Below are 71,577 nucleotides of genomic sequence, written 5' to 3'. Positions count from 1 at the left end.
TGGGATTTGGCGTTTCATTTAAATAGTTTTTCGAACTATTATTCCGCCCTGCAGTTTATCTCCGCAATTTATCACACTCTCCTTGCTCAACTTCACAAAAAAACGGCCCTGCATGTACAAACCACCAAAATGGAAGGCGAACCGACAGCGAAGAATGTTCAAAAGGGCGCGCGATTCAAAATTCAACGTGAAAACGAGGCACGCATGCTCGTAAGATTCACGCCTCCAGAGCGAGGCAAAACGCGTGCAAGCGTGTTTAAAAATCATTTATTTATTTTAAATTGTTTCAAATTACGCTTCAATGTTTGGAGCGCTAATGATTTTAATAACACGTCTTTGAATCTCTTAGAAAAGGAAGACAGAGGGAATCATCTATCACTTTTCCAGTATTTACGACGTGTAGTTTAGCGCAGGCGACTATCTCTGTTCTTTCGGATATTTTAGGTCAATGCAATGATTCCTCATCTTGCCTGAAGCGTAATCAGTACAGTTAAAACAAATTTTATGATATGAGAAACCAGGGATTGATCATACAAACCAGAAAATTGCAGTAAAAAACCGCTTGCGGAAACGCAATGGAAACTAGCTGACACGTTTAAGTCAACGGAAGCGCTGCGGAAACACGAAACAATACCTCCATTTTCATCTTACACGTTTCCCGTCGTAACCGTCCCGCGGAAACGCAACGGAAATTTGAACCATCAGGTTTCCGCAACATTTCCGAATTGCGGAAACACCTTATTTCACCCTGTGGGGGTTTTATCAGACGTAGAGTATTTTTAGAATCTGTGCGCAGCGCTATTGACGTTGGGTGCCCTGTTAAGAGAAGAAACGGCCTCTTTTGGCCCACCAGCGTTGATAAAACTCATTCGCGCGACTTCGTTAACTCCAAAATGACAAATCCCCAGATGGAATATTGAAAATGAATAATATATCTACGATTTAACCACAAAAGATAACAATTTTTCGTAGCGGAAGGACTATCCATCTGTACTTGAAAATTGCTAGAAAGAGGCCATTTTTTGTATGGAAGTAACCTGAGATCAGGCTCTATTTTCGTTTCGCTTTGAAAATGACATTCCGGCGGGCAAGGCGAAACGAAACACCCCCTTTAACTTTCGTTGATTTCAACAGCCAATGAGATCCTGAGGCATTGTTCCAAAAGCCAATCAGCGTTAAGGCCCAAATCTGGCCGCAGTGAGCACAAACGTGAGAGAGTTTGTATCAGGCCCAATTTTAGCGGTAGCCGTTAGAGAGAATGTATGAGAACCCCTAAAATTGGGCCTGATCTCAGGTTAGTATGGAAGCTGACTTTGAGCGTGATTTTCTGGAAACCACTGACGCAATCGTAAGTAAGCCATTAGCTAGCGCTGGTGCTGCAAACTACTCTCCACTCTGCAGACCACTCGACTAAAGTTATTAACCCATGAATCCAAGCGTTTGCGCTTCACTAGGAAATGAATAGAACGAGTAAAAGTTTACTTAGTGGGTAAATTGAGAGAAACTATAAAAATGGGGAAAAGTTTTACTAGCGTAAAAGGCAGCTGAAACGGCCTTTGAGTCTGGTCCAAAAAGGCATTGGGCAGTTTGGAAACAATCTAGGAGAATCTACACATGACCGAGTTGGGCGAGCGTTGACAAGGATTATAACAAGATCTGGAACGAAAACGCCTAAAACTCGTTCTACAAATACATTATCTAGTGCCTTGGGTTGCATAGCAAACATAACTGTCTCTTTGAAGTCTCAGTGAAAAATGACTTAGTCACTAATAACGTATTAGCTCGAAACTGTTTTCCGTTAACCGCGTGACAGTGACGACACAAGCATGCTCTTTACAGCTCACAAGCGACAATTTTTTTCGACTAAACTCAAAAAACACAGTACAGGAGATTGTTGTTCGACCCCAGTTGTAAAAGCATCGTAAGATTTGATCGAGTTTAAACGACATGCTTCTTGTTGTAGTTAATGCGAAAATATTTACCGGCCTTTAAAGACTTATACGTTGGTGTGGTCACGCTCATAAACACGCGCTGTTAAACGTGAGATATTTGGAAACAAAAGAAAAAACAAAAGCTCCCATGGCCTTTGTTTCTTTGCAAGGCGGTAATCGCTGCAAAGGAAAGACCGCGCAGACTTTGACCAATGAGAACGATTCAGTTCACGCTTCACCTGTAACATTACAGACCTATGCTTCAAGCTCGACTGCAAGTACAATGTCCCGAGAACAATGGCCTTTCTGGGCGATGAACATCTACTTTTGTATTGACTTCATGTGCACAGTATCCGGCCAGCTTTATCTTTGCTGTGCACGCATAAAAATCTGCCGACAAATACTCTTATATCTGAATTCACGACCACGCCGCAAAATATACTTGACTCTAATCATGGCCCCAGTTCCTGAAAGACTGATTAGCGCTAATCCAGGATTAAAAATTTTGTTCCATTTTTGTATTTTACTTTCCTTTGTATTGCTTAGAGTAACATTCTCTCACTGAATCTCGAGGTTAAAGCTCAACAGTCTTTTGTAAGCTCGAGTTACATGTTCTTAGACAAGAAAACTGTGCTCAAAGTACTTAATCCTGGGTTAAACTTAGACAACAAACATCTTTTAAGGAACTGGGCCATGAACCGTAATTTTGGAACCTTTTTCTGTATTACTCTGACATTATTAAAGAAATCCCAAATGCACCTCTAGAATATCAACATTCATTATCTTAGCTTAGGGCTAAACTTAGTTTAAAGGAATTTAGCCAATTTTATTCTCTCGGGTTTCTCAGCTTATATTTTAGCTGTTGGACTCCCGACTTTTTTCAGAGCATTTTGGCTCGTCAGACGACCACGCGCGGGATCTAGGGCAAAATCTCGTCTGCGTATATCTGTATTATAAACACACAACCGCAATGAAAGATTACGGGAAATTTCCTTTCTTTTGTTTTGGCTCAGGGAATGGCATTTCAAAGTAGATACTTATGGTGTTTATCCATGTTGTTGTGTGTGTGCTTGGCAAAAGAGGAGGGAGGCGATGAAAGCTCTTCTGTAACAGAGAATAAACAAGTAAGCTTAAGTTGAGACTGGAATATGAAGATATTGTCACGAGGGATTAATTATTTTTTAAAATTTAGTAAGATCTTATGTTAAGGTCGAGGCATGAAGAAAGCACCTCATTATTAAGGTACTCATCGAGTATTCTAATTCTAAAACAGCGAAGAAAGCTACGCTGATTCGAGAAACTATAATAGACAATTTCGATTAATAAGGTCATATCTCTGACTGAGAAATTTCAATTAACACTGCACTGACCTAGCTTCCTGTCTGTGAAATATCCTGTCTTTCGCCGGGTTTAGTATCTGCGCGATTTTACGAGTAGTACGTTATTAGAATTCAGCCATACTATTAACACCATTAACACATTTCCACTACTGTTGATAGAGTTTTGATTATAGGGCTGATTATGATTATGATTATGGGGAAATCTCTACTCCTCATAAGCTCGGCTTCTCGGAGATTTCCTCGCCACAGTAGTTCATTGTGTGTGGCAAAATAATAAAATATAATAATAATAAAATAAAATAAAAGTCAAGTCTAATAGTAATGTTGAAAAACCATGAAGTACTGATGTAAAGTTTTGAGGTTTATTCTGTGTATGTATGAAGCATTAAAGATAAAGCCGATATATTGATTATCAGACAGGGTTATAATATTAAACAAACAGCAACTGAATTTAATAATCCGGTTGCTCTTTCTTTGTTTTTGGGTTGGGAGAAGATTGGACAGAAGAGTGAAAAACAAACAGGGTTCCTGTTTATTTTTTCCTTACCCTTTTTTCATGGCACCCTGTACACCACTATAAACATTCTTGTTGTGAAACGTTAGAATGCTTTTAACTGTTTTTTTATTTCATTAACTTTTCAGTAGTTGATTAAGTAAGCCACTATTTGGCTACCGCTCAAAGAGATATTTAGATCGTAACAGAAAAATATCGTGGGATATATAGATAATTAGAATTAATCAGTGTTGTATTTAATCGGGTTTTAGTATAGGTAATAGCATGATTTGTAGTGATATTTGGCATAAATACCACGAGTGATATTTCAAAATTGTTATACGTAATTTCAGGAGCCGTTAGGCGAGTGAATTTTGAGATAATTTTGAAATCTCACTCGTGGTATTTACGCCAATCACGTACAAATCATGCTATTATTTGTTTATACTACTACTCGCAAAAGGTTTGTAATTTTCACATTTAGGTATAGGCTCGATTAGCAGCCGCTGTTCAGGAAAATGAGCCCTCACTCATCCCCCCAAAAGAGTCTCTCTTCGGGGAGGATCAAAGACCGGACCGGGGAGACGGCGGAAATTGAGCCTAATGTAGGTATTTCAAATTAAGCAGAGATACCACTGCTCTAAGCCAATGACCGTTCCATTCATGTACAATTTCGAAGCTTTAATATGTAATAAATTTCCTTCCGATTGTCTAAGTTTAATTAAATTATTTTATTTTAATTTTAGAAAAAGGAAACCTAAAATTGTCACGTTTAAAAATGTGATGGAGAGAGGAATCAAGAAAAAATTTCACTTTCGCAATGCGCTAATTTGCATCTAAGATTTTCGACAAAATAATACTGAAGCCCTTGCAATTTCGAAAAAGACTTAAGAACGAATGTCTGTAGATATAGAGCAATCGGTGGCCACGGTCAAAAATTAAATTTCGTTCATATCTTGTCCATAGATAGGTATCAGTAAGCAACTAAACGTGGTGTAGTTTGTTTTTCAAAACGCCGCTCGGATTTGGAGAAAATCGACAAAACGAATTTTCGTCGGCGGCGACTTGAAAACAACCAAAATTTGAGGCAAAATAAGGCGGTCTCAAAACTTCGCTGGCACGCAAAAAGTAAAAAAGTGTGGTAAAATATTCCCCGATGAATCAATTTATAAAGGGTTTTAACCCTAGTATGGCGGTTAATTCTTATCTTAACGATGATGTGGAAGGAGAACAATTTTATTCTAGTTTTGGTTCCTTTTCAATAGAAAAAAGTTCAAGTTTAGGCTTAAAATCGCGATTTAATTTTTAGGCATGTGCTACACCTTGATTTTTCCTGAAACTCAAGCCATAAGTTCTTTAAACATTGTGCTAAAACATATGTTAAAACTGGCTTGGGTAATTTAATTTGCGCTTCAGACGAACCTTCTGAACTTGAACAAATTTTGAGTGAAATTTGAGACATTTGCATAATTCAACAACGCCTTGCTGTTGCCCAAACGGATCACTGGCTTTTTCTGATGTACTTCTATAGTACGATAATTAATTTGCTAACATGCAATTGGAATTAACTTACCTTCATGATATGTAGCACTTTTTTACCTTTTTCTACGCTCAAGCTCCAAATTCCTCCGGCGCTAACGCATTTTGTAATTTGACCTCTAACGACAGGTCATTGGAGACGGGCCAGGTTATTAAAATGACACTCAAACCGAATGAGCGTTATGATCTAAATTCTTAAAACTATATCACGGGAAAAATATGTTTTTAAGACATTTTCGGCGATTTGAAAGATGTCCTTACCATTTAATAGAATCAGTTACAACATACAGCCAGTCACAATGTGAGAAGACAAGGAATGGTATTGCGTAACAACCGACACCATCCTTCTAATTGAGAAAGAACGAGCAGAAAACAAAAATGTTCATGCATTTCTTTTATGTTTTCAAAGTTATTTGTTCAATGATACAACAACTGAAAGGTTGCATAGTCTGGCTGCCAACAGTATTTGATTTAAAAGTGTACAGTGGTGGTCAGTTTTTGACACTTGCACGATAAAAGTACAGTATTCACTAAGGGATTTGGAAAACATCGAAATCATCCACCCTGCCAGTAGACACGAACATTGAGTAGGTTTTAAATTTTGGAAAAACTCCATAAATGATCTTGGAAGCTTTTTTTTGTTTCGAGTGAAGAATCACAATGAAATAATAATGTTATTTCATGAGGAAGGTTGAGTACTACCCTTTAAGACTCCGATGGAACGATCGTTGAGGGGATAGAAGAATCCGTCGAAAGGGTTAAGCAATTTGCTCTAAGCCCCGTGCAAATGCTTGCACAGGCCAACCAGCATTAGAAAACTTACATAAGCACACGCAACTAAGAAAATGTTGCAAAATAAATGGGGAAATGCTTTCCAGGCAGGGCGTCCTTGTGGAGTGGTAAATGACGCAGTGCTATTTTTAAGTCTAAAAACCACTCCTTGAGTGTGAAGACTTAAGGTACGAGTTTGATTTCTAGTAAAGGATACTCGTCAAAGTATATCAGACAATTTCCTCCCTACAGGATGCTTGGCTACTCAAAAAGGCCTTAAAACCTGACACTAAGATGATATAACGTAGATACGGGAAATTAGAAAGCTGGAATCAAACGTGTTTACCAATGGGTTAGGCTCTGACGTCTTCAAATTCACGTTAAAAGGGCAATGTTTAGGCAAAAGCATGAAGTTTACTTTTCCAGTAAATTCTGTCTTGAGGCCTTATTCAACGGACCAGGAGCCAGTTTGTCCAAAGTCCCTATAACTTTTCGGGCCCGAAATCAAACATTCAAATCGAAATAAAAAGAATAAGGGCCCTGGCTAACAAAATACTCCATTTTGTTTCATTAACTGATGGTTTTATCACGTAACTATTGAAACTTCCACCTTGCATGTAAACAACAACAGCTTTACGGGCCCGTTAATTATCGGGGATTTCGAGAAACGGGCCCAGAAGCGGATGCAGCCTCAATATTCGTTTCACTGATGAGTCAGCCAGAGAAAGTTATGGTCGGAGACTTTCTTTTCAAGAGTTCTGATCATGATCGTGAATTTCTGACGAGCCATCAAGTTTCAGACTCTAGACCGGTACTAAAGCGCACACTCAGAACATGGCAAAATGACCGAGAGTAAAACTGAAAAAAACTATATATGTGGGTAAAGAAAGTAGTCGGAAGCGTTAGGCGATAGTTGATAGGGGCACCCAACAACTGTTTCCTCTTAAATACATTGAAAACACTTTTAGGCTTTCCAAATTACTAAATTCTATGCGGCGCCGTATAATTATAACAACTGTTCGGTCATCCACTGGCCAACTTGAGTCTTTTCGATCGTAATTGCAAGAGCTACAATATTATTTTTTTTCGAGAATTTTGAAATTTTTTCTGATTCCTTCTCTATCCCAATTTCGTACCCGAAAATTTTAATTCCCTTTATATGGAGAAAACCTGTCTCGTGTAGGAGGGCTACCCTCCCAGTCTTCACGCAAGTTGTAATTGTCTCGCCTTGACCTAGTTGACTTGGCTATGTATGCAAGCCCTTTACCGATACGGATCAGATTTGATCTGGTCGGTCGGACCCCAGGACCTCTCATCTGTATCCTGCTTACAAGCACGATAGCCAAACTCGCAATGGCTTTGGTTTGGTCTGTGCGACTGTAATGCACCGTCCCATTGGTTACGTGGATTTTCCGAAATTTTAAACTGGAATTTTTGTTGAATGGAAAGCGGGCAAAGTGTTTATCGAGAAATGTTGGCCCTGTTAGGAGGCTGATCCTACCATTACAAAAGGGTGACTGGACAAGGTGGGTCACCCTTCTAGCCGAGCCAACTTTTTGTTATTTAAACGGTTCGCCATGTTTCGTAAGGAAATGTTTGAAACGTTACCTCTTTCAGGGAAGCTCGGGTTGGCGGGTGACCCTTCTGCTCGAGACACATTTTCTTCACATAAGCGGGACCTAAATTTTAGTTTTTTACATTAATTGCCATAGTCCAGCTGACGCACATTTTTTTGTTTTTTGTTCTATAATTAATGTGGAAAACTGAAGTTAAAAAATATAGTGGAACCCCGTTGTTGCGACCAGCGTTGGGTCATAAAACCCTGGTCGTAATGGTGAGGTGGTCGCATTAAAGAGGTCTTTAAAACAATAAAATGACTCGGAGATTTTCACGTCTGGGTCGAAAGACTAGAGGTGGGAGAAGAGGTGGTCGTATAAAAGGGGTGATCTCAAGGCGGGGTTCTTCTGTAGATAAACAAAATCAAGAGTTTGACGAACAACAATGATTAGATTAGAAAAAATATATATACTGAAAGATAATTGCAGAATGTTGACGAAAACTGTTATCCAAAACAATGGAACTTGCATATGCGAGAGGAAAGACAGCCGGCTGATAACGCGGTCAAATAGCTAGACTAGGGTTTGAAGCTTGAAGTCAATCAAAGGCAAATACAAGGCAAGGTAAAAACGTGAAAAACGATATTTTTGGACTTAATTAGTATTGTATGGAAGCATACTTTAGGAAAAATTAGAAAAAAAAAGAAAAAAAAACATGATTTGGATTGTTAGTAGCATAATATGCTACTTGTGGCAAGAACATTAAAGAAAAGCACACTCAAATAGTTAGATTGGGAAGCCTGTGTTAATCCTGTCACACACACTTTTGACCAGACTTTTATGACCAAAGATGTATCGGCAGCCCGAAAGTTTCACTTTCAAAATCGCAGTTTTTGTGAGACCTAGAATTTTTAACCCTATTCAGACTGGGGGGGGGCTTTTCGAACCCCCCTCCGGCAAAATCGTGATAACTCCTACACCGAAAGAGCTATGACGTTCACATTTTCTGACTTTTCCTAAAATTTATCTAGGAACATTTTGGTATAATTACCATGTCCATGTGATTAATCATGTTGCCATGGCAACCAGTTTCTGACACATAGGTTTTGGAAAATTTAAAAAATGGTGATTTTTTTGTTTTAAGATCGCGTTTTTACACTTATAGTGCTTTTTGTTGTTAAAATGGTCTTTTCTTGGGACTAGTTTTTGAATTACATCAAAATGTTTCAACATCGAATATTTGGGGGGGAGGGGTGGGGTAAAATTTGTCACTTTTTTGCTTTGACAAATATGCTGCTCTATTTTCCAAATAAACCTTCCAAAGTCATTTGTTTGGTTAATAAGCATTAGTTTGATACTTCTTTTATACATTCTGAGCTTTTTCCCCTTTGAAAGTTGCTTTATATTGTAATTTTATCAAAAAAACGGAAATCCAAGATGGTGGATCCAAGATGGCGGATCCAAGATGGCCGACAACCATTTCAAATTTTAAATTTTATTGCTTCCTATTGCTTTTTCTCGCTGTACAAGTGTTTCCTTGTTACTAGTTCATAAGAAAGGATAACAAAGAGATGACTTTACCAATATTATTGATATTTTACGTATCTAAGTGGAAAAATAATAAGAAACATTGAAAAATGGGAATATGACGTCACTGTGACGTCATCATTGGGCGTGGCAAGTCAAAACTGGGTGTGGCGCTTCTTTGTACGGAGATGATCATTGTGTGTAAATTTCATGACCCTAGCATTATTGGTTCCAGAGATACAGAGGGGGGGTCCGAGGAGCCCCCCCCCCCAGTCACAGATTGACCAAAAAAGCCCAGTCTGAATAGGGTTAAATGGCAATGGATGTAAAAGTTTAACCGAGGAAAAGAAATGCCAGCAATACCAAGTAATGCTGTGTATGAGGTTATTTTCACGCAACACGTAAATAACTTATGACTTGAGTTTCAGGTAAAACCAAGGTGTAGCACATGCCTAAAGTACAAAACGCAACTTTCAGCCTAAATTTAAATTTCGTTTAGTTGAAAAAGAACCAAACTAAAATAACATTGTTTATCTTCCAGATTATCGCTAAGATAAGAATTTATCACCAAGCCGGAAGTAGAACCCTTTATAAATTGAGAGAATATTTTACCCCCCTTTCTTCCTTTTTGCGTGCGAGCGACGTTTTGAGACCGCCTCATTTAGCCTCAAATTTTGGTTGTTTTGAAGTCGCCGACCACGAAAATTGATGTTGTCAATTTTCTCCAAATCCAAGCGGCCTTTTGAAAAAACAAACTACATCACGTTTAGTTACTTACTAATACCTATCTATGGACAAGATATGAGCGAAAATGATTTTTTGACTATGGCCGCGAAATTTCGATTTTGCTCGATTTTTTCAGACATTTGCTCTTAAGTTCCCCTAGAATGACCGAACAGATACGAATTTTATAGGGCCGAAGTACTCTAGATAGTCTAAAAAAAAGTTTTGAATGCATTTTGAAGGAAACTGTCGTTGGGTGTCTCTGACTCATGTCGATTTGCTGAATTTCTTACATTTATTTAACAGTTTTGTAATGAATGGTTGTTTTAAAACTTACCTCTTCACACCGACAAAGCAACAAATAAATATCAAGCCTCACAGTTAAACACGCTTTTTGTGTTAGCCTGCAATGCAAGTCCACCGGAAGTTTGAAACTCCTGAGGCGTGTATTCCTGATAAGACCGCCCTTCGCCGCGTTACTACTTCCGGTCACGAAGAATGCGGAGCCAGGCATGATCCTCATGCATGTTTGGTATGGGTATAGCAAATTTAATATTCGATTTAATGGATCTAAATTATGGAAATAACTCGATGAAAGATTCAAGTGTCATACTTATATAATATATAAATAACTAACTCCGCATTTCATTAGTCTCTATTAATCTTTACTGATTTTTTGGATGATTTATATTTCTTTATTTATTTGTTGTTTTATTCTGTATATTTACTTTTTTGCCAAGTTATGATATTGATGTGTACCAATGTGCCTCCTCTCTGACTTTCACCGTTTTAATTATCATAATTACGGTCACCCAACTAGTTTAGCTTTTTAGTTATTTTGCGTGTCCCACTACTATATGTACTGTTTATTTATTTATTTATTTATAATTATATTCTTGTAAATTCTTTTAGTTGTCTACAGTAGTAGAAATAAACTGTTTTTGTGGTTGTTGGGTACCAGAAATCCAGCAAATTCCCGGCTCTTTATTTATGGAACCGTGTTAAAGATGATAAACGCGGAGAAAGACTTAAAACAGTTATTGGCCTCCGAATAGGAAGAGGACCAATTGGACTGTCTTGTAGAATGTACTGAGATCTCCTTATGGTATTATTGCTTTCCCTTTTATTAAATTATCTCCCCATATACAATTTTTTAAATTCAAAATTATTGCATTTCAGCAGGAGCCAATCCTGGTTTCAGTGAACGAGGCTGAGTATCTTATGGAGAATTATGGAGATCGAGGAGGGTGTTATCCGTCGAGACCGTAGGCAGAGGGGGATAACACCCTCCAAGACCTCCACAATTTTTCATATACGTGGTGGTATCTTGGGTTACTTCCTAGAAAGGTAGGAAAAATTCAATATACTCTTCTTTCTGAAAAAAATATAGATAATGTCGGTAGTCGGTTAATAATTTTCCTGTCGGTAGTCGGTAATATTTTTTGCCCTTTGTCGCTAGTCGGTTAACCCAATTCGCACCCTCTTAATCGATAGCAACCGATAGTAAACGATATTAATCATCGATGATATCGATTTCTGATATCAATCGATAGAGATCGATAAAGAAAATAGTTGAAACTTAGATTAATACAGTGAAACCTCTATTAATGGGACCCCCAATTACGCAGACTCCCTCTATTAAGTGGACACTAGGTAGGGTCCCGAGATTAACGTCTTATATTTCCCTTTATAACAAACCTTTATTTCTCGGTTGCTATCGATTAAGAGGGTGCGAATGGGGTTAACCGACTAACAACAAAGGGCAAAAAATATTACCGACTACCGACAAAACGCGAAAAAAATTACCGACTACCGACAGGAAATATTTCAATATTTCCTTTATTAGAGTCTTAAACGTTCTTTCTTTAACCTATAAAAAAATAGAATTTCTTAACTGGACAGTGAATATCAGTGTCTTGTGGAGCCGTCATGTATGCCTTATTGCTACCGCAGAAAAACTGACATGGAACACAGCGCGCAGACTCATTCGATTGATAATGAACCTAGAGCAAGTACGAAACGGCGTGAACCAGCGCGTAACGCGAGAGAAAAAATGAAAGAAACGAAAGGAGAGGAACGTCTATTTTCCCCTTTCAGAACCTCCACCCCTTTTTGCTGTCGGTCAATGAAACCACCCCTGGTTTTTATTTTCATATTCGTCGCGCTCGACGATGTCTATAAAGAAGAAAATGAGAGGTCTGTGAACAGACTATAACGCACCGTCTTGACCTCTTCCATAGTTAATCGAGGGTCTGAATGGGGGGGTCCACTTGTCGGTTGTCGGTTAAAATTTAGTTACTTTGTCGGTAGTCGGTTAAAAATTTCGATCTTTGTCGGTTCAATCAATCAATCAATAACCTTTATTTATACACGATAAGTATTAAAGCGACGCTTTGCTTGTGGAGTCGTGTCTAAATAATTAAATAAAATAACTAATGAATAAGAAAATAAATAGGATATACACCAGCTAAAATCATATAGCTACTTACTACTTACAAGTCTAAAACGATAAAAGTTTAAAATTCTAAAGTACAAGGTGGTACTCTAGTATCGGCTAATTATCAACACTAATTATACTTAAAATCTTCCTCCCTTCTGGTTGATATTTGAGGGGAGATACAGTCGAAATCTAGGTGTAGCAGAGCCTTTGACCGTCTTGCCATAATCGCATATTTCTTAACATTGTCTCTGTCTTCATTGAGTTGAGGAACCAACGTGTTCCAAACTATTGCTCCTCTACGAGCTACAGAGTTCCTCATGTAGTTGGTTTTAAAAACGAGGGACATCAATTTTCAGTTTCTTCCTAAGTTGATATCGCTTGATGTTATCATTGTTCTTAATAATAGCTGACATAGCGTCTGGATTTTATACATAAGCTTAGCTAAGCTAATTTTATACATAAAGGCTAAAGAAGACCAATTAGCTTTTTCATAACATCTGCATTAGATATCTCCCAAGGTAGCTCAAAGATAATTCTCGCAGCTCTACAATGCAGTGCTTCTAATGCCTTAAAACCTTCCTTATTTGTGAGGCCTCCACATACTGATATACCATATACGATCGACGGCATAATAACTCTAAAATACAAGTCTAATAACATATTCTTTGGAAGAAATTTGCTACGTTTTAACAAGTTTAACTTATCAACAAAGCCTTTTTTAACAACACTAACATGTTTAGACCAGTTTAGTTGATCATCTATGAATACGCCTAATAGACGACAGTGTGTAACCCATTTGATGGTGTGCTGGGCCAACGTTAACTCTTTCAATGGGCCAGTGAATTTTCCACGATGGAGGATCATTGCTTCGTATTTCTTTGGATGAGGCACAAGGGAGTTTGTTTTGCACCAGTATAGAAGCTCTTCCAAAGCTTTGTTAAGTTCAGAAATTACTGCGTCGATAGAATCGCCAATGCAATATAGGGTAGTATCATCAGCATACATGTAGGTTGTCGCAGTGGTTATAGCTTCAGGTAAATCACTTGTGTAAACAGAAAATAAGGTCGGTCCTAGAACGGAACCCTGCGGTATTCCAGATTTAACAGTGTTAAGATCTGATGCTATACCATTTAGGACAGTATATTGTTTTCTATTGTCAAGGTAACTGCGCAGCCAGTCGAGTAGCATTCCATTAATTCCAAAGTCATTTTCTAATTTACGTAATAGCACATTATGGGAGACACAGTCGAACGCTTTCTGGTCTGAATCTACCAGCACTATACCAACAACTTTATTTGAATCAATGGCACTCCTCCAAATTTCTGTCATATGTACTAGCAACAGCTCTGTAGAATATCCTCTCCTGTAAGCCCATTGTTTGTCTGTGATTAATCTATTTTCAATAAACGCATGGTGAATGATCGAATCAGCAACAATGGTTTCGAGTATTTTGCTCGGAACACTGAGAAGAGATATGGGGCGATAATTTCCGATTTCAGTCTCGTCATCCTTTTTAAAAACAGGATTGACTCTCGCAGTCTTCCACTGGCTAAAGACGTAACAATCTTTCAAACTCATATTGTAAAGGAACATCAACGGGGATAGCAATGCATCTCCAGCTTCCTTGACTATTTTCGGTGATATGTCGTCGGGTCCTGTCGCTTTATTTGTTTTGAGATTAGCTAATTTTCTCTCAATGGCCAAAGGCGATAGTGCAATGTTATTGAAACAGGGAACAATCTTAGTTGACGTGGCCTGGTGAGATAGATATTGGGGCTGGAAACTGTCAGCCAGTTTCTCTCCGATGTTAGAGAAGAAATTGTTGACTAGGTTTGATTTTTCTTTGCCATCAAACCGCGAGCGATCCGTCCTCTCTTTTCAATGGACCTATCGCTTTCCTTAATTTAGGGTTATTAGTAATTGTTATGTGTTTCAATCAGTTTCAAGACTTTGATCCCTATAAAACATGTAAAACTTGTAAAAATGCATCAGTAGTATATAGGGCGGGTTTGGAAAGTAGGGGTACGTCATGTAAGCGTCACGAAATGTCCTCGATAAAAAATGGGTGTGGGGAGGGGTTAGGGTTGTACTTACCTGAAGAGGGAGAGGTTAGGGTTAGGGTTAGGGTTAGGGTTAGGGTTAGGGTTAGGGTTAGGGCTAGAGCCTCTTGTAACCCGAGTAGGTTAGGGTTAGGGTGGGGTTTATATTTGTGGAGGAGGGTTGTGTCTTGGCCTTGTGGTAAGACTAAAAATTGACGAGGGCGCATGCGCGTTGTGGAAGGTTAGGGTTTAGGGTCAGGGTTAGGGTTAAGGGTTAAGGGTTAGCATTAGGGTTAGCCTTGTGGTACGGGCAATTCACGAGGGCGCATGCGCGTCATCGAAGGTTAGGGCTAGGGTTAAGGGTTAAGGGTTAGGGTTAGGGTTAGCCTTGTGGTACGGGAAATGGGCGCATGCGCGTTGTAGAAGAAGAAAAATGGAAGGCTGCGTATTATCCGTTCTAAGGACGAGGCCCCTATAGTTCTCCGCGCCTAGACAAATACTCTCTGGGAAGACATGTGCACGAAGACGAAAAAGGAAGAAAGATAGGGCAGCAAAAGAAGAAGAAAAAGAAAGAAAGAAAAGAAGAAGAAGGAATAGTTCCCACCAAGGATCCACTCCGGAAGCCCGGGGTGGAGTCGAACCACCAACCTTTCGATTTGGAGTCGAACGCGCTACCCCTTGCGCTACCGGGCTTGGCACATGCAAACAGTCGCACAATTAGCACCAAAGAACAACCTTTTTATTTCTATTTTTACAGTGTACCGTTTACATCTCATGTTTGGGTCCGAGGCTCTTGGAGCCGTTGCTGGAGGAGAGGGGCTTGATAGGGCTTCAAGGGGGGAGGGCCGTCACTGTTCAAGAGTTCGCAATGTTGGCCGTGCGTCCAGAGGGCGAGCTAAGGGTGTTCTGGGGGACCCGCGGTATTCTAGTTGACAAGGTACGCGGCCCGCTGAGTGGTGATGAGCTTGTTGGGTAAGGCATTCCTGGCAAACACGCCTTGAAAAACAGGCCCTAACGGGGGATGGTGTCGCGCCAAATAGTCCAACTGCCCGTTCTTCAGAGGTCCTTGCTCCATCTTTCTTTTCTTCTTTAGATATCGCCAATAGGGAAGAGAGGCGATCCGTAGAGGACGTTCTCCGCAAGGGGTATAACGGGGGTCGTAGAGTAGGCGGCATGCATCGTTTCAAAGAGCAAGTCGAGGGGGTACCAAGACGGATAGCTCAGAGATTTCTAACACGACACGAATGAACCACTAGAAGAGACGCCGTTTGTAAGAGACTGAAGCACTGGGAGGCGGTGTAGTCTTTATACTCTTATCGAGTCGTGTCGTCACACATGAAGGCGTTCTTGGCCAATTGGAGCGCGAGAGGTACTCATAGTTTTATCTATGCCCCGTGGGGCCGCATACAGGTGGTACTCTTACAGGTGGGACAGAGTAAATGATTATTCTAGGGCGCATGCGTTCTTTCCCAAAGGTTTGCACAAAGAGATCGTAGAGTGCCTCCCACAAGAGAGTCTCTTGCTTGGGCCTTGATAACCTAGGGTGTACGGTTCGGGTAAGTATCTTTGCAGAGCTCTCTGTACCTTAAGGTGAGTGGTTCTTTTTTGGCTGGCAACTTTGCTCGAGTCTCACAGGGCTCTGTACGAAAACTGACGTGATATCTGTTCTTTTCAGATTGGAATTTAATCAAAGAATTTACTGCAATTGATTGGGTGAGTATTTTTTCTCTTCCGTTATTGCTTTCTATTTTTGTATCGTTTTTCTTACGAACTTCTTGTCGTTGTCTTTACTGTATTTTGACCGAACGCAGTGCAAACATGCCATTAATTGCGGTGTTTTCTTCTTGCTTTAGGTGTGTGTGATTTTAAATAATTTTATTCTCGCTGGTTGCCTTTTTAGTAAGTATTTTATTCGTTGTTTCTTGTCTTGAGGTTTCTCTCTCTAGTTGATCGTTTTCTTATGAACCTCCTGTATTTTGTCTTGAGAATATTTTAGCCGAAGGCAGTACAAACTGGTTATTGATTGCGATTTTTCTGTCTTCTTGCTTTAGGTGTGTATAAATAATTTTTTGCTTGCTGTTGCCGCTACTGCTGTTTTTGCTGGTTTTTAGTAAGTATTGTATCTGTTGAGTTTTCTTACGAATCTGCTGTCGTTGACTTGAGAGTATGTTAGCCGAACGCCGGGCAAATATGTCATTGATTGGGATGTGCATCTTTCTTCTTGCTTTTAGAGTGTGTGCTTTTGTAAATAGCTTCTGCTGTTCTGCAGGTTTGTCTGTTGCGTAAGTATTCGTTCTTTTCTTGTTTTACGGTTGGTCTTAGAGCGGGTGGTTTAAAGTGGTCGTTGTAAGTTTTTCTCACGCTTCGTCTTCAAACGCCAGGCATTCTTTTTTCAGCCGAGGTTTGTTTTATTAGGCTGCATTGTATGAGCCAATACTTGCCTGATCTTTTTTAAAAACGTGATTGTGGATGTAATTTTGCCTCCAAAAAACGCATTTTGTAAAACGTTTAAGCACATGGCTCGCTCACGTACAACCTTTCAGTATGCTAATTTAGCGAAGGTCATTAGTTTTGGCTAGCAGCCTAACAAAAGACCTTTTTTAGGCGGAACGGCTCTATTGTTTCGATGTTGGCGGTGCGGTGTTAATGAAGTATTCATCCAAAAACCTATTGTTTCCATTTGGCGGAGACGTGTTTATGAGGTATGAATGCCGAAAAAGCCTGTTGTTTCGATGTTGGCGGGGCGGTGTTAATGAAGTATTCATGCAAAAAAGTAGGTGGTCTTTTGGGCACACAAGCCATGTTTTTGCTGCTCAAAAGCTTTTGTGAACCAAAGATTCTTAGGTAAACAACTCCTTTTCTCTCTAAAAGACGGCGTAGTGTTTTAAAAAAGAGTTGACAGAAAGAGGCATTTTTTATATAGTCCCCCCAAAAAGTTGCAACATACTACAGCATTAAAGACAAAAGGGTTCTTTTCTTACATGTTGTCAATCCAATTCTTTTTTGAAAAAGCAAGGTCTTTACTACTGCCCTTTTTTTAATTCACCGTAAGTTTTTTTCTTACTGTATTCTCAGTTTTAGATGGATCCTGACTCAATGTACCTCAGCAACGACCCAGACAGCGACGCTGATTGTTTAGCCGCCCTCCAACAGGTGGAACAAGCCGCCGCCATGAACGAACCTCACTCAATGTACTTCAGCGACGGCGCGGACGGCGACGCTGATTGTTTAGCCGCCCTCCAACAGGTGGAACAAGCCGCCGTCATGAACGATACTTACTCAACGTACTTCAGCGACGGCCCAGAGGGCGACGCTGATTGTGTAGCTGCCTTGGACGCGGCCGAACAGGAACAACTGGCGTATCCGCTAGAGTTCCAACTCGTACCGCACGTGGATCGTCGAGTGCGTAAATTTGGACTGCATCGCCGTGTGTTTACCACGCGCCTCGTCCAACGTGGAGGTGCCCTTCGTCCCGAACTGATTCCGCGAGACCAGCTTCCATCTTTGTTGGATCAAGCCCTCCAGATCGCCATCCAGCGCCAAGTGTTGGACCAGCCGGGGGTGCACGACAATGATCACTTAATGATCAATATGTCCAGCAACAGACTACAGCACGCCTACCAGTCTTCCCGCGTCAGAGTCCGTGATTGGCTCCAAGACACCGAACCCGCCCAAATGATGATGCAACAACTAAGTAAAATTCTCAACTCCAACGAGAACTTTGCGATCGATGATAGCTTCCATATTGAAGTCAGTCATATCCGAGACAGTGGAGTCGGGTCAGGCAGTCGCGGCCAACGGCCCGGCACCCAACCCATTGAACAGTTGTTAAAATCCAAAAAAAGTGTCGTACGTATTCAAAACAAGGATGAATTATGCTGCGCCCGAGCGTTGGTCACCGCCAAAGCGTACCGAGATTGGGGCAGCCGTGACAGCCAGTATAAAACCATTATGCAAGGACAACCCCTTCAAGAACAGAAGGCTCGCCAACTACACAGACGTGCCCGTGTACCCGAAGGCCCTTGTGGCCTAGGAGAACTGAACTTATTTCAAATTGTATTAGTCGTCTACCAAATTGTGGTGGTGTCCGCCGACCATGGGTATCAAATTATTTTTAAAGGCCCTCGCCAACCCGAGGACAAACTCCTCTGCCTCATCAAAGTCCAGGACCATTACCATGTATGTCATTCGTTGAGTGGCTTCTTTGGCAAAAACTATTTTTGCCTTGACTGTGAAAAATCCTTTAACAGCAACGATTTGCAACATCACCGTTGCCCAGGCCGGAAATGTACCTGTTGCCACCAAGCCCATTGCCGCGACTTTTCCACAGCAGCTGGCCCTGCCGCCGTCCTATGCCGAGACTGCAAGCGCTTCTTTTTCGGCGCCGACTGCCTCCTGAACCATCAGACGCATACCAGTGCGGGGCGTGTAGCGCCCGTTCCCCAGGCATCCGTGTGCAGTACCCAAAAGCGTTGCCCTGACTGCCAGACATTGTGCCAAGGATCAGCCGTCCAAAGACACAAATGCGGGTACGGCAAATGCCCGTCGTGTCAAGAACAGGTGCCCACAGACACCCATCGATGTTACATCCAGCCGATCGTAGAGCAGGCACGCCCCATTGGTCCACGCAACCATCGTGGAGCCTCCGCCGGGTTGGCCACCCTCCAAGCCAATCTAAGTGAGGAAACCGAGCCTGATCCAGCCGAACCTGAGACTACAAACGTCTTGCCCCATCCATTATTCCTCTACTTTGACATTGAAGCCCGCCAAGACACCGGTGAGCACGTGGCCAATTTACTGTGTGCGGAAACCAGTGAAAGTGATGAACAGTTCACCTTCAGGGGTGAATCCTGCATAGAAGAATTTCTGGATTGGACCCAATCCTTAACGCGGACCCCTAACCCGCACATCAAAAGAAACATAATATGTATCGCGCACAACTTCAAGGGGTACGACAGTTACTTTATTTTGGAACATTGTTACAAACTATACCTCAAACCAGACCAATTGGTCAATGGGGCCAAAATTTTATCCCTATCACTGACGGACCTTCGCTTCCTGGACAGTTTATCTTTTTTGCCAATGCCCTTGGCCGCGTTTCCTAAAGCCTTTGGATTACAAGAACTGAAAAAGGGGTTTTTTCCCCATTTTTTTAATACCCAAGACCACCAAGACTACATTGGACCTATCCCAGCCCAAGATTACTATGACCCTCAAGATATGTCGCCTGCCAGAAAAGAGGAGTTTATGCAGTGGCATGCAGAACGCCGGGCCGAAAACTACGAGTTTAACTTCAGTGAGGAACTCCTTAGTTACTGTCAAAGTGATGTTCGCCTCCTCAAAGAAGGATGTACCAAATTTGCCACCGAATTTGAACACCTGGCGGGGTTTAACCCGTTTGAACATTGTGTGACCATCGCCTCAGCCTGCAACCGTTTTTTTCGCGAACATTGTTTGACTCCTCAGACCATTGCCTCCGAACCCATTCGAGGCTGGCATCACAAAGGCAAACCTTATTCCCGAGCTGCCCTGGAATGGCTCTATTGGCAAGAGCACGTGGAACGAGAGGCCCGACATGCTGCCATCACCCCCGACGAGTGGGAGCACCATGACCTGATGGCCCAAGCCTATCCTGACTACCCTCATCCGTTTTTGGAAGAAGATTACATTCAGCATGCCAAAAACAAAGGTGAAATGACGCTCCTGATCGCCTGCCAGCCCATGCGCGTGGACGGCTACAATCCCACCACACGCACCGTCTACGAATTCCACGGTTGTTTTTTCCACGGGTGCCCTGCCTGTTTTCCGAACCGCCGAGTCCAGATCCGGATGCACGATCGCCAGACCATGCATGACCTGTACCTTCGCACCCAGGTGAGAGACCAAGCCATCGTTCAGTCTGGGTACTCTCTCCAAACCATGTGGGAGTGCGAGTGGAAACGTCTCAAGGCCAGCCGCGAAGATATCCAAGGGTTCGTGGACGGGTTGGAGCTCGTAGACCGCCTAGAACCTCGAGACGCCTTTTATGGGGGCCGTACTGAAGCCGTGACCATGCATGCCGTTGCCGATCCAGACCAAGGTGAATCCATTCAGTACTTGGATTTTACCTCCTTGTACCCCTGGGTCAATAAAAATTGCACGTACCCAGTGGGTCATCCAGTCATCCTGACAGAACTTGAGTCCACCGACTTGTCGTCCTACTTTGGTTTGGCCAAAGTGACCGTGCTGCCGCCGTATGGGTTGTACTTACCCGTGCTGCCCTACAGAGCCCAAGGCAAACTCCTCTTCCCGTTGTGTCGTTCCTGCGTCGAAGCCGAATTGGCCAAACCCCTCTTAGAAAGGAGTCATGACTGCCTTCACGCGGACAGAGATCGCACTCTGACTGGTACGTGGACCACCATAGAATTGGAAGAAGCCCTAGCCCAAGGCTACGACATTGTGAAAGTGCACGAAGTATGGCATTTTCCGCATACCAGTTCTTCCCTCTTCACCCAATACATTAACACCTTCTTGAAGATCAAACAGGAAGCCGATGGGTGGCTAGCCAGCGTAGGTACAGATGAATTAAAACGACAGGAGTACATAACAGCCTACCAGCAACACGAAGGGGTCCAGCTGGACTACGCGCAGATCGAAAAGAACCCCGCCAAACGTGCCTTGGCGAAATTGATGCTCAATAGTTTTTGGGGCAAATTTGGCCAGGCCAGCAACAAATCGCAAGTGGAAAGCATTTCCAGTCCTGCCAAGTTTCATCAACTCCTCAACCAAGATGATGTTCACCTCCACGCCATCCGTGTGGTTAACGAAGAGATGTTAGAAATCGTCTATAATAAGATTGCGGAAGCCGCACCCATCCAGCCTCACATCAACATTTTCATCGCCGCCTTTACGACCGCCCATGCCCGTCTGCATTTGTATCGTCAAGCCTTGTTCCTGTTACAGCCCCAGCAAGTTTTGTACATGGACACCGATTCCATCATTTACAAACATGCTCCAGGGCAACCCACCCTCGAGACGGGAGCGTACCTGGGCCAGTTCAAAAATGAATTAGACGAGGGAGATACCATTATTGAATTCGCCACGGCTGGTCCCAAAAATTATGGATACCGCACCCAAAAACGGAAAGTGGAGTGCAAAGTCAGAGGCTTTTCCCTCAATGCCCGCGGTCAAGAACAACTGAACTTTGACATTTTAAAACGCAATGTCCTCGACGAACTTCACCATCCTCAAGCCCAGGCGAGATCCATTCCCATCTTCACCCCCCACAAGATCGTGCGGGATGACACAACCAAGCGACTCCAAACGAGGACCGAAATTAAGCGCTACCAGTTGGTGGCGAGCAAACGCGTGGTGGATCCCAGCACCTTTCATTCCTATCCGTATGGCTTCACGCCCGCTCCACAAGACGGTGACGTCAGTGATAATGACAGTGTATTTTCCCTTTAAAAAAAAAAAAAAAAAAAAAATGAAAAACCCTAAAAAAAAAATTTAAAATGCCAAAAACCCCATAAAGCCCAGCGACAATGAGTGAAGGGAGTGGTGCCTTCATGACACCCCCGTCTGAGAACGGATAATACGCGGCGGGCCCAATCACTGACCGCGGGGGACTGGGAACCCACATGTTGAATCTACGAGACATTTCGTGACACTTCCATTTTTTTATTGGGTACGTTGAGGACAATAATAATGACATGTATTTAGTCCATTCTTGTTGCGAAAGTAGGACCAAGCAACCAAACTACCCATTGTACATGGTGTAAACAGTAAATAAAGCATGACAAAAAACTGAAGTCTTTTTTTTCACACACAAAGAAGAAAACAACAACCAGATTACAATTTGAGTTTGCGTTTCGCTTGCATGATTTTTTTGACAAGGGCTTCAGTCCAAGTCTTTTTTCCCGGGAGGGCTTGAATGGCGCCAATCATCTTGTCATCGCCTTTCCACTTGTCCTGGAGATTGCGCGCCCGAGAATAATCAATATCGTGCTGTTTGGAAATGCGGTCCAGCCGGTTGATGCCGGGATCCCCGCGCTTCAGACGTTTCTCCAAATGGGTGCCTGGGCCCATGTATTGATACCCCGGCCAATGAAATTCGATGCCTGTCTTGCCCAACCATTTTTGGACGTCCAAGCCACGACCGACCATGCGACGGCGGCGCCGTCCACGGCGCGACGCGCGGCGGCGGCGTCTAGTAGTCCTTGCCATCGAGTTTCCGCTGCACCTTTTCACCCCACTCGCTCCAGCCGGGTTGACGTTTCAACTTCTGCGTTTCTTTGGGCACCTTGGGGAGATGATAACTGAAGCGGATTTTTTTCTTCTTCTGGGTGGGAGCAGGGGACTTGCCTTTGCTCTTGGACGTACTGGGAATGGGCGCGGCCAATTCCTCTTCCCAATCGTCGGCCGGTAACGAGATGGGTGTCTTGGACAGAAATTTCGGCTTGGGTGGAACTTTCGGCTTCCCTTTGGGTGTGGTCTTGGGTTGGGGCGTGCTGCTTTTTATAAGCGTTTTCAAGAAGGTCTCCATGGGTCCTTGGGCAAACTGGTCGTCGTCGTCGTCGTCGGCCCCCGCCGCCCCTCCGGCCGCCGGCAAATTCATGGTCCGCACGCGTCTGGTGGCTCGACGCACCTGGGGTCCCAGGGCTTTGAGGCGGATCTTTTTGGTGGCCGGCGGGATCTCGGGGGAAGCCAACAAGACGTGTTGTTTGGTCGCCACCCGCGCGGCATGCGTCAACCGCGAATTCTCCATCAACGTGCCTTTGTAATGGTCCACCAGTCGCTCCATGTCCGCCGGGGACACCAGGTACTTTTTCTGGTACGGTCCGTGACTCATCTTGACAGGCAATGACGACACACGCGATCCAAGGCGTGCCACACACCCGCCCCAGTTTGAGCCATCATGACGTGCCGTCGCCGTTTTATGGAATTCTTGCGACGCGCCATCTCGCGCAAGGCCTGCTTGTGCGGACGCAACTGATCCAAGAGTCGAGGCGGGACGGTCACATTCCCTTTCAAGGTGTTCATCACCAACTCACTGATGGCATTGACTTGATCGGCATTGGCATGCTGCAATCGTTCCCGTCGCACGTGCTGGTCGGCTTCTCGCAACACGCTCCGCAAAAAGGGCAGTTGTCGTTGTAGGCGTCGCACCATGGTGTCCTCCTACCTTTTCCCAACGTACCAGGGGGTCTTTATAGGATTACTTGGCCCCGGTCATCTTGAACATTCGGTGGCGCTGGTTCGCTTGCACCTACTACCAAGAGATTTTCCCCAGGCGTTTCTTGCGCGCGGCCTTCTCGGCGGCCATGGCGAGAGGGATGAGAAAGGGTAAAATTCCCCCTCGTTGGTAGTAGCGTCGTCGTCGTCGTCTCCGTCCGCGTCGTACCATGATGCGAAGTGATGGGGTAAAAAACTGAGGCTGTTTTTTATACCGTGTTGGGGGTGGACAAACGCGACGAGGTGCGATAGACTTCGGGTTCGCCTCCATCCTTGTAGACCGTGGTGACGGTATTGGTATGCGTGATGCCGGCAATACGGCGCCCCACTGACCGTTGACGAGCATCTTCGGCCAACAGATCCATCTGACGTCGTAATTCGTCTTGATTCATCCGTGCTCGTCGAGGGGGTGTGCCACGCCCACGCCCACGGCCACGACGGCCCCCTCCGCCGCCGCCACCGCCACCGCCACCCCCGCCGCCGGGCGGGCCTCCATCGTCGTCCCCGCCAACCCCTCCGGGTGGCACCCCGCCACGTCCCCGACCTCGACCTCGACCTCGACCTCGGCCTCGTCCTCGACCTCGGCCTCGCGGTGCCGGGGCTGATGAAGGGGTCCGGGGTGTCGGGGGACGGTTGGTGATATATTGGTTCAATTGATCCTTGGTGAGACCCACGGACGTCAACAGGTTCTCCATCTGCCCGGGCGGAAAATTCCCTCGGGCAATCTGTTCCATGACGTCGATTTGACGGGCAGTGAGCGTGGGCGACGGGGGGCGTCGGCCGATGTAATCGGTCAATTGGTTAAAGTCGAGCCCCACCGAGTCCAACAGGGCATCGATTTGATCTTCGGGCACCTCATTTCGAAGAATCTGTTCCATGACACCGATTTGTCGGGGACTAAACGTGGGCGACGGCAAGTCTTGGGTCGCGGCCCGGATGGCCGTCACGCTGGGCACGCCCGAACTCGGCGACGAGACATTGGGCGCCACGCCTACCCCGGCCGGCGGGGCCGTGGGGATGCCCGAGAGGTCCATGGCTCGTTGCAAGGCATCTCGCACCGCACGGGGCGTGACGAGGGGGGACCGTCCGACACCCACCGACAAGGGCGTGGTGTGCCCTTCCAGGCGTTCCGATAAGTCCCGTTGCCTACCTCCCTGGCGTCTCCGCTGTTGTCGCGCCCGTTCTCGAGCCAGTTCATTCTCCCAGGTCAATTGGTCGAAATCCAGATCGTCCCGAAACTCGTCGGACGAGGGGGTGGTCCGTCGACTCATGCTTGACGTTCATAGGTTTCCGTCGGTCCTTCCTCCGGTAACACGTTGGTGAAGAGACGGTACCGATCGTCTGACGCGGGATGCAAGTCCAGCATTAAATAGCCAAAAGGACGCTGGGTGCATTCGCGAAAGATGTTCATCACGTGCGACCAGTCGTTGGGAAAGGCTTGCAGCGTCAAGGTGCGCATGCCCACTTGATCCCGCGGGTTCTTGAACGCCACGATGTAATGGGCGTTGCGCGAAATGGTTTTGGCGAATTTGCCGGGCGGGAATAGATCCTGGCACAAGAAGAGGACGCTGATGTTCCGATGATGCGAGTGCTTGGAAAAGAGATCCAACACGAGTTTGTCGTTGGCGCCTTCGTCCATGAGATCGTCCAACACCAAGAGTCCCCCTTGCGTGGGACCGAACCATTGGTCCAATTCCTCCGACGTGGGTAGTCCTTCGTGAAACTGCACCTTCTCTTGCTTCATCTCGTCAAAGGCCGGTTGCCAGGCCCCGTAACAATAATGTTTCACCCGAGGAGGGGGGTACATCAATTGATCGGCGTGCCGTAACAAACGGCGCGTCCACGTCGATTTTCCGCTCCCCGACGGGCCGCCCACCAGTGTGTTGCAGGGATGTCGAATCATGTCGACACCATGGCGTACAATCGCGGCGAGGCGTCTTTTATCAGGGTCAGCGTGGTCTCCACCACGGCGGTTTCCGGGCAGGCGTTCAACGCCCGGGCCAACCCCAGCCAATCGCCGGCCCACGCCAATCGACGGAAGAGTCGATAGTGTCCATAATCCCAGGTGTCGCACAACGCGTCCACGGGATGGATCACGAGTTCCATCAACAGACGTTCGTCCAAGGCTTCCAGGACACGTCGCTTATCTTGTCGCGTAATCATTTTCTCACCAAAAAAATCACGTCGCCACGAGCGCACCGGTTTTATGGAGCGCCCGCGACGACGTGGCGTGGAACCTATCGGACTCGAACCGATGACCCACGGCTGGCGAAGCCGCTGCTCTACCCACTGAGCTAAGGTCCCCTGGGGAATGAGTACGGAGAACCCCCGCGGCCAGACTCGGTCATGCAGGGGTCAAGGGTTAGCACTATTTTTATGGAAATACCGGACGTGCCCACCACCGGCCGGGAGAGAACCCTTGAGGTCGGACCGACCGCTCGCGCGGAGGTCCCCCGCACCCACGTTGGATCTGGGTCCCGTCCCCTTTATAGAGTCGTCCTTTCCCGCCGTCTCCCCCTTGTGGGGCACCCATAAAAAACACACCTTGGTAAAGTTTCAAGACTCGTTTAATGAAGGAAATAAACAACGTCGAGAGACACAGCGTTGCGTATCCGGTCCATCGGCTTCGTCCATGCCCTCGTCGCGCAGTGTACTCTGGATCCAAGCACGGACGCGTTCCCCCACGCGATGATCGTTCCACACGTAATCACCGTCTCGAAAACTTTCCACAAACTCCAACAGGCTCCGTTGTCGCACGCGGTCTTGCAGGTACGCAAAAGCATAATGGCCACAGGCCAGACTGTCGTTGGCTTGCAACGTCTTGTCGCTACGCACCACGTACTTCCAATGCCGTGCGATCCATTCGTGAAATCCCGGCGCTTCGTAGACGGTCAACGGCAACCCGTAACTGTCCATCACTTCGCACACCCCCTCTTCCGTCCAGAGGGCCAACCAATGCTGACCCGGTTCGCCGGCCGGGTCCGTGTTGACGATGTAGGCCCCTCGGGTGGTCTTGGGAGGATGCTCGGGCAATCGATCGGAGGGATAGACGCCTTGGAACACGCGCTTCAACTCGGGGTCCGAGAGCGCCAAGGCCCTCAATTGACGATCACTCAACGCCACCAGTTCCATCGTTCAACTAAACCCAGGGGGTCCTTTACACTTTGTTATCATACGTCACGGCACCCAGGTGATCGATGTAGATGACGCTTTCAAATTCACCCCACACCAAGATGGTGATGTTGGCGTTCAGGGCCGCTGTGAACTTGATCTCCAAACGCACGTTGCCGGTCTGCTTGGGATTGAGTTTGGTGCTATCCGCGTCCCCGCTGGGCACATTGTTCCACATGTACAGGGTGCAATTCTTCTTGTGTCCCCAATCGCCCGGTTTAACCATGAACTCGCGATGTTTGGCCACGGATCCAGCCGCGTCCAAGAAGCGACGATAGCCTTCCAAATCTTTCAGCGTATTATTCCCGGCGAATTCCAGGGTGACGTACGGGTACTCTTCCCCCTCGATAAACTGACGCACGGACGTCACCCCTTTGCTCTGGAAGGAAAACGGGTACTTTTCTTTGGCGCCATTGAAGGCCGTGCTGTCCAAGATCCCCACGATCATGCGCTGGGGTACCCTGCCCAAGAACAAATTATCTTCCTTCCACACGGTGGTGGCCCCGTTGAACGAGAACGATCGAATCTGATCACTCACCACCGGGTACTTGACCACTTCCTTGCGGATCTTGCGCTGACTTTCCAGAGACCCGTAGATATCCGGGTTAAGGTTCAGTCGGCACAGGTGAAAGGTGATGTCCACATCTTCTTCTCGCAACCGAACGTACTTCTTCGTGCCATCGAAGAGAGACGCCCACGTGTAGAAATCGGGACTGCTGAAGTGGAACTCAAAATTCATTTCCACCCCGGGCACCATGACCTTGCCCGTGTGGAACATGGGCAGGTACGGTCGCATGATCAAACGGACCACGTTGTTGCCCCGGAAAGGGGTGGTCAGGGTCTTGAGCAGGTGATCGCTATTGTATAGGTACCCTGCCAGCGTGCTAATGTCGTCCCCACCCCCACTGGTCAACGTGGGGGGCACGTTCAACAAATTGACCCAGCCTTGGGGGGCCAATAACGTCTCTCCATCGTCGCGGCTGTAGTTGAGCAGCGTCTGGAAATAGGCCGAGTAGGGATAGGTGTCGGTCTGTTCGGTCATCAGCGTGCCATTGAACCGCACGTTGATCTGCTTGAAGATGGAGTGGGCCAAGTTGTTGACGGCGTACGTGAACTTGGTGTTGTTGGCATCCGACGCCGAATTGGCATCGGCCACGATGCCGGCGGTGCCGGCCGTGGACAAGCGCAGGTCGATGACGAAATAACTGCGATTCAAATCCACGTAATCTTCCAAGGCCTGCACCGAGAACTTCATGGGCGTGATGCTAGCGCTCAATTTGCTGTAGGGTACCATCTTGTACCCCTGCAGATCGTAGTCGGTCGGAGGGACCGAGAAAATGTCCAAACTACTCATGATGACGAAGAGGAGGAGTGCGTCTCCTCAGCGGCGACGTGGCCGTTTTATACGCATCCTGGCCGCCACCCATTTGGGCAGGCCGAAGCCTGGCGGCTTGGGGATGTGAGGATTGAACCATCCGCCGCGCTGGGCGCGACCTCGGCGTTGTTGGGCCAACAACCATTTCGTCAAGTCGTACCCCGGGGGTTTGGGGACGCTGGCACTAATCCATCCTCCGCGTTGGGTACGACGTCTCTTGGCCTGCAACCGTCGTCTCATAAAGTCGACACCCGGGAATGAGCGCAGGATTCTATCGATCCCTCCCCCTCGGTGTCGTGCAAACGGCGAGGGCACGCTCCGTTGATAACGAGGCCTGGATTGCACCACCAACCTTCGTGGACGCATCCTCTCACACACCCAGCACGTCGCGTAAGCGTTTCGCCCCTTTCTTGGTCAACGTTGTCCCTACTCTCTTACCCACCGAGGTCGCCTTCCTCTTGGCCACCGTCGCGAGAATGGGAAGGGCCTTGCGTTTCAAGTTTTCTTTTATCCCTTGTCCCATGGCTTTCGCGCCGGCTTTCGCGAAATTGGACAGAATGGGTCCGCCCACATCAAACAGTAGATCCGTCTTCAGTCCTCGACCATCCTGCGGTGGCAGGGGTGGTGGACGGTATCGCGTCAGACTGCCTCCCCACATGATGTGATACATTGCCCGGGGCACGCGCCTTTTTTATACGTCTCGTTCGAACAGGAAGGTGATCAGGGTGCGTCCCGCGCCGAACTGGACGAACTCTCCTTGACTCTTGGCAAGTATCACCTCCACGACGTCCATGTACTCGCGCCGACACGGTAACCATTGGATGTGTAAGGGTTCAAAGTAGGCCACGCCCTTGCCTTGGTGTCGGTGCTCCACTTCGCGCACCATGGCATGCAGTTGACTGCCGACGATATTGCTGTCCACCAAGTCCGAGTAGACCAGAAAGGTGCGCAAGGGTTTCCCCACCGCCTCTCGGAAGGCCACGTTCAAGTTGACGAAGCGCCAATTGATACACTGACTCAACTGCAAGTGGTCGCTTTCTATTTTCCAAAGGTCGTGGTTGTTCAGTTCCGTGTTCTTGACGTCTTGGTAATAATTCCCATTAGAACTCGTCTTGTAAAGGAGCTCGTAACGGAGATTGGGGCCAAAGGCATAACTCTTATCTTTGTTTTGCACCAGCCACCCCATCAGCTTGGCCAAGGACACGTGCACATGCCATTGCACGAACGCCATGCCGGTCGTCAAGGCGATGTCGTCCAACTCCTTGGCCAGGATGCGCAGGTCCTCGCCGTCCCATTCGTACGTGACCCGAAACTTGTCGTAGAGCCGTTTACTCTTCGATTGGGCTTCTTTCACCTCGTTAAACTGCGCTTTGCCTATGAGGGCTTTCATCAGACTCACCCCATCCACCACACTGAGATCGTTGGTCACCTCCTTGATTTGGACGACGGACTGATAGTGGACCGGGGTGTCACTGGACGTCAAATTCCTCACCAACTTGACTCCCACGACGAGCACGCGAGGGTTGACGGTCGTCACGAGTCTCGTCAAATCCAAGGCGGCGTCGGGGGTGGAGATGGCCGCCAGCCCCACCTTCCATCCTTCCCCCTTCAATGTCAAAGGCACGGGCAGGCGCACTTTGAACGAACTGGCGGTATTGGTGGGAAACTCTTCCGTGGGATCGCTGACCAACACGATTCGATTCATGCCTGGAAATGCAACGTCACTTGCGTCTCTCCCGCTGGGTTCAAGGTCATCAACTCACCGTTCGTCTCGGACACTTCCACTTCGACAATCTCCACCGTGTCTCCGCGCACCCGGTGATACTGCACGTGTTCCGGTTCCCAGCGGATGGGCTCGTCTTTATAGGGCAGGTCTCGCAAGAAATTGGTGATCTGCGTCCCCACGATACTGCTCTCCCCCACATTGCAGTACAGATGCACCGAACGCGTGGGTAGGTCCCCGTGCGTCGCGGGCGTCACCGTGGTCTTCTTCTGTTTCTCTTGACTCCCGGTATGCGTGGGTTTGGTGGTCGTTTGGGTGGTGCTGCTGGTGGAGGTGGTGGTGGTGCCTCGCCGAATGACCGGATGATCGTCGTACACGTCGGTGACTTGACTGATGGGTTGCCATGGCGCCGCGATGTTGTACCCGTAGACCACCACGTAACATTGATCCGTCAACGTGGCCGTGTACGTGCTGGGCACGCCGTCCATGGTCACCTTGAGGAACATCCGCGACGTATCGTCCGACTGCTGCGTCAGCCGGAAATCTTGCACGAGGCGATGGTAATACACCATGTGGGTGCCCAGGTATTCGTGCACGTGCGTCGTCACGGCCGAGTCGATGTTCTGCACGTAGAAACTAAACCAGGCAGTCACGCTCGTCTTGTCAAACAAGATCTTGTCGGTCGTGTAGATCTCGACGATGATTCTATACGTGCCGGTCTTGCTCAGCTTGGTGGTGCCGATGAGCCAACCAAACTTGGGTTCGTACTTGTTGCCGCTTTTCGTCAACGTCATGCCCACGGTCTTCTTCTTCCAATAATGCGGGGAGCCTTCCAGATTGACAAACCCCAAGGAACTAATCCCCCCATCCTTGATCCACACGCTCTCGTCGTCCATGATCCATCGGAAACGATTCCACAGGACCTTGGGAGGGACGTACACGTGCGTGGTGGCCTGGGCATAGGCCTCGTCCAAATTCACAAACTGCCAATCCATCACCATGGACATATACGCCATGCCTCGGTTCACGTGCACGTAATCCGAAAACGTGAACAGTTGGTTCTTATCCCCGTCGGCCCCGATCTTGGCGGCCTTGGGTCGCTTCACATGCGGGTACATCAACAAATTGGGACCCAGCTCGTACGATTGGTCTTCCTTTTTCTTAATCCATCCCATCGTTTCAGCCAACACCAGATTGAACCCCAAGTAAGGGCGCGGTTTGTTGAAGGCAATGTTGATTTTATCATTCAGGATCCACAACGTAGACACCCCCGCCTCGTCCTTCCATTCGAACCGAGGCGTATAATCCACCTCGGTGGTACCAAAGATATACCCGGTAAAGAGTTTCTTCAACCTATCTTGTTGCAACGAACGGACCACTTTTTTCATAAACGTCACCCCGTGGTGGCTTCGGGCATGTCGGCGTCCTCCATGGTCGAGGTGATCTCTTGTATCCTGGTCACATCGTCACCCTTCATGGCTCGGGAATACATGCGCACCAATCGTTGGTTGGTCGATCCCTTGTACAAATTCGATTGTCGATGTTCCGTCAGAGGGGCGGTCGGATGCGACGTCACTGGATGCGACGACACCGCGTGCGAGACCACATTCGGTGGCCCGGGTAAGTAGACGCCGGCCACGCCCACCTGCCAGTTCTTGACGCGCAACGGGTACGGCAGACGCACCTTGAACGAAGCCGGCGTATTGTGGGGAAATTCCGGTTTGCTGGTGTTACTCAGCAACGTGACGTACAACGAACGACTCGACGGTTCCATCGCTCTCTTTCCTCTCGGGTCGAGACTGACCCGTTTTTATAGGAACGTATTCAATTTACGCTTGGACCCTGGCACCCGACCCACGGTACTATGCAAACTGGACCGTTTGGGCCAGACCTTCAACGCGTGATCGGCCTGGGGGAACGCTTGCACCAACCGACGTAGCGTCGTGTCCAACGTGACGCTCTTGCCGCGCTTGACCATGCCTCGCAACTTGGCCCGGAACGCGCGCTGGGCCTTCTTGGAGGGACGCTTCTTCTTGGCAGGGCGCTTCTTCTTCTTACGGACCTTCTTGACCTTCCTCTTCCCCTTCTTGGGTCCGTACTTGGCTTCCAAACGTTCCATCATATCCATCCAAGTCTTTTGGCTGGGTAGCGGGGCACTCTGCATACGGCCCAACGGCGCCGCCAACGGCCCCGCCAACGGGGCGGGCATCAAGGCCACTCGACGACTCATAACGAGGCCAGACTACGCTTGGGAATCCAACTGTCGTACTTTTTGGGCCAGCCTTTCCAACGCACCTTGACCTCTTGGCGTCGACGCTGCAATACTTTCTCCACGCGAAACAGCGCGTCGTCCGGCACGTCGACTTTCTGCACGTCTTGTTCATAGAAGGTGCCTTCAATGGGCTCTCCGTCCCACTCCTTGATTTTATAGGTGGCCACGGGCCCCGGCACGGCTCGGTCGATGATGAACACCTCTTCGGTCCAGCCGGGCAGATACCCTTTCTCGAACGGCCGGTGCTGTTTCTGTAATCGGACGCGATCGCCCGGTTTCCATTGCGGACGCACGTGACGGGCCAAGCGTTTGCCGTACAGACGTTGCCACACCTGGCGCTCCTCGGCCCGCGTCACGTCGCGAGGGGCCATGCCAATGCTTCGATGTTTGGTGGCGTTGTACCCTTGCACCAAATAAGGTAAGGCATCCACGTACCGGTAGGTGTTGCGGGCGGTAAAGTAACGGTACATGCGTTCTTTCAAGGTACGATTGAATCGTTCCACCACCGACGCCTTGGTATCCCCGCGGGTCGAGAAATGATGAATGTTGTGTCGCGTCATCACACTCTGAAACACGCGGTTGTAGAACTCTTTCCCGGCGTCCGTCTGCAATCGCAGAGGCTGTCGTCCCTTAGCCCGCTTCAGGATGCGCTCGAACGCCGCCGCCACTGCTTTGCCGGTCTTGTCCTTCAGAGGTTCCACCCAAGCGTATTTCGACAACACGTCCACCACCGTCAACAGGTACCGCACCCCGCGATTCCACTTTTTCAGGGCTTGCATTTCCACCAGGTCGGCCACCCATTGTTCGTCCATGCCAAGCACCACCACGGGTAGGGTGGGGAATCGGCGACGTCGAGGTTTATGCAACGTGTAACTCAACAAAGGTTGCAACGCTTGCCGGGCACGGCCAATCGACACGCTCTGCGCTCGCGCAAAGCGCTCTACTCCTCCCAAACTCCCCTGGCGCGAGGGCGTTTCATAGGCCTCCGCCCAACTCACTCCGCGCTTCTTCTTACTCATGGCACCCGCGCTGCAAGAACAACAACACGACACCCGTGTAAGTGCGTTTTTCTTTTATTGCGTTAAAATACTCCCTGGCTGCTCCCTCAGGCGACTCGCCCCTGGTTTCTTTCTCTCTCCGGGCCTGATAAAATAGGGGGCTGCTTGCTCTCGCGTTTCTCGGTCCTCCTCCTATTTAACCACTTGCGTCCGTTTGGGATGCTCGGTCCATCGTTGCTTGTGCATGGCTTGCCGGGGAACCATCCATGGCTCCTTCAAGGTAGTTGGGGTCTTGCTTTTCGAACAGTTGGCGTTCTACGTGAAGCCGCTTCTGTCGCTCCTCTAGGAAGCGGTGCTGATAGTGATGACGTTCTCGCTGATACTGATTGCGTTCTTGCTCAAGAGTCTCTCTTTCAGCCGTCAAGTCCACTATTTTTCGAGTCAACTGCACAATCTCTTGCACCAGGCGCTTGATGGTGGTGGGATTCTCGGGGTCACTCATACCTTGCAGACCGAGGAAGCGCCCCCCTCTTGATAGAATTCTCGCCAAAAGCCCGCCCCCGTCTGATTCAGGCGCAAAGTGCGTCGCCGTTTTATTGATTTTTCTTCTAAAACAATCCCACTCCGGTTAAATGCTGGAAGGCGGGATCCATCCCCAGATGATCGGGCGTCAACGTCGTGGGCCAGGCAGCCAGGGTTTCTTCGTCGGGTTCTTGCTTCCCAGGCATAATTCCTAGTAAATGGCTCGTGATCTTCAGGGATAAGGGTACATTAATCCATTGGAAAAACTCACAGTCTTTCTTGCGGCAGCTTAAGAACAGGCGATGGGGATTCTTGGTGGTTTGACTCAATCGGAGTCGGACTCGTTTCTGGCAGAAACAGCGCATACTTTCCCAATAGGTTCGGACTTCACAGTGGACTTGTTCTAGGAACAACCGTTCGATGAGTTGAAACTTCTCGATGGGACAGGAAAACGCACAGCTTTCTTCGGGACAATACAGGTAAATCCACTCTCCGCTCGTTTGGCGCAACGTCAACAAAGGATGCACAGGACAACAAAAAGGCGGCACTTGTTCCACACACGAAGGGACCGTGGCTTCATCTTCTTTGACTTTTTTGCTGGGAGGGTCTGGCTTTTTTTTCCCGCCTTTCTTGCGTTTGTATTCATAGGGGTACAGAGGCATGTGCCCCTCTTTCTTAGCGACCACCGGGCCGGCGCCGTCTTCTCCCATCATCGCCTAATGAGTCCCAGCGAAAAGCCTCTCTCTTCTTATAGAGCCCCCCGAGTGACGACACAGGTCACCTGACTCCACCCTATTGGGACCTCTCACCTTCTGATTGGGTCTTTCTTTTTTCTACGTAAGACCTCTTTCTCTTGCAATCGGCCTCAGTCACCTCACGGAATGGATCCAGACGAAGCGATGATGGACATTCCCCGCCTCCACGATTATCGGATTGTGACAGGAGGCAGTCAAGGCGCCGAGCAAGCGACCGAAACGCTAGCCTTAGACTATGGCATTCCTGTCACCATTAAGATTGGCCCGAATCACCCGAGAAGCACCCACATCACCCCCTTGCCCCGAGAAGACTTGGAAAACGCGTGCGAACCACTCGGCCACGCGGCTTATGCGTTAGGTCGCCCCGTGCCTAAAAGTCCTATCGCCTGCGAACTTTTACTGCGCTACTACTTTGTGGTGAACGAGGCGGACTCGATCTTTGCGTTTGGGTATTTGAGTGCCAGTCAAAAACAAGTGCAAGGCGGGACAGGCTGGGCCGTTCAAATAGCCGTGGATTTACAAAAACATGTTTTTGTCTACGATGTGAATTTTCATCACTGGTACGAATGGACCCCTTCTTCGACAAGATTGACGCGCATGACGTCTCGATTTCCCATTCTGGCCCCCAGAAGCGCTATCATAGGATCCAAAGCCTTCCCCAGCCAAGCTCAAGACGCCATGAAGAATCTATTCGAGCGGACAAGTCAAACCTAAACGTCACGTAGGCAATACGTATTTATTCTATTGCATAAAGACTCTTTTGTTTCTATACAACAATACTCTTGCATGCCACTACATTTTGGGAACAATACTCTTGCACAATACGTTATTAGAACACTCCTTTTTTAGAAACCAATTAGAATATCTGTCTAGTCAAGTACTGTGAATAGCGTAACCATTCTTTGCTAGCCATTCCAGAATGTGCCCCACGGGACGAAGATGAAACCCGTCGATGAGCGCAACTCACGCTCCGTTTGGTCAAGAACCCCTTGATGTGTGACGTCACCCCTAGGCAAAAGTATAAAGGCTCTGCCACCGACGAACCCTTCAGTGTCTGACAAACGGCGCCCATTTCAGTGCTTCATCCGTGCCGTGTTAGGAATCTCTGAGCTATCCGTCTTGGTACCCCCTCGACTCGCTCTTTGAAACGATGCATACCGCCTACTCTACGACCCCCGTTAAACCCCTTGCGGAGAACGTCCTCTACGGATCGCCTCTCTTCCCTATTGGCGATATCTAAAGAAGAAAAGAAAGATGGAGCAAGGGCCTCTGAAGAACGTGCAGTTGGACTATTTGGCGCGACACCATCCCCCGTTAGGGCCTGGTTTTCAAGGTGTGTTTGCCAGGAATGCCTTACCCAACAAGCTCATCACCACTCAGCGGGCCGCGTACCTTGTCAACTAGAATACCGCGGGTCCCCCAGAACACCCTCGGCTCGCCCTCTGGACGCACGGCCAACATTGCGAACTCTTGAACAGTGACGGCCTCCCCCCTTGAAGCCCTATCAAGCCCCTCTCCTCCAGCAACGGCTCCAAGAGCCTCGGACCCAAACATGAGATGTAAACGGTACACTGTAAAAATAGAAATAAAAAGGTTGTTCTTTGGTGCTAATTGTGCGACTGTTTGCATGTGCCAAGCCCGGTAGCGCAAGGGGTAGCGCGTTCGACTCCAAATCGAAAGGTTGGTGGTTCGACTCCACCCCGGGCTTCCGGAGTGGATCCTTGGTGGGAACTATTCCTTCTTCTTCTTTTCTTTCTTTCTTTTTCTTCTTCTTTTGCTGCCCTATCTTTCTTCCTTTTTCGTCTTCGTGCACATGTCTTCCCAGAGAGTATTTGTCTAGGCGCGGAGAACTATAGGGGCCTCGTCCTTAGAACGGATAATACGCAGCCTTCCATTTTTCTTCTTCTACAACGCGCATGCGCCCATTTCCCGTACCACAAGGCTAACCCTAACCCTAACCCTTAACCCTTAACCCTAGCCCTAACCTTCGATGACGCGCATGCGCCCTCGTGAATTGCCCGTACCACAAGGCTAACCCTAATGCTAACCCTTAACCCTTAACCCTAACCCTGACCCTAAACCCTAACCTTCCACAACGCGCATGCGCCCTCGTCAATTTTTAGTCTTACCACAAGGCCAAGACACAACCCTCCTCCACAAATATAAACCCCACCCTAACCCTAACCTACTCGGTTACAAGAGGCTCTCTAGCCCTAACCCTAACCCTAACCCTAACCCTAACCTCGGGGTTCAAGAGGCTCTCTAACCCTAACCCTAACCCTAACCTCGGGGTACAAGAGGCTCTCTAACCCTAACCCTAACCCCTTCCTCTTCAGGTAAGTATCCTAACCCTAACCCCTCCCCACACCCATTTTTTATCGAGGACATTTCGTGACGCTTACATGACGTACCCCTACTTTCCAAACCCGCCCTATATACTACTTGCATCATTTGATTGAACTTAAACTTCATTGTGCAAGAGGGTGGGAATGGGGTTAACCGACTAACGACAAAGGGCAAAAAATATTACCGACTACCGACAAAACGCGAAAAAAATTACCGACTACCGACAGGAAAATTACTAACCGACTACCGACATTATCTATATTTTTTTCAGAAAGAAGAGTATATTGAATTTTTCCTACCTTTCTAGGAAGTAACCCAAGAGACCACGTCACACGTCTTTTTACAAGTCAGTACCACAAAACGAGGATATTGAAATCGGTTTGCAGAGCATATGCCAAAAATTTCTACAACCCGCCTAATCCTAAACATTATATGTTAAAATGCTTAAATTAATCCTCAAAGAAAATTCTTTCCCGTTCAATGGAAAGCTCTACCTCCAAACCCACCGTACCGCGATGGGCACAAAGACAGCAGTTTCCTCTGCCAACATTTTCATGTCATATATTGAAACACAAAGTCTAAGCAGCTAAACCGTCTTTAAGCCAGACATCGTAATTTCTTCGAAGAAGCAAACTTGCATGATCCTACTATTAAATTCACCACCGAAATTCACTGAGACAATGTTTTTAGACACAGTTGTATACAAAGGCACAAGATTAAACGAAAAAGTTATCCTTGATGTAAAGACTACGGAAACCTTCCAGCACACATTTTGCGGCTTGTCACCCACCGATTTGTCAAAAGAGTTTGAGGAAAGTGTTTCAAAATTCAAAAGAACGCTTGATGGTTGATGATGTACAGAGGCTACCAACACAATTTGAAAGACAAAGTGCAATCAGAAATAAATGAAACTCACAGAAACCGAAGTCCGCGCTCCTGAAACAAAACCGAGCAAGAAAGGAAAAGAAATGTTGCCTTTCTTGACAAAATAGGGAACTTAAGAACCACGACGAAGTTCACGACGACGACGTCTGTTGACTGGGAAAAGACTGGAACGAGAACGTCAGTTTCGGCAGGAAAAAGAAAACTTAAGATGCAATCGGTCGGTAGGTCGTCGACGACGACACTGAATGTAAACACAAATGTAAAACTACAATGTTCGTTTGCAACAAAGTTTTTCGCAATGGCGTCTTTTAAAACAATGCAAGGCCTAATTTTGAAGCCGTACGTCTAATTTCATTGACGATGGAGAATTTTTTGTGTTGTCTGACTTTTTCGAGTGGAAAAACACCTGCTTTCCGCACAAAGATTATTCAACTTTCAACCCGAATGAGACGACCGAGTCCTAGTGTTTGTCAGAGTTTAGATTTGGAAAAAGAGACATTCTCATGTGATAGCTGTTTTCCATATAAAGTTTATTTCCTCTATATTTAAGATATATGATTTGCCTTACCTAAATACGTTCTAATAAATTTCTCACTGACGAGTTCCCTCGCTCGGCCTCCACAGCTGTTGTCATTATTCGAAGTAAAAACAATTCATTATAGTATACTTTTAGTCTTCATAGCCAATAACATCACGGCTTAACTGACAGACGACCATTAACGTCGCGACGTAATTGACTAATCAGATCAATAACCAGAGTATAATAATATCAACTGACGTAATACAACTCACTTTGACTCTGAAGATGACTACCGCACAGGTTGTCGAAACGTCAGTCACTGTCAACAACAACAGTCCTATTCAGGACTACGGTCACCCGGACGATCAAACTCAACCTACTTTTGAAATGACTCAGGGCCCAGTTGTTCGAAGGCCGGTTGGCGCTTAACGTGGGGTTAAATTTAACCCTGGTTTCTTTTTCTTGCATTCAAAAGCATTTTCTCGGATAATTTTCTCTCTTATTTTCAGAGCTTCCCATCATCAAATTGTGGACAAAAAGAATTAAAACTGAATTGCTTTTTAAGCTTTCAAATCTTAATTCAAATCTCGCACAAACCCTGGGTTATCTTAATCCAGCCTTGAACAACTCGGCCCTGGCTTCAAACCTTTCACAATACACTTTTAGTCGAATTTTCAATCAACATCGCTTGTTACGAGAAAAAAGCAACGATACGTAGATTTACGAGGATAAGAAAAAACAAAGGACTTCAAAAATCGCTTAAAACAGTGGATTTATGCACCTATCAATGTAAAGCCGGAGGGGGGGAGGGGGGCGGGTCGAGGAGACAGGGTATGGGGTGGGGATTTGCTTGTCTTTGTTGGCCCTGGGGTAGGGCATTTGACTGATCTTGTTCTGGTGAATGGTGTAGTAATGAATTACGAAGTGGTTAAAGTAATAAAGAAATGATCATTCTTAAAATAAAATAGTCTGGTTGTTTTGTGTGCTTAGGTTCACCTAAGTGGTTCAAAGCATGGAAGTATAAAACATGGCGGATATCGAGATCAATGACAACAAGTCATAGAAGGATGGACATTGTGAACAGGAATTCAAGTTTATATCAACTGGACAAGAGTGCAGCTTTTCGTTCTCTGAATCAAGAAGCAAAGCAAGATTCGAGTCTTGTGTAGGAAAACACCTTCGAGGTTTTCTCGAAACGTGTAAAGTGGGCAACAACTTGGACAAGCTAGAGGGATTGCTCATGTACTAATAGCAAGTTACTGGACAAGATATTGAATGGCTTGATTTACATCTTAAATCACCTGCTTGCACAATATAAGCATTCGAGAAAAGCAATTGGTTTCATTTCCTTTGAAGATGCTTATGGGCTTTATTGTGGCTTCTTTAATAGCTCTCCTGGAGAAGCTTCCTGCAGAGAAATGGAGGTGAGAAGGCATATTATTCAACAACAGACACGTTTTTACACAAGAAGAGGTAGGTCCACTCTGCAGTAGTGAAAATGAAGAGGAATACTTAACTTCTGATGATGAAAGTGTTCAAACAGATTATGTCCTTGCCGAGATTGGCTCGAGTTCAGAGGATGATGATGAGGAAGGGGATGATACTCAGATCACAGTGACAACTACTAGATCTGGGAGGAGGGCTACTCTCTCTTTGCTTTAAATGGTCCTCTGGTTGAGGGCGGGTCATCTTATTTCATGTACACACTCGAAGGTGGGGCGCATTATGTTCTGCTGTGGTGTTACGCGGGTAATCTTTTAGAGGACGGGTAGCTTGCAAACTAAACTGAACACAGGGTTGTCGGAGCAGCAACAAGAAGATCTATTCCAAAAATGAAGTTCGCAGTTTTCGCGAAGTAAAACTCCACAACAGCACTTAACTCGTTAAACTTACACGGCCTCCGCCAACTTCACTTAACTTGATAAATTTACACGGCCTCCGCCAACTTGAATAAACACTGCTTCCGTCACCCTTGACTAAACACGACTAACGTCAAACTCTCTTCGCTTGTGAAAACTAGTTAAAACTTAACTCGGACTGGCCTACTTATATACTTTCACAATAAGATTCTAGAACTTTCTAAATAGTCTAATTATAGAAAGATTACAAAATATACTGCTTTAGAAAAGCTTACACAAGATCCTAAAATAAACAAACTATGAACTCTCACAAAACTTGTAAAAAGTCACGTCACGCAATACAATTTTTCGTAACATAACCCCCTTTCAGAAGAAATTTCCTAAATTTCCAATACAAAAAAAAATTGTTAGCTAATATACAACAATGGTAGTCCGGTGTCTCTCAGGTTACTCTTCTACTCGACTAAGATAATCCGCTCCAACATTCTCAAATCCTTTGATGGCTTCCACCTTGAAATTGTAACTTTGTAGAAACATCGCCCATCGCATGAGTCGTGCGTTGGTATATTTTGCGCTGTCCATGTACTTCAGCGGCTCGTGGTCTGTCTGCAGCAAAAAAGGTACACCGTACAAATATAGATGAAATCTCTTGATTCCCCATACAATCGCTAGGCACTCTTTCTCGATTGTAGAGTAGTTGCGCTCCGCACTTGACAATTTCTTGCTTGCATAACAAACCGGGAATAATTTCTCATCGTACCTTCGCATCAATACTGCACCAATTCCATTGTTGGAAGCGTCAGTCCGTAAGAAATAGGTTTTAGCTGGATCGGGGAGACGTAGAATAGGTTCACTTGTTAGGTAAGACTTGATTTTTTGGTAGGCTTTTTCTTGTGCTTCACTCCACTCTACTTTGTTGGGTTGGCCTTTCCGTGTGAGATCAGATAAGGGCGCTGCGATCGCAGCGAAGTTGGGAATGAAATCTCTGTAGTATCCTGCTAGACCCATAAATGACTGCACCTGTTTCTTTGTGTTTGGCCTTGGGGCATCTTTAATTTTCTCCACGTTATCCTGATGTAGACCAATCACTCCTTGCTCCAGTCCATGGCCTAGGAAATCCACACTGTTTACTCCGAATAGGCACTTTGTAGATCTAATAGTCAACCCTGCTTGCATTGTGCAAGGCGCGAAAACAGGTCTCTGAGGGCTCTAACATGTTCTTCCCACGTACGGGTGTGAACCAATATATCATCCAGTAGAAGTCGACATCATCTAGATCTGCTATCAATTTCTTCATTGCAAGCTTCAGTGTTGCCGCCGAGTTAATCATTCCAAACGGCATCTCCAAGAACTCGTACGACCCGTCAGGTGTTACAAACGCAATTTTCGGTATGTCCTCCTCTGGTATAGTTATACTGCCAATATCCCTTGCTAAGGTCAGAATTTGTCTCCGCTAAGCTTCTGGAACAAGTGTTCAGCAGTTGGCATAGGCTCAGGATCAAATACAGTTAGTTTATTTAATTTCCGATAATCAACGCACACTACAACAGGTGACGCATACGGAGAACTGGACTCTCTAATAACTCCCATTTTGATCATGTCAGCAATATCTTTTCTCAGTGATTCTTTCATGCTGTAAGGCACAGGGTAAGGTCTTGATCTAACTGGCTCGTCTGAGGTAAGTTTAATATGACGCTGAACAAGATCTGTGGTACGTGGTGCTTCAGTAAACAAATTCGTGAACTGTTTAGCCAGATCCGTAAATTCAGTCCGTTACTCGTCCGTAAGATTCGGTCCAGTTGTAACATCCTCGACTGACTCCTTGGCTACATATCCAACAAGCTCTAAGAAATCAACCTCTTCTTCCTCTACTTCATTAACTTTAGCTGCACAGTCGACAGCATCGTCTATACTCGTAGCGCCTGCTCCAACAGCTACTTCTCCTTCGACTGTAGTCTCCTCTCGCTCAAAATACTTTTTAAGTAGGTTAGCGTGGTAAACTTTCTCCTTCCTTTTTACTTTCACTTTGTAGTCATTGAGACCTACTACTGAACTAACTTCAAAGGGACCTTTCCACTGCATAAGTAACTTGTTATGGTCGGTAGGTAGCGGCACAAGCACTTTCTCACCGGGTTGAAACTTCCTATCTTTAGACTTGCGGCCGTAATAGTGCTTTCCTTTCTGCTGACCTTTCTCCAATTCACTGTGGGCGAGCTTAAGGGTATCTTCTAACTTCTCTCGCAACTCGAAAACGTACTGGTAACTGTTCTTTACTTCAGGCTCCTCAACTTCTTTTGTCCACAGCTTTTTGAGTATAGTCGGTGGTCCTCTAACAACTTTTCCATGTAAAAGCTCGAACGGCGAAAACCAGTGGACTCTTGGGGACTTCACGATAAGCAAACAACAGTGGGTTTATGTAGCGATGCTACTGTCTTGGCTGCTCACTAAACAGTCTCTTCAGCATAGACTTCATCGTTCCGTTGAACTTCTCTGGCAAACCGTTACACATCGGGAGATAGGGTGTTGTTGCAAGATGTTTAATGCTTAGCAGTCGGGTGACTTCTCTCATGCAATCAGAAAAAAACAGTGTACCCAGATCACTCAGGATTTCTTCGGGTACACCTAGACGGCTGAAGATATCTACCAATGCCTCTGCTACGTATCAATGTTCTTTAGTGGTCGACCTCAAGGTAGCAAGTCGAAAAATGTACCAGCGTCAGTATGTACCTGTGTCCGTCTTCACTCGGAGGACTGATAGGCCCAACAAGATCTATTGCTACTCTCTTAAAGCGCTTTTCAATCAGCGGCATCTTCTCTAAGGGTACCTTCGGCACTGATCTCTTACTTACAGTCTTCTGACAAACGTCACAGGACTTGCAAAATCGAGTTACGTCACCTTGAATTCCAGGCCAATAAAACGCACTCTGGATCTTGTCTGTTGTTTTCTTGATGCCCATGTGACCGCCCATGATCTATCCGTAAGCTCCTTCCAATATTGGGGGTCTCAACTTTTCAGGTACCATGACTTGTTTAAGCGGTTTACCACCATTCACATAAGGGTGCTTGGACAGACGGTACAGTACTCCACAGTCTTCAAATGAAATCTCCGCCTGACCCTTTGCTAACACATCGTCTCGATGCCAGAGAGACAGAGAGAAGCCCAACCCCCTTCTATTAAATGACCGGTCCCTAAAATAGTCTGGTTGTTTTGTGTGAAATGGTTCACCTAAACTACAAACCATTTGGTCAGATGAGAAGCTGTTCACTGGTAGACGTTAAAACGATACGGCCAAACAAGAGTCAGTTTGTTTAAATTATAATCCATCAATATATATATATATACGATGTGCGAAATGAACGAGGATGATAACGAACGGTCGGCTGCACTACTGCGTAATGGTTTGTTAAAATAAGAACTCGTGGAAACATTTACAAATGGTTCAAGTCATACGCAAATGGTTCAATGTAATGCGGAATGATTTACTCCACAGGGCTCCCACACAATCTGTGTGTGTAACCGCCGTTATTTTACAGTAAAATGTACTGGATTTACCGTTTGCCTCACCCATAGCGATATATCGTTAAGTATGTATTTAAATCGATGTTAAATTAACGTTGAATTACCTTACCTGTGCTATATAGTCGTCCTTTTGCCTGAGCGGTTTTGAAAGAGTTTGAATTCGCCGTTTTCTGTTTCTATTATTAGCGGAGCTCTCGCACGCGCGAAGCGCGCGCCTGCGGAGCACCATGGGTAAGAAAATTTGGTAAACTATCCATCCGAGAAAATTTGGTTATGACGAAGCGTACGCCCACCCGTACACACACTTTATATAAGCTGATGTCAAATGTCACATCTTGGAGAAATTAACACTTTGTAAGCCATCCGTATGAGGATGAATTGACAGCTGTCAAAATCAGACTTCCGCTGACAGTAATCACATGACCATCTCGCGGGCTCAAATGAAAGACCAGTCGTTTTCCTCTACATATAAGCTGATATGTCACACAAACATAAAAATGAAAATGAAATGAAACTTCGCTTTGACCGGCCAGGGCTGTCGGTAGGCTGCCAGAAGTATAAAGTTATACGCGCTAGCCAAATTAAGGTCAATTGACAGCTGTCAAAATGGAACTCGTGAAGACCACTATCAGATCACTAACAACGAGGGCTCAAAAACACGATCTGCCAGACTGAGATGTCTTACTAACACTCGCAGTCAACAGTCCTTTTATTCGAAAATTCGCCATTCTAATGAAGTTCAATCAATTGACAGCTGTCAAACTACATGACAATGAACTGACCTACAATAGCATCAGGTTTGACATGACCTTACAGATTTTTAAAAAGTCTTAACATTTTCTGACCACAAATACAAAGTAAACGTTCCGAAGAATACAATATATTTAGTTATGCTTTTGGCTATAAAAAGAAAGCTCTGAGCTATATTGTTGCCTTGCGGTTCATCTTGAAGTAAACACCCGGAAGCCGGCTTAAATCTGCAAGGTTTTTGAAGTTTATGAGCTTACGCTCATAAATTTCAGAGACACTTACTCACAAAACTTATCGTCATGAATGAAAATTGTTGTCTCTGTACATGTTTCACCGAGTTATACTTATTTTAATGATTGTTAGTAGTCTCTTTCTCAATGTAATCGCCACGGGTTGTTTTCAGTCGAACATATAATAAAACAACAAAACATCGCACGCAAGACTACTCAAAATGCCGCGTAACACATAACAAAACCATAAATAAAGGAAAATAAAACCTAAACATAGTAAGTTCTCTATCATGTTGAAGCTTAGCTCTATTAATGTTCATTCACATTAGTAAGGCACCGTGTCTGAGCAATAAGACGAGACTCTAATAAAGTTGGGGGGGGGGGAGGGGGCATGTTGCCCGCCTGAATTTTAAAACGTCTCGTGTCGGTGTTTGTAAATGCTTGTCGCTTGTCGGTTTTGCCGTGACTGTCGCAATTTGGCCGAGGGAGGTTGTCTCTTGTGACGATTTCATTTTACGCGCTGTCGCTACTTTTTGGGCCATGTTGCTTGTCGGAATTTACCCTGGCAGGGCCTCGAGAGCCCGTCCAGCAGGCCGTATAGGTGATTTTGGGAATTTTTTTTATCGTTTTCACTAAAAGCCCATAATAATTGCCCTATATATCACATAGGAGCAGATTTTTCCGACTAAACAGTCCCAGTATTATGGAAAATTCTCTTCATGAAAACGTTTTATAATGTGGTCAATTCTATGACTTTTTGCTCAAAGGAGGCGCGTGCTTCGATCGTACTGGGTATTGAATGAGCGCAATTTGTCTCGCAAAACTGTGAAAAACTGCAGAATTATAGGTTTAAATAGGGCAAGGAAAAATAAATTCTGTTCGAGGTCTGTATGAGAAAAAACAGGCACACAGGCATAGCACTGTTTTCTTCAGGCCATATGTATAAAAACACTGATAAAAGGTATATTTAAAAGATTGGTTTACACACCACCAGATTTGTCGCCAAGATTTACTGGTAAAGTAAACCTGTAGAACACAAATCGTTTTCGAAACACAAAAAGACCGGCCTGATTTTTTATTATTTTGGCCTTCCTTTTAGACAGAGGAATGCAACGTGTAAATTGCGAGGACTCTCGTGTGTTGCATAAAATTATGTTTCGGGGATATCCATTATCTCCATAGTCTCTCCAACAGAGTGGTTGGAGAGACTATGAGTTAACCTTATAAAATAAAGGCAGTGTAGATGAGTGACTGGGTTTAACTTCTTTTCTTTGGGAAGAATTTGTTTTATAGGCCTAATCTACTGTGATCGAAGAAGATTGCTATTTTTCGGTGTACATATAAGACTATTAACTCGATGTAAAATGTGTCTCACACTTGGACTGTCAAATTATTCTTTTCTAAGGAATCACTTTCCCTCAAAAGTTTCATGAATGTACGTTAAAGTTAACTGATTAATGTTTATTGTTTTATTTAAATTATTGATTTCTTAACGTGAGCTTCGCTTTTAGCCCTGGCTAAATCTATATAATATACTGACATAAACACTGATTTTGAACTGGAGCGACAAAAAAGTAAAAGCAAAGAATTAACACGAAATAATTCTTGCTTTGATTGTTTCTTCTTGTTTTGTTTTTCAGTGTGTCTGGGAGTTCAGTACACTTTTTTTTTGGACTTGTCACGTGCTTAAAACATTGTTCGAGTTATCGAGGGTAGAATGAGGGTAAAGTACGTTACAGTAAATGTAACATATATATTTAACCAGGACTAAAACCTAGGCTCTGGTTAATAATACGTGTAAACAAAAATTAAATCCTGTAATGCTAAACATGGACGACAATGAAAATGGCTTCAAGACTGATGGATTTGTACGTGCAGCACGCTTTTTTGCCGGGTTTTTTTTTGGCCGTTGTTTTGCACGACTACAACGCTGTTTTGTACGACTAAAACGTCAAACTTCCTAGTTACACATTATTTTTATGGAGGAATTGTCGTATGTGCTTACCCAATATTCTGTTTCCTGTGTTCATGTTCGCTTTTATTTTTCACTGCCGCTCATTTTTACCTTGCTGGCTGCTAGCATTTCTTATTATCGCCGCTTTGAATTTCCGTGTTTTTCCTTTTACGAAATTCGTCTCCTTTGTTTTCAATAACTCGCTCAAGCTCTCCACGTTAGTGTAAACATAAAATTATAACGCCGAAAAAGACACGACTTTGCTGTTGTTTTTTTGTTCTTAAAGTCCCGGCGGCCATGTGATTTCCTTCCCAATAAAACCTTGAGTTGCATTTGGGTTGCCATACCTGTTGATTGAGTTATTTTACATTGGTATGCCTGTAGTGCGGACGGACGGTCGGGTGGGCGGGCAGTCGGTCGGTGTACGGTCACGTGATTACCAAATTTTCTCGGATGGGTAGATTACCACATTTCCTTAGCTATGGGAGTCCGCCCACGCTCGGCGCTTCGCCGCTCGCGGAGCTCCGCTATGAAGAAAATCCAGGGGAAATCGACTTTGGTTCGAGTTAGCTCGAGGTTCGAGTTAGCGAGGGTTCGAGTTATCGAGAGTCAACTGTAATGGCGATCCTCAAGACACCGCGATATTCTCTGTCCAGTTAAGATATTCTATTTCTTTAAAGGTTAAAGAAAGAACGTTTAAGACTCATAAAAGGGAAATACTACGGTTTGTTCACAATGTACTTTATTGAGTCAAAACTCTTCTTCCAAACTCGTTAACACGAGTGCAAAAACTTTCGGCTTCAACTTTCAAACTAAATCATGGTTAACACTAAAAAAGAAAAAAAAAATTGAGTGAAATCGTTAGAAAACATTGAGGATTAGGGCCAACAAAAATATGGCGCCCAAAAATGCACTCGGTTCCAGTCCTTTCACTCCACTGGTGTCCGGTGTGGTATCCGGTTTGGTACAGGTAAGCGAACATGAAAGAAGAACACCCGACACGTTAAGAAGCTTACACGCTGAAAAAGAAGGAGAGGAGTTATTCTGTTGAGATAAAGGAGGTGACACCCATATGAGAAGTATGGGGATCCTGTTTGGAAGATTAGAATTTATAACAGTCAAGCAATTCAAAGTCAAGCGTACCCCCCAAGATCCATTTATGATTTTATTATTCAAAAATTGAAACCGTTTATAATTATCATTAGAAAATTGAATAGTAGTCTAGGATTTCAGATTCATCACTGCATCCTTTTACGCGTAATGAGCAGTGAATTGACACTCGAGTTAGTTATGAAATTTCCTCTGGTTCAGTTTCCACGAATTTGATGTAAATGTCTTCGAAGCAATTTTATCCATTCAAGGATTTTCAGTCTGACCAAATAACGTGAAATCCGAAAACAAGCCCATCCATGTATAAGCCCCTCCAAAAATAAGCTCCCCAAACCGGTAAACCGGTAACGCAAAAAACCCTCCGTTAAATCGCCCTTCCAAATATAAGCCCCCCGGGGGCTTGTACTTGGAAAATTGCCCTCAAATACAAAGTAAAAAAAAGCAATTAATAGTACATTTACTTCCAACTATAAGACTAGCCCTATCGATTTTTCCCTCCGTGGATAAGCCCCTCCAAAAATAAGCTTCTCAAAAGGGGCCTTTAAAAGATATAAGCTTCGGGGCTTATTTTCTGAATTTTACGGTACAGAAAAGAAAATTTTTACTGCTCATTACGCATGCAGGAATGCAGATTTGAACTTGATAGTAGTTGCGGCAACGACTAACTGATTCATTTTTCAAATAATCGATTTATTAATGGCATCTACGCTTGACCTTGTCTTGCTGTAACCCCTATTTATCAGAGACTAATCTGGGCATGGTTGTACCAATTGCAATGCAGGGAACCAAATTTCCAAACCAGCTAACAGCTGTAGTTAAATATAATTCGAAGAAAGATGTTGAAATTGATGCTGTCTTCGATACAGCACGACGGCGTTTTGATTTTTCTTTGTGTATTTTTTTTAAACATTTTTATATACCTACACACCATAAGCTAGATCTGTATGGGCAAAAAAATGGCGTCTACCTCCAAAACACTCACACCAACCGAGACCAAAATCTGAACGATTTACACCATAAACGCCCCGCATCCCCGACGTATAAATGAACATGGGAGTCTCCCTCGGATGGGGGCTGGGAAGGGCGGGGCAAATTCGTTGCTGTTATGTTCTTACCGTTGTAGTCGCTGGCTGAGTCACACAAAACTTTGTTGGAACAGTTCTTTAGTTTGATGTCCCGAGTAGAGTCAGGACTCATCAGCTTCCCTTTCAAGCTCATACACTGATTCAATCCATCGGGGCAGGTAACATTGGCGACTTTGCCACTGTCGCAACTGCCTGCTCCTAATCCCGGGACATTGGTACACACTGGACACTCAATACCAGACACTGGAAATAAATAAAACCGTGGATCATTATTTTTTGGCAGTCGTGAAAGAAGTATCCTTTGATTTTCATAGTGTGTTAGCTCGGAAATAAAATACAAGAAAGGGAAAAAGAAAAAAGACTCGTTGCTTGTGTATCTAATGTAAGATGTATACTTCCTGGTCTTTGGGAAAAGTGGGACTGCGGTTGTAGTGTTTTTGAAGGTAGCACAACTGTACAATGATGTCCATTCATTACTAAGAAATAGATCTTCATCAGTGCGAAAATTTCAGTCAATAAAATTATTGGTAAATATGACCAGGAAATATTTCAATTTCTGGCATAGTCATTAAGGATTTTTGTATCGAGTAGAACCAGGGTGGGGGGGCGGGGGGGGGGGGGGGAGGTAACTATTGCTTTCCTCCTAAGTTTCTTGACCCACTCCACCTACCAGTATGACGTCACATAGTAACGGGCAAGAGCCTCGGGTCGCTTGTGCAAATTAGCAAGGGATACGACAGTTATTTGGACGAGCGAGGTCGAGGAAAAGCTAAGAAGCTAGCAAATATCGCTATATATCGCTTATTCGATTGAATGTGCGTGAGCTTTGGTGTTGCTATAATCTGCATGTGTAAACCGTTTTGATATTTTGTGTCCGTGATTGTGTAATTTTGTTCATTTGTTTTGCGGGCCGTGTTGCGGGATCGCCATCTATTTCACGGGACCGGCAAGATCATCTTTTTTTTTGCTCTAAAATAGGCAAGGTCTAGTCTCCAGAATAGGAGGTTCCATTCAAAGATCACACATGTTTATATTTCATCTATTCTTTTGTTAATTAAACGGGCCTAACTTCATATCAATCTTTCGAGTGCGGGCCTCTGTTCATCTCCTAATTCTCCACCAAATTCAGTAAAGCTAGTTCGATCGATTATCTACATCGAGTCGGCCCGTTGAACCCGAAATAATGCGAAATGACTTTGAAATACGCGCTTAAGCTAATTTTACTCAAATGTATATTTGAACTCATGATAAATACAGCTCCACCAGCTTCAAACAGCGTCTATGGCAGAGAAAAATTGTTTTGATTTGACAAAATTAATTTTGCAAATCATGTGTGTCACTATGGTAAAGTGGTCAAGGAGTTGCTTGAACGTGCAGAGTAACCGGGTTCGACTCCCGGTGACGCTGTTTTCTGTTTCTTTGAACCGTTTTTTTTTTCTGTTTAGTCTCTTTTATTTTAACACTATTTTTCCTACTGGCCTTTTTTGCTTTATTCTTACTGCTGACCGTGCCGGTCATGCACTTGGATCAATGTATATTTTAAGCTCAAGTCCCGAGTTTTATTTCGGAAAAGGGATTTCAAAAGCTTTTGATCTGCAATATACTGGCCAAGCTTACGACCAGAAAAAAACCATAAGCTGTCAAGATATGTCCCTCCTCTGAAACAGCTGAATTTTTTTCAATGTTAGTTGACATCATGACAAACAACACACAGTACACCACAAAATGTACCGGCTAATTTACATCCAACACCCACCAGTAACCCACTGGCGAAAGTTAACCTAGCTTGCCTTTTGTACATCGTCTTAACTAATCAATATCATTACCCTAAAATCTCCACTGGGTTTGCCCCAAAAAATAATTAAACGAAACCTTTTATTGGTTTTCGGGATTTAATTACAAAATTACAGGTGTATGCCCAATACAGTACTAAAATGCGATAAAGCAACAAGATTCCATGCTCACAGTCTCTCACAAATGCCTGTCATTTACCTTCCTCTTTCAACGCTACAGCTAAGCGAACTTTGAGAAGAATGATATGGGGTTCCACTAGCTCTGAAGAGCTGAAAATACGCACAATGTAAAGTATAATACATCCTTTGATGAATCTCCTATTGCTGTGTCTAAACTCCTCAATCTTGCTGTGCACTGGCCCTCAAAAGTGTGACCGGTCGGTATGATTGCTCCTTAAATTTGCTCGACGATAGAAAGGAATCTTTAAAATTCATTACACCACTGGACATTTCATTCCAAAAAAAAAGTACTTAAGTCTAGTTTTCTAAGACAATGGCAACCTTAAAACCTCCAAATCCAAGAAATCGGAACAGCATTTCCGTGATAAAATCGAAATTTTTATCCGTCTTTTCGATGAAGATTTGCTCGCCATTTTGAAAGTTACTGACGCGAGACGTGACGTCATACTGGCAGGCGGACTGTACCACAGATTTTCTTGGAGACACCTCCCCCCCCCCCCCTACCCCTTGAGTAGAACATTCATTTAGGCTAACTAACGACGTTTTGTCGAAGTATAAATTGAGGACAGGGTGCTCCGTAACCGTAAATTCTGAGGCAATGTTCACACCATAACGTCGCGAGTAGCTTTTGCGCTGGCATAAAAACAATGCGAGATAGGGCTTCTGAGGATTCCATTTTCTAGGGTTAATAGCAGGTGACCCAGGCCCAGTAGTGTTTTCAGATTGACTAAGGTGTATATCCCTCGAGTAAATTTTTCCAGGGTGCGGGGGAGATTAACTCTGGGGTCGTGACGTCCAGAAGGCCACCCCAAGGACCCCTGGGTGGATTTGATTTCGTACAGAGCCCAACCCAAGCCTCGTTTGCTTGGCCACGCGGTGATCTGTGAAATACATTAGAGAGATTAAGATTCACGTTTACGGCATACGGCAAACGTCAGTTGAAAATTTCTCAGAAAAGAAAATAAGGAGATAAAAACAGTCCAGAACGATTCTTGTGGACAAAACTGGCATAAAACTACTTATTTTGTGTAGAAGCAATAAACATTAAACGAAAAATGAGGGGAAAACTTGGTCACGTGGCACAAATTCACGTTTGCCGTTTGGCGTAAACGTGATTCATAATCTCTCTATTATGGTAGCGGCCTTGTTTGGATTCTGTTCTTCCAGATTCACAAAGTCTGCTGGATCTCTTTCGCTAACTGGGGGAGCTTTATTGGTTTCTATATCAAGGGCAGTCCTATTTCTACGAGCCTAGCGTGTTTATCTGCCCTTGGTGTTCGAATTTTGGGGAAAGAGCCGTGCTGTAAGGGAAACGATGACGGCTGAGATCTCATCTTGCGACTTACGTTGTTTATTTATTGTATGGAGGGAGAATTTGAGCATATTTCACGAAATTCAGTGTGCGCATTAAGGACAAAAACAATTGACTGCAGCGTAGGTTTCATTGACTTCTATTCACTTTTTCCTCCAAATTTAATGATCGTTTTACCCCCACACAATGTAACACTGTACTTTTACAGTATTCGCACTGTGGAACGAAGCCTAAGTTATAGGCGGCCGTTACCACAAAAATACAATCATGTCAAATAGCACAGACAAAACGCAAATGGTCTCGTGATGAATTACGAAATGGTTCAAATAATAAAGAAATGATCATTCTTAAAATAAAATAGTCTGGTTGTTTTGTGTGAAATGGTTCACCTAAACTACAGGGGCACCCAACGTCAATTTTCGGAAAATAGCTGTCTGGAAGACGATTTGAGATCTAGAATTCTCGGAACATTTGCCGGAAAATTTCTTGCTTGCCTGCCTCTCCAAGGATTTTCGAACATCTGAAAAATGGTGTAATTGCCCATTTTAAACGGATGTTTACCCTAAAAGGTCACCTAGAACTTTTGGGAGCCTTTTTTCGGGCTGAAATTTTCGAAAAGGTAAGTTTTGATCCCTATAATTCTCGGATCACTAAACTCTCAGCTAGGAAATCCGTACAGATTAAAAATTTTTAGGGGATAAAAATATGCCTATATCTACTGTTAAATGCTAAAATAAGTTTAACAATGCTATGTTTAAGTGGTTTTGAACCATATTAATTCTCGCTGGGTGCCCTTGAAACTACAAAAGATTTGGTCAGATGAGAAGCTGTTCATGCAGATCACTGGTAGATGTTAAAACTATGCGGCCAAACAAGAATCGGTTTGCTTAAATTATAACCCATCAATATATATACCATGTGCGAAATGATCGACCTTGATAACGAACGGTCGGCTGCACTGTTGCGTAATGGTTTGTTAATTCAATTCAATTCTATTCTTTATTACACACTATATATGATATTTACACAAGTGTACGCAGTTAGGAAAATAAAGTAGCGGATAAATAATAATTAACTAAAAGACATTAAGGGTGCGTTCCTTTGAGATGATCCGGATCAGGATCAGTGATCCGAGATCAATCGGATCATGGTAGATCAAATGAACCGATGAATCCATGTCCAGAGTGGATTCATCGGTTCATTTGATCTAACATGATTCGAGTGATCTCGGATCACTGATCCTGATCCGGATCATCTCAAAGGAACGCACACTAACTATGCTTCATACAAGTTGCAGAGAAATCGGTGTACTTCGTTAAGACGCAAGGCCATTCGTAACTTTTTCGCAAAGAGATCTGAAGAGGAAAACCGAAGAGACTTTTGGAATGTGTATCGGTCGTTACTACACTCAAAAAAACATCAACATCCAAATGATATAATACTAAAGGAACACAACGTGGTAATCAAGGACAAGACAGACATCGCAAATGTCTTTAATGATTATTTTGTCAGCAATGCGAGGGATTGAAATGAAATCACAGGTAATTATGCAGAAAATTTTGCCAAGGCACCCATCCAAGTATAATTACCATTCACAAGAACAATACTAAACAGCCTGACAAGGATTGTTTCAGCTTCCAAATTACGAACAAAATACAAGTTGAGCAGTTACTATTGGAAATTAAATACAAGAAAGTCATTTGGACACCATTTCCTGTCACTTTAAAAAGGATGATGAACTTGTCAAACAGAATTACAGACCAGTAAAGGTATTACCATGTCTGAATACGCTACTGTCATCTCAGCTTGAAGAACTTTACAATGGGCTCCTATCAAACTTGCTATCCCCCTACAGAAAATTCCATAGTCGTGAGACTTCGCTTCTGAGACTCACGGAGGACTGGAGGAGGAGTAGAGACAAAAAAGAACTTGTTGGGATTGTTTCATTGGACTTACCGAAAGTGTTTGATTCAATACCGCACGCTCTTCTTCTGGTCAAATTAAAAGCATATGGCCCGAGTAGCAGCGCTTGTGCGCTGCTTAAGGACTATCTCTCTGGAAGATTGCAGAAGGTTAAAATTGGAGATGTAACATCTGAATGGGCAGCGGTTTCGAGAGGAGTAATTCAGGGCAGTGCACTTGGGCCCCTGCTTTTCAATATTTTTATCAATGGCTTACTTTATCATAGTACGGAGATAAATCTTCATGCGTATGCCGATATGACTCCGACACTGACCCTAAATTACTTGATCATGACAGGAGGCTCATGCATCAGCTTAATATTGCAAACGTATGGTAAAGAGGCAAAGGTATGTTGGTCAAACCCACCAAACACCAGGCCATGATAATAGGAAACACGGATCACGTGTTTTCCTTTCAGGTGCAAAAATCAATTGAATTGTTTGGAATAACTGTGGATGACAGACTCTGTTTTGATGAACACGTCTCTAACATATGTAAAAAGATAATTAATCAATTAAATGTCATAAGTAGATTTTGCAAGCTTATACCTGCCACTGTATTATTACGCCTCTACAAAACATTTATATTACCACACTTCCTGTATTGTTCTACCGTATGACATTTTTGTGACTCCCGAAATAAGGATAAGCTAGAAATGTTGAACAAACGCATTCTTAGGGTCATCATAAATGACAAAGTCTCATCATACGGTGACCTAGTGTCTTCATTTTGAACAATATCCGAAGTATCTCAAAGAATTGCCTTCTCTGAGATCTGTTGATTGTTCGATGAGAGGTACTGATATCCTTAGTCTTCCTAAACCTGCTACTACTTTTTATGGCTTAAATTTGTTTAGTATACTGCTGCTGACTTCTCGAACGCGTTGCCTGACAAACAGAGAACCCTTTCGTCTTTACATGGCTTTATTTCAGCAAATCGGCGATGCCGATTAATAATGGTAATTGAACTGAGTGGAGTGCAATTTGGTCTGAAATCATACGAGTGATTTCAAAATCGAACGAGCGGGCAGCGCGAGTTCGATTGGAAATCACAAGTATGATTTCAGACCAAAATTGCACGACACGAAGTTCAATTACCACTTTATTACATCCATTTTGAAATCGCAGAATTTAGTCAGTACTAATATTTTACTGATCGAGTAGCCGGTTTGTTAAAAAGCCGAGACAAAAAGGCTTTTACATCGCATTTTGTATTCGAAACAAAAATGATGCGATTTAAAACAGAAATGATGCGTTTTAGAACATGAATGACGCGATTTGGAACAGATGCGATTTAGAGCAAAAAATGGTGCGATTTAGGAATAAATCACACTGCTGAGAGCCAATCAGATTGCACGGATAGCCAGTGATTTCAAAGTGGATGTAATAAATTAATTAATTGTATTAAGAGTTAAACATTTTCTTTACATGTAGTTAATGAGTACCATGGCTTATTTCATTTTGGGATTTCATTTGTTTCACGGAGATACTAGCCTATTTTTGGCCACTCATTAATTCGATATGAAATAAAGTTTTATGTATATGTATGTATGTAGGTCATCCAGTTAAAGTCTCTAGTCAGTGTAATCAATGGGGAAAGGATCAGCAAAGGGCAGTGGGCTGTCTGTTTTAGTAAACTTCTCGTTATCTTACAATACAATATTTCTATCTAGTGTAAGTAGCCCAGTGAATTCGCCTTTTATCAAGTCTAGTTAATCATGTATTCCGGGGGGTACTCCCCTATAAAAGGGACGGGGTTGCTTGCCGAAAAATTTCGAGAACACCCCTAAAAGGTACCAGATTCTTGTTTTATGGGCGTGTCCCAAATTCATTTCCACCCCTAAGAGGTTCAAACTCAACAACAACAAATTATATAACTGGCACTGCAATTTTAATAGTGATAAAGATAAATTTCGAACACTTTCTTCTCAAGGACTTTTTGAAAGTATTGTCATAAATCTTTATCCTAATAAAGCGTATCAACTTTGGCAGCAGTCATTTTAGGTTTTAACACCCTAAGCGGTACCAATCCACAAATTCAAACCCCTAATAGGTACGACAAGCACCCCCGTCACTTTTATAGGGGGTACCCCCCCGGCGTGTATTATAGAATCGATTTGTCTGGATTGTGTGTCAGGCATGAGAAATTGTCCTCGGCGTGAGATCGATGTTTTTAGTTCGCAGCCGTGAAACTCAGGCATCATGAGAGTTGGCAGGTTTATAAATTACGCTATTCCCCTTGTGTTGACTTTTTGCGTTTGCAGTGCAGCTGATTCGATTCCGGAACATCAATAGCTTGTGCCAACGGGATCAAAGCAGACCGACGCCCTTTTGTGGTCCTTTTTACAAAGTGGCTCAAATACACGGTCAGACAGAAATTTTTTTCCTGCTATTAAAGTATTACTCACCAATGGATGATATGTTCAGGATCAGGAGGCAGGCAAAAACAAAATGTGAAGCGGCTACCATAGTCAACGTTTGATGCTCGCTTTAAGACAGGATCGATATGTGACCGACTGTGAAGAGATTAGGGTTAGGATTAGGATTGCATGCCAAATTATTTAGACGTTAAAGATATAATAATGACAGCACTTACATTATGTTGCCCAGTATCCGGCCGGTACCAGTATCCGACCACTCAAAACTAAACCTCAATTTTTGTGGCGCTGTTATTAATTTTTTTTACAACGAAAGTATTCCCATTGAAAGCCATACATTTCAGCTATGAAATGTAACTTTTGGCGGGTTTACAGTTTGAGAAACAGTTGCAGAAGGCGCCGTAATGTTCAGGTGAGTTAAATTATCTCGGCAAATATTTACCCTTTTTGCTGCGCAGTAAAACTGGTGCTGTTCAAATAAGGGTTTGCAATATGTAGTATTTTCAAGGAACCTAGTAAATACTTCAAGTGAAGATTGTAATTTACACAGAAAAAATGCCAGAACAAGAAAAAATGGAAATCACTTAACACGTTGCGCGACATAAAACGAACTCAACGAGAAGTGAAGGAAGTATAACATGAACAGATTTAGCGAACCACAGATCAATGTTCCAAGCACAGAGATCACAACTTGGTAGAGAAGAATCGACGGGGTCGCTTGACAAGACAATAGGTCTCTAAGTTGTGAAATCGGTACAAAGTTGTACAAAGTCGGTTAGAACTGAAAACGATAAAATCGAACGAAAACTTATTTAGCTAAGAATTCATAGAGTACAAGTATATCATTATACCAAATAGTGAAAGAGAACTAAAGTCCACTAGCCATACACTACATTAGCCTATAAAAGCGATTAAAGTAATACGACGATGAAACTACTGGTATCAATCACTCAGCATACTCGTGTTGAAGAGTAGCGCATAAGAATTATAAAACCACTGTAGCTCAGTGATGACAAGACTAAATAGATTCCTCGCATAAATGGAAAAGATAGCAACAACGATAGCAAATTGTTTACCAAAACTAAGCGCAATAGGATTCCTAGAATGAAATTGATACTAAAAGAAAGAAAAACTCTACTCACTTTGGTTTACACACGCACCAATGTTATCTTGACTAAAAAAGCTAACTGAGCTTGATAGAAGATGAACACGAGTGAATAGAAATAAAACCTCAATGGCTAACAGAAGTTAAGACCATGAAGTCTACGCTAGAATTGAACTAACTAAGATGAAAACGCTTAATTTGTTATAAACAAAACATGCTTGGAAACGATCTAGAAATTACTACGTATTTCCCCTGCCAACATAGCAGGAAAGGGCTGGGAAAGTAGCGTGCATGGGCTTATCAATAAAAATCATCGTTTACGTAGGCGATGATCGGTTATATTATAACTGCGGTTAGCACGTTCGTGCTCTAATAGGGCATTAATGAAAAGAAATCTCGTTTCAAAACCAACAAAATAATACCTAAAGAGTTTTTTTAATTATTCTTGAAATTCAACTTTTCTGGAATACAGGCGATCAGACATCGCGCAGAATGAGTGGACATCATTAGCTATTCATGACCGCCGAAGCAGCAAATGCGAACTCTCGAGCGCTTTCGATAAGCTCTGAATAAGACAGGGACACCCAATGGGAATATAGTTCAAAACCAATTAAGCATAGCATTATTAAACGTATTTTAGTATTTAATCGGTAGATATAGGCACATTTTTATCCCCTAGAAATTTTTCATCTGTTCGGATTTCCTAGCTAAAAGTCAGTAGTGATCCGAAAATTATAGGGATCAAAACTTACCTTTCCCTAAATTTCAGCCAGTAAAAAGGCTTAAGAAAATTCTAGGTGGGCAATTATACCATTTTTTAGTTGTTCAAAAATCCTAGGAGAGGCAGGTAAGCAAGAAATTTTACAACAAATGTTCCAAAAATTTTAGATCTCAAATCGTCTTCTGAATAGATATTTTCCGAAAATAGCGCTGCGCAAAGATGACGTCACAGAAACGTGACCCCTAACCGAGACTCAGACAAACATTGGCCATTTCTACTAGAGGTCGCAAGAACGCTGTAAGCAAACGCACAGTTTGCGATCAGTTCTGCTCGCCCTCTTTGGGGTTTTTAGGAGCATTCCAGTTTTGAAATTCGAGGAACGTCCAGGAAAATATAATGTAGTACAAAGGATTGAAGCAGAGCGGAAAATGAGAGAACTTTTAAACGCCGTGTCTTGATACTATTTGCAGCCCAGCCGGTAAATGTTTTCAAAGATTTCTCATCAAATTCTTTAAAGAAAATTTGATAGTTGTTTAGAAATATCAATTTCTGAGTTGGAGTACAAAGAGTCGTAGTCGTACCAGATATTCGATAAGTTTAGAGTTTTGTGAAAAACAGAGAGACCTACGTAGTTTTCATTTTATATTGCTGGGCAGTTCCGGGCCACAGTATTCTAAAAACCGTCCCCGCGATTCGAGATTCGAATATGCTCAAGCTCAGGCAATTCGTCCACTACAAGACCAAACCTGCTTTAGAATTGCTTGGCGTTTGCCAACAAACATCATAAGTTTCAGGGAGGTTTCGATTTTTCTGGATATCCTGGAAACTAACTCCGTGCGTCACGCCGGTCATGTGTTGAAAACAATGAGAATCACAAGATGCCGGGGAATGTTTGAAATCGCTTGAGATTTCTAAAGAAGCATTTGATGTTTTTAGAAGAATTAAATCGGAGAATTCTTGAAAATGGAATAAATTTAAGACTGTCATATATCCACCTCTTTCAAAACACTTCACGGTTGCCTGATCACCGCCACAAAACACAGCGTACTTCGCTTTCTTTCCGGATTTCTCGCGGTGAGACCACTTTTTCAGGGATCCTTAAGTCCCTCTCACATTCTTCCCTGCTGCAACGCTTGTTGTTTACCATATCACGATAAAAATACGCGAAAAAAGCAATGTTTTGACTCAACACTCGGTAAACGCGCATACAAAGCCTTCGAGTGAGAAGCAAAGTTTGTCTGAGTCATGCGAGGGGTTTTATCAGACGTAGAGTATTTTTAGAATCTGTGCGCAGCGCTATTGACGTTGGGTGCCCTGTTAAGAGAAGAAACGGCCTCTTTTGGCCCACCAGCGTTGATAAAACTCATTCGCGCGACTTCGTTAACTCCAAAATGACAAATCCCCAGATGGAATATTGAAAATGAATAATATATCTACGATTTAACCACAAAAGATAACAATTTTTCGTAGCAGAAGGACTATCCATCTGTACTTGAAAATTGCTAGAAAGAGGCCATTTTTTGTATGGAAGTAACCTGAGATCAGGCTCTATTTTCGTTTCGCTTTGAAAATGACATTCCGGCGGGCAAGGCGAAACGAAACACCCCCTTTAACTTTCGTTGATTTCAACAGCCAATGAGATCCTGAGGCATTGTTCCAAAAGCCAATCAGCGTTAAGGCCCAAATCTGGCCGCAGTGAGCACAAACGTGAGAGAGTTTGTATCAGGCCCAATTTTAGCGGTAGCCGTTAGAGAGAATGTATGAGAACCCCTAAAATTGGGCCTGATCTCAGGTTAGTATGGAAGCTGACTTTGAGCGTGATTTTCTGGAAACCACTGACGCAATCGTAAGTAAGCCATTAGCTAGCGCTGGTGCTGCAAACTACTCTCCACTCTGCAGACCACTCGACTAAAGTTATTAACCCATGAATCCAAGCGTATGCGCTTCACTAGGAAATGAATAGAACGAGTAAAAGTTTACTTAGTGGGTAAATTGAGAGAAACTATAAAAATGGGGAGAAGTTTTACTAGCGTAAAAGGCAGCTGAAACGGCCTTTGAGTCTGGTCCAAAAAGGCATTGGGCAGTTTGGAAACAATCTAGGAGAATCTACACATGACCGAGTTGGGCGAGCGTTGACAAGGATTATAACAAGATCTGGAACGAAAACGCCTAAAACTCGTTCTACAAATACATTATCTAGTGCCTTGGGTTGCATAGCAAACATAACTGTCTCTTTGAAGTCTCAGTGAAAAATGACTTAGTCACTAATAACGTATTAGCTCGAAACTGTTTTCCGTTAACCGCGTGACAGTGACGACACAAGCATGCTCTTTACAGCTCACAAGCGACAATTTTTTTCGACTAAACTCAAAAAACACAGTACAGGAGATTGTTGTTCGACCCCAGTTGTAAAAGCATCGTAAGATTTGATCGAGTTTAAACGACATGCTTCTTGTTGTAGTTAATGCGAAAATATTTACCGGCCTTTAAAGACTTATACGTTGGTGTGGTCACGCTCATAAACACGCGCTGTTAAACGTGAGATATTTGGAAACAAAAGAAAAAACAAAAGCTCCCATGGCCTTTGTTTCTTTGCAAGGCGGTAATCGCTGCAAAGGAAAGACCGCGCAGACTTTGACCAATGAGAACGATTCAGTTCACGCTTCACCTGTAACATTACAGACCTATGCTTCAAGCTCGACTGCAAGTACAATGTCCCGAGAACAATGGCCTTTCTGGGCGATGAACATCTACTTTTGTATTGACTTCATGTGCACAGTATCCGGCCAGCTTTATCTTTGCTGTGCACGCATAAAAATCTGCCGACAAATACTCTTATATCTGAATTCACGACCACGCCGCAAAATATACTTGACTCTAATCATGGCCCCAGTTCCTGAAAGACTGATTAGCGCTAATCCAGGATTAAAAATTTTGTTCCATTTTTGTATTTTACTTTCCTTTGTATTGCTTAGAGTAACATTCTCTCACTGAATCTCGAGGTTAAAGCTCAACAGTCTTTTGTAAGCTCGAGTTACATGTTCTTAGACAAGAAAACTGTGCTCAAAGTACTTAATCCTGGGTTAAACTTAGACAACAAACATCTTTTAAGGAACTGGGCCATGAACCGTAATTTTGGAACCTTTTTCTGTATTACTCTGACATTATTAAAGAAATCCCAAATGCACCTCTAGAATATCAACATTCATTATCTTAGCTTAGGGCTAAACTTAGTTTAAAGGAATTTAGCCAATTTTATTCTCTCGGGTTTCTCAGCTTATATTTTAGCTGTTGGACTCCCGACTTTTTTCAGAGCATTTTGGCTCGTCAGACGACCACGCGCGGGATCTAGGGCAAAATCTCGTCTGCGTATATCTGTATTATAAACACACAACCGCAATGAAAGATTACGGGAAATTTCCTTTCTTTTGTTTTGGCTCAGGGAATGGCATTTCAAAGTAGATACTTATGGTGTTTATCCATGTTGTTGTGTGTGTGCTTGGCAAAAGAGGAGGGAGGCGATGAAAGCTCTTCTGTAACAGAGAATAAACAAGTAAGCTTAAGTTGAGACTGGAATATGAAGATATTGTCACGAGGGATTAATTATTTTTTAAAATTTAGTAAGATCTTATGTTAAGGTCGAGGCATGAAGAAAGCACCTCATTATTAAGGTACTCATCGAGTATTCTAATTCTAAAACAGCGAAGAAAGCTACGCTGATTCGAGAAACTATAATAGACAATTTCGATTAATAAGGTCATATCTCTGACTGAGAAATTTCAATTAACACTGCACTGACCTAGCTTCCTGTCTGTGAAATATCCTGTCTTTCGCCGGGTTTAGTATCTGCGCGATTTTACGAGTAGTACGTTATTAGAATTCAGCCATGCTATTAACACCATTAACACATTTCCACTACTGTTGATAGAGTTTTGATTATAGGGCTGATTATGATTATGATTATGGGGAAATCTCTACTCCTCATAAGCTCGGCTTCTCGGAGATTTCCTCGCCACAGTAGTTCATTGTGTGTGGCAAAATAATAAAATATAATAATAATAAAATAAAATAAAAGTCAAGTCTAATAGTAATGTTGAAAAACCATGAAGTACTGATGTAAAGTTTTGAGGTTTATTCTGTGTATGTATGAAGCAGTAAAGATAAAGCCGATATATTGATTATCAGACAGGGTTATAATATTAAACAAACAGCAACTGAATTTAATAATCCGGTTGCTCTTTCTTTGTTTTTGGGTTGGGAGAAGATTGGACAGAAGAGTGAAAAACAAACAGGGTTCCTGTTTATTTTTTCCTTACCCTTTTTTCATGGCACCCTGTACACCACTATAAACATTCTTGTTGTGAAACGTTAGAATGCTTTTAACTGTTTTTTTATTTCATTAACTTTTCAGTAGTTGATTAAGTAAGCCACTATTTGGCTACCGCTCAAAGAGATATTTAGATCGTAACAGAAAAATATCGTGGGATATATAGATAATTAGAATTAATCAGTGTTGTATTTAATCGGGTTTTAGTATAGGTAATAGCATGATTTGTAGTGATATTTGGCATAAATACCACGAGTGATATTTCAAAATTGTTATACGTAATTTCAGGAGCCGTTAGGCGAGTGAATTTTGAGATAATTTTGAAATCTCACTCGTGGTATTTACGCCAATCACGTACAAATCATGCTATTATTTGTTTATACTACTACTCGCAAAAGGTTTGTAATTTTCACATTTAGGTATAGGCTCGATTAGCAGCCGCTGTTCAGGAAAATGAGCCCTCACTCATCCCCCCAAAAGAGTCTCTCTTCGGGGAGGATCAAAGACCGGACCGGGGAGACGGCGGAAATTGAGCCTAATGTAGGTATTTCAAATTAAGCAGAGATACCACTGCTCTAAGCCAATGACCGTTCCATTCATGTACAATTTCGAAGCTTTAATATGTAATAAATTTCCTTCCGATTGTCTAAGTTTAATTAAATTATTTTATTTTAATTTTAGAAAAAGGAAACCTAAAATTGTCACGTTTAAAAATGTGATGGAGAGAGGAATCAAGAAAAAATTTCACTTTCGCAATGCGCTAATTTGCATCTAAGATTTTCGACAAAATAATACTGAAGCCCTTGCAATTTCGAAAAAGACTTAAGAACGAATGTCTGTAGATATAGAGCAATCGGTGGCCACGGTCAAAAATTAAATTTCGTTCATATCTTGTCCATAGATAGGTATCAGTAAGCAACTAAACGTGGTGTAGTTTGTTTTTCAAAACGCCGCTCGGATTTGGAGAAAATCGACAAAACGAATTTTCGTCGGCGGCGACTTGAAAACAACCAAAATTTGAGGCAAAATAAGGCGGTCTCAAAACTTCGCTGGCACGCAAAAAGGAAAAAAGTGTGGTAAAATATTCCCCGATGAATCAATTTATAAAGGGTTTTAACCCTAGTATGGCGGTTAATTCTTATCTTAACGATGATGTGGAAGGAGAACAATTTTATTCTAGTTTTGGTTCCTTTTCAATAGAAAAAAGTTCAAGTTTAGGCTTAAAGTCGCGATTTAATTTTTAGGCATGTGCTACACCTTGATTTTTCCTGAAACTCAAGCCATAAGTTCTTTAAACATTGTGCTAAAACATATGTTAAAACTGGCTTGGGTAATTTAATTTGCGCTTCAGACGAACCTTCTGAACTTGAACAAATTTTGAGTGAAATTTGAGACATTTGCATAATTCAACAACGCCTTGCTGTTGCCCAAACGGATCACTGGCTTTTTCTGATGTATTTCTATAGTACGATAATTAATTTGCTAACATGCAATTGGAATTAACTTACCTTTATGGTATGTAGCACTTTTTTACCTTTTTCTACGCTCAAGCTCCAAATTCCTCCGGCGCTAACGCATTTTGTAATTTGACCTCTAACGACAGGTCATTGGAGACGGGCCAGGTTATTAAAATGACACTCAAACCGAATGAGCGTTATGATCTAAATTCTTAAAACTATATCACGGGAAAAATATGTTTTTAAGACATTTTCGGCGATTTGAAAGATGTCCTTACCATTTAATAGAATCAGTTACAACATACAGCCAGTCACAATGTGAGAAGACAAGGAATGGTATTGCGTAACAACCGACACCATCCTTCTAATTGAGAAAGAACGAGCAGAAAACAAAAATGTTCATGCATTTCTTTTATGTTTTCAAAGTTATTTGTTCAATGATACAACAACTGAAAGGTTGCATAGTCTGGCTGCCAACAGTATTTGATTTAAAAGTGTACAGTGGTGGTCAGTTTTTGACACTTGCACGATAAAAGTACAGTATTCACTAAGGGATTTGGAAAACATCGAAATCATCCACCCTGCCAGTAGACACGAACATTGAGTAGGTTTTAAATTTTGGAAAAACTCCATAAATGATCTTGGAAGCTTTTTTTTGTTTCGAGTGAAGAATCACAATGAAATAATAATGTTATTTCATGAGGAAGGTTGAGTACTACCCTTTAAGACTCCGATGGAACGATCGTTGAGGGGATAGAAGAATCCGTCGAAAGGGTTAAGCAATTTGCTCTAAGCCCTGTGCAAATGCTTGCACAGGCCAACCAGCATTAGAAAACTTACATAAGCACACGCAACTAAGAAAATGTTGCAAAATAAATGGGGAAATGCTTTCCAGGCAGGGCGTCCTTGTGGAGTGGTAAATGACGCAGTGCTATTTTTAAGTCTAAAAACCACTCCTTGAGTGTGAAGACTTAAGGTACGAGTTTGATTTCTAGTAAAGGATACTCGTCAAAGTATATCAGACAATTTCCTCCCTACAGGATGCTTGGCTACTCAAAAAGGCCTTAAAACCTGACACTAAGATGATATAACGTAGATACGGGAAATTAGAAAGCTGGAATCAAACGTGTTTACCAATGGGTTAGGCTCTGACGTCTTCAAATTCACGTTAAAAGGGCAATGTTTAGGCAAAAGCATGAAGTTTACTTTTCCAGTAAATTCTGTCTTGAGGCCTTATTCAACGGACCAGGAGCCAGTTTGTCCAAAGTCCCTATAACTTTTCGGGCCCGAAATCAAACATTCAAATCGAAATAAAAAGAATAAGGGCCCTGGCTAACAAAATACTCCATTTTGTTTCATTAACTGATGGTTTTATCACGTAACTATTGAAACTTCCACCTTGCATGTAAACAACAACAGCTTTACGGGCCCGTTAATTATCGGGGATTTCGAGAAACGGGCCCAGAAGCGGATGCAGCCTCAATATTCGTTTCACTGATGAGTCAGCCAGAGAAAGTTATGGTCGGAGACTTTCTTTTCAAGAGTTCTGATCATGATCGTGAATTTCTGACGAGCCATCAAGTTTCAGACTCTAGACCGGTACTAAAGCGCACACTCAGAACATGGCAAAATGACCGAGAGTAAAACTGAAAAAAACTATATATGTGGGTAAAGAAAGTAGTCGGAAGCGTTAGGCGATAGTTGATAGGGGCACCCAACAACTGTTTCCTCTTAAATACATTGAAAACACTTTTAGGCTTTCCAAATTACTAAATTCTATGCGGCGCCGTATAATTATAACAACTGTTCGGTCATCCACTGGCCAACTTGAGTCTTTTCGATCGTAATTGCAAGAGCTACAATATTATTTTTTTTCGAGAATTTTGAAATTTTTTCTGATTCCTTCTCTATCCCAATTTCGTACCCGAAAATTTTAATTCCCTTTATATGGAGAAAACCTGTCTAGTGTAGGAGGGCTACCCTCCCAGTCTTCACGCAAGTTGTAATTGTCTCGCCTTGACCTAGTTGACTTGGCTATGTATGCAAGCCCTTTACCGATACGGATCAGATTTGATCTGGTCGGTCGGACCCCAGGACCTCTCATCTGTATACTGCTTACAAGCACGATAGCCAAACTCGCAATGGCTTTGGTTTGGTCTGTGCGACTGTAATGCACCGTCCCATTGGTTACGTGGATTTTCCGAAATTTTAAACTGGAATTTTTGTTGAATGGAAAGCGGGCAAAGTGTTTATAGAGAAATGTTGGCCCTGTTAGGAGGCTGATCCTACCATTACAAAAGGGTGACTGGACAAGGTGGGTCACCCTTCTAGCCGAGCCAACTTTTTGTTATTTAAACGGTTCGCCATGTTTCGTAAGGAAATGTTTGAAACGTTACCTCTTTCAGGGAAGCTCGGGTTGGCGGGTGACCCTTCTGCTCGAGACACATTTTCTTCACATAAGCGGGACCTAAATTTTAGTTTTTTACATTAATTGCCATAGTCCAGCTGACGCACATTTTTTTGTTTTTTGTTCTATAATTAATGTGGAAAACTGAAGTTAAAAAATATAGTGGAACCCCGTTGTTGCGACCAGCGTTGGGTCATAAAACCCTGGTCGTAATGGTGAGGTGGTCGCATTAAAGAGGTCTTTAAAACAATAAAATGACTCGGAGATTTTCATGTCTGGGTTGAAAGACTAGAGGTGGGAGAAGAGGTGGTCGTATAAAAGGGGTGATCTCAAGGCGGGGTTCTTCTGTAGATAAACAAAATCAAGAGTTTGACGAACAACAATGATTAGATTAGAAAAAATATATATACTGAAAGATAATTGCAGAATGTTGACGAAAACTGTTATCCAAAACAATGGAACTTGCATATGCGAGAGGAAAGACAGCCGGCTGATAACGCGGTGAAATAGCTAGACTAGGGTTTGAAGCTTGAAGTCAATCAAAGGCAAATACAAGGCAAGGTAAAAACGTGAAAAACGATATTTTTGGACTTAATTAGTATTGTATGGAAGCATACTTTAGGAAAAATTAGAAAAAAAAAGAAAAAAAAACATGATTTGGATTGTTAGTAGCATAATATGCTACTTGTGGCAAGAACATTAAAGAAAAGCACACTCAAATAGTTAGATTGGGAAGCCTGTGTTAATCCTGTCACACACACTTTTGACCAGACTTTTATGACCAAAGATGTATCGGCAGCCCGAAAGTTTCACTTTCAAAATCGCAGTTTTTGTGAGACCTAGAATTTTTAACCCTATTCAGACTGGGGGGGGGCTTTTCGAACCCCCCTCCGGCAAAATCGTGATAACTCCTACACCGAAAGAGCTATGACGTTCACATTTTCTGACTTTTCCTAAAATTTATCTAGGAACATTTTGGTATAATTACCATGTCCATGTGATTAATCATGTTGCCATGGCAACCAGTTTCTGACACATAGGTTTTGGAAAATTTAAAAAATGGTGATTTTTTTGTTTTAAGATCGCGTTTTTACACTTATAGTGCTTTTTGTTGTTAAAATGGTCTTTTCTTGGGACTAGTTTTTGAATTACATCAAAATGTTTCAACATCGAATATTTGGGGGGGAGGGGTGGGGTAAAATTTGTCACTTTTTTGCTTTGACAAATATGCTGCTCTATTTTCCAAATAAACCTTCCAAAGTCATTTGTTTGGTTAATAAGCATTAGTTTGATACTTCTTTTATACATTCTGAGCTTTTTCCCCTTTGAAAGTTGCTTTATATTGTAATTTTATCAAAAAAACGGAAATCCAAGATGGTGGATCCAAGATGGCGGATCCAAGATGGCCGACAACCATTTCAAATTTTAAATTTTATTGCTTCCTATTGCTTTTTCTCGCTGTACAAGTGTTTCCTTGTTACTAGTTCATAAGAAAGGATAACAAAGAGATGACTTTACCAATATTATTGATATTTTACGTATCTAAGTGGAAAAATAATAAGAAACATTGAAAAACGGGAATATGACGTCACTGTGACGTCATCATTGGGCGTGGCAAGTCAAAACTGGGTGTGGCGCTTCTTTGTACGGAGATGATCATTGTGTGTAAATTTCATGACCCTAGCATTATTGGTTCCAGAGATACAGAGGGGGGGTCCGAGGAGCCCCCCCCCCCCCCAGTCACAGATTGACCAAAAAAGCCCAGTCTGAATAGGGTTAAATGGCAATGGATGTAAAAGTTTAACCGAGGAAAAGAAATGCCAGCAATACCAAGAAATGCTGTGTATGAGGTTATTTTCACGCAACACGTAAATAACTTATGACTTGAGTTTCAGGTAAAACCAAGGTGTAGCACATGCCTAAAGTACAAAACGCAACTTTCAGCCTAAATTTAAATTTCGTTTAGTTGAAAAAGAACCAAACTAAAATAACATTGTTTATCTTCCAGATTATCGCTAAGATAAGAATTTATCACCAAGCCGGAAGTAGAACCCTTTATAAATTGAGAGAATATTTTACCCCCCTTTCTTCCTTTTTGCGTGCGAGCGACGTTTTGAGACCGCCTCATTTAGCCTCAAATTTTGGTTGTTTTGAAGTCGCCGACCACGAAAATTGATGTTGTCAATTTTCTCCAAATCCAAGCGGCCTTTTGAAAAAACAAACTACATCACGTTTAGTTACTTACTAATACCTATCTATGGACAAGATATGAGCGAAAATGATTTTTTGACTATGGCCGCGAAATTTCGATTTTGCTCGATTTTTTCAGACATTTGCTCTTAAGTTCCCCTAGAATGACCGAACAGATACGAATTTTATAGGGCCGAAGTACTCTAGATAGTCTAAAAAAAAGTTTTGAATGCATTTTGAAGGAAACTTTCGTTGGGTGTCTCTGACTCATGTCGATTTGCTGAATTTCTTACATTTATTTAACAGTTTTGTAATGAATGGTTGTTTTAAAACTTACCTCTTCACACCGACAAAGCAACAAATAAATATCAAGCCTCACAGTTAAACACGCTTTTTGTGTTAGCCTGCAATGCAAGTCCACCGGAAGTTTGAAACTCCTGAGGCGTGTATTCCTGATAAGACCGCCCTTCGCCGCGTTACTACTTCCGGTCACGAAGAATGCGGAGCCAGGCATGATCCTCATGCATGTTTGGTATGGGTATAGCAAATTTAATATTCGATTTAATGGACCTAAATTATGGAAATAACTCGATGAAAGATTCAAGTGTCATACTTATATAATATATAAATAACTAACTCCGCATTTCATTAGTCTCTATTAATCTTTACTGATTTTTTGGATGATTTATATTTCTTTATTTATTTGTTGTTTTATTCTGTATATTTACTTTTTTGCCAAGTTATGATATTGATGTGTACCAATGTGCCTCCTCTCTGACTTTCACCGTTTTAATTATCATAATTACGGTCACCCAACTAGTTTAGCTTTTTAGTTATTTTGCGTGTCCCACTACTATATGTACTGTTTATTTATTTATTTATTTATAATTATATTCTTGTAAATTCTTTTAGTTGTCTACAGTAGTAGAAATAAACTGTTTTTGTGGTTGTTGGGTACCAGAAATCCAGCAAATTCCCGGCTCTTTATTTATGGAACCGTGTTAAAGATGATAAACGCGGAGAAAGACTTAAAACAGTTATTGGCCTCCGAATAGGAAGAGGACCAATTGGACTGTCTTGTAGAATGTACTGAGATCTCCTTATGGTATTATTGCTTTCCCTTTTATTAAATTATCTCCCCATATACAATTTTTTAAATTCAAAATTATTGCATTTCAGCAGGAGCCAATCCTGGTTTCAGTGAACGAGGCTGAGTATCTTATGGAGAATTATGGAGATCGAGGAGGGTGTTATCCGTCGAGACCGTAGGCAGAGGGGGGATAACACCCTCCAAGACCTCCACAATTTTTCATATACGTGGTGGTATCTTGGGTTACTTCCTAGAAAGGTAGGAAAAATTCAATATACTCTTCTTTCTGAAAAAAATATAGATAATGTCGGTAGTCGGTAATATTTTTTGCCCTTTGTCGCTAGTCGGTTAACCCAATTCGCACCCTCTTAATCGATAGCAACCGATAGTAAACGATATTAATCATCGATGATATCGATTTCTGATATCAATCGATAGAGATCGATAAAGAAAATAGTTGAAACTTAGATTAATACAGTGAAACCTCTATTAAGGGGACCCCCAATTACGCAGACTCCCTCTATTAAGTGGACACTAGGTAGGGTCCCGAGATTAACGTCTTATATTTCCCTTTATAACAAACCTTTATTTCTCGGTTGCTATCGATTAAGAGGGTGCGAATGGGGTTAACCGACTAACAACAAAGGGCAAAAAATATTACCGACTACCGACAAAACGCGAAAAAAATTACCGACTACCGACAGGAAATATTTCAATATTTCCCTTATTAGAGTCTTAAACGTTCTTTCTTTAACCTATAAAAAAATAGAATTTCTTAACTGGACAGTGAATATCAGTGTCTTGTGGAGCCGTCATGTATGCCTTATTGCTACCGCAGAAAAACTGACATGGAACACAGCGCGCAGACTCATTCGATTGATAATGAACCTAGAGCAAGTACGAAACGGCGTGAACCAGCGCGTAACGCGAGAGAAAAAATGAAAGAAACGAAAGGAGAGGAACGTCTATTTTCCCCTTTCAGAACCTCCACCCCTTTTTGTTGTCGGTCAATGAAACCACCCCTGGTTTTTATTTTCATATTCGTCGCGCTCGACGATGTCTATAAAGAAGAAAATGAAAGGTCTGTGAACAGACTATAACGCACCGTCTTGACCTCTTCCATAGTTAATCGAGGGTCTGAATGGGGGGGGGGGGGGGGGGTCCACTTGTCGGTTGTCGGTTAAAATTTAGTTACTTTGTCGGTAGTCGGTTAAAAATTTCGATCTTTGTCGGTTCAATCAATCAATCAATAACCTTTATTTATACACGATAAGTATTAAAGCGACGCTTTGCTTGTGGAGTCGTGTCTAAATAATTAAATAAAATAACTAATGAATAAGAAAATAAATAGGATATACACCAGCTAAAATCATATAGCTACTTACTACTTACAAGTCTAAAACGATAAAAGTTTAAAATTCTAAAGTACAAGGTGGTACTCTAGTATCGGCTAATTATCAATTTTCAGTTTCTTCCTAAGTTGATATCGCTTAATGTTATCATTGTTCTTAATAATAGCTGACATAGCGTCTGGATTTTATACATAAGCTTAGCTAAGCTAATTTTATACATAAAGGCTAGAGAAGACCAATTAGCTTTTTCATAACATCTGCATTAGATATCTCCCAAGGTAGCTCAAAGATAATTCTCGCAGCTCTACAATGCAGTGCTTCTAATGCCTTAAAACCTTCCTTATTTGTGAGGCCTCCACATACTGATATACCATATACGATCGACGGCATAATAACTCTAAAATACAAGTCTAATAACATATTCTTTGGAAGAAATTTGCTACGTTTTAACAAGTTTAACTTATCAACAAAGCCTTTTTTAACAACACTAACATGTTTAGACCAGTTTAGTTGATCATCTATGAATACGCCTAATAGACGACAGTGTGTAACCCATTTGATGGTGTGCTGGGCCAACGTTAACTCTTTCAATGGGCCAGTGAATTTTCCACGATGGAGGATCATTGCTTCGTATTTCTTTGGATGAGGCACAAGGGA

The 71,577-nt window shown here is 43.4% G+C and overlaps 5 protein-coding genes and 3 non-coding genes across 9 annotated transcripts in view; 2 read left to right on the top strand and 6 right to left on the bottom strand.

Annotated features, from left to right (window-relative positions):
* The window catches only part of LOC140923244 (uncharacterized), a 5,816-nt gene extending 5,707 nt beyond the window's left edge, over positions 1-109 (bottom strand). Inside the window, exon 1 of the mRNA XM_073373330.1 lies at positions 1-109. This exon is cut by the window's left edge and continues 119 nt beyond it. The gene's annotated coding sequence lies outside the window, so the exon portion shown is untranslated.
* A 14,870-nt stretch (positions 110-14,979) lies between these two features.
* On the bottom strand, positions 14,980-15,052 carry Trnaw-cca (transfer RNA tryptophan (anticodon CCA)). Its single transcript has one exon. It is a non-coding gene; the product is annotated as a tRNA-Trp (tRNA).
* A 2,388-nt stretch (positions 15,053-17,440) lies between these two features.
* On the top strand, positions 17,441-21,805 carry LOC140922369 (uncharacterized). Its single transcript, XM_073372359.1, has one exon. The coding sequence runs from the start codon at positions 17,441-17,443 to the stop codon at positions 21,803-21,805; it is 4,365 nt and encodes a 1,454-aa protein (XP_073228460.1).
* A 3,034-nt stretch (positions 21,806-24,839) lies between these two features.
* Positions 24,840-25,475, bottom strand: LOC140922368 (uncharacterized). Its single transcript, XM_073372357.1, has one exon. It carries the CDS (start codon positions 25,473-25,475, stop codon positions 24,840-24,842), a length of 636 nt encoding a protein of 211 aa, XP_073228458.1.
* A 328-nt stretch (positions 25,476-25,803) lies between these two features.
* Positions 25,804-25,876, bottom strand: Trnaa-cgc (transfer RNA alanine (anticodon CGC)). Its single transcript has one exon. It is a non-coding gene; the product is annotated as a tRNA-Ala (tRNA).
* Positions 25,877-26,729: 853 nt separating this feature from the next.
* LOC140922367 (uncharacterized protein F54H12.2-like) lies at positions 26,730-28,037 on the bottom strand. Its single transcript, XM_073372356.1, has one exon. It carries the CDS (start codon positions 28,035-28,037, stop codon positions 26,730-26,732), a length of 1,308 nt encoding a protein of 435 aa, XP_073228457.1.
* Positions 28,038-36,023: 7,986 nt separating this feature from the next.
* Trnaw-cca (transfer RNA tryptophan (anticodon CCA)) lies at positions 36,024-36,096 on the top strand. The gene has a single exon. It is a non-coding gene; the product is annotated as a tRNA-Trp (tRNA).
* An 11,080-nt stretch (positions 36,097-47,176) lies between these two features.
* Positions 47,177-64,019, bottom strand: LOC140923275 (uncharacterized). 2 transcript variants are annotated; one of them, XM_073373363.1, is made up of 4 exons: positions 63,933-64,019; positions 56,302-56,409; positions 48,678-48,890; positions 47,177-47,471 (listed from the first exon to the last, which is right to left on the bottom strand). In XM_073373363.1, the coding sequence occupies exons 2-4, from the start codon at positions 56,360-56,362 to the stop codon at positions 47,314-47,316; spliced, it is 432 nt and encodes a 143-aa protein (XP_073229464.1). In that variant the 5' UTR covers positions 56,363-56,409; positions 63,933-64,019; the 3' UTR covers positions 47,177-47,313. The 2 variants fall into 2 exon arrangements, with proteins under 2 accessions (XP_073229464.1, XP_073229465.1); XM_073373364.1 differs by lacking the exon at positions 63,933-64,019 and adding an exon at positions 57,414-57,538.
* Between the last annotated feature and the right edge of the window lie 7,558 nt (positions 64,020-71,577).

Source organism: Porites lutea, chromosome 13, assembly GCF_958299795.1.
Source record: "Porites lutea chromosome 13, jaPorLute2.1, whole genome shotgun sequence".
NCBI classification, from domain to species: Eukaryota; Metazoa; Cnidaria; class Anthozoa; order Scleractinia; family Poritidae; genus Porites; species Porites lutea.
This window is presented reverse-complemented; position numbering and strand designations above follow the sequence as displayed.

Bases quoted from the DNA above. Each gene is read 5' to 3' on its own strand.
- LOC140922369 (XM_073372359.1), top strand. From the start codon at position 17,441: ATGGATCCTGACTCAATGTACCTCAGCAACGACCCAGACAGCGACGCT.
- LOC140922368 (XM_073372357.1), bottom strand. From the start codon at position 25,475: ATGATTCGACATCCCTGCAACACACTGGTGGGCGGCCCGTCGGGGAGC.
- LOC140922367 (XM_073372356.1), bottom strand. From the start codon at position 28,037: ATGGTACCCTACAGCAAATTGAGCGCTAGCATCACGCCCATGAAGTTC.
- LOC140923275 (XM_073373363.1), bottom strand. From the start codon at position 56,362: ATGGTAGCCGCTTCACATTTTGTTTTTGCCTGCCTCCTGATCCTGAAC. The intron at 48,891-56,301 runs GTGAGTAATACT...ATTTATTTCCAG, and splicing joins CCTGAACATATCATCCATTG to TGTCTGGTATTGAGTGTCCA. The intron at 47,472-48,677 runs GTAAGAACATAA...CTTCTTTTTCAG, and splicing joins CTCAGCCAGCGACTACAACG to CGTGTAAGCTTCTTAACGTG.